Source organism: Microcaecilia unicolor, chromosome 7 (genome assembly GCF_901765095.1).
Source record: "Microcaecilia unicolor chromosome 7, aMicUni1.1, whole genome shotgun sequence".
Lineage (NCBI taxonomy): Eukaryota > Metazoa > Chordata > Amphibia > Gymnophiona > Siphonopidae > Microcaecilia > Microcaecilia unicolor.
Genome location: NC_044037.1, coordinates 19838433 through 19910521, shown reverse-complemented (window position 1 = coordinate 19910521; position 72089 = coordinate 19838433). Strand labels below are relative to the sequence as shown.

The following is a 72089-nucleotide window of genomic DNA, read 5'->3' as shown; positions in this document are numbered from 1 at the left end:
CATTATCATATATAATAGATATTTATTTAATGAGATTGGTAGTGTCTGGTCAAGATTCTATCTATAAATTGACTCCTCCTTTTTGTACTCTGGTTCTTGGACAATTTACATTTTATTTTTATTTTTAAAGTCTGGAACAGTCCGCCACCTCCACCGGGAGGCCATACTGTGATGAGTGATAGTTTGAATTTTGTAGTACACACTGAATTGCAAACCTTTTATTTATTTATTTTTGAATTGCAGTAAACCTCAGTCAGAAACATTGAAAGCTGGTGACTTAAGAACACGAGTCAGTCGGTGTCAAGTTTGTATGAAGCGGACGTAACGCCTTGAAGAACATTATATAACAGATTGGAAAAACAAATGCTAAGGCGTCTTGTCCTCCAGCTGCAACAAATGGTGCTACCATGCAAAACAGCAAAACAAAGCAAAAAATATATAAAAAACCAAAAAGGATGAGAGGAAGAGAGAAAATACAAGCTATTAAGATGTACCTCACTGAAGTGCCATACTGAGGAGTACCTGGTGCATTTCTAGAAACGGAGTGACTGAAAGATTAATCTCCTGCTAATGGAAATTATACTTGAGGTTTTGTGGAGGATCAGAAGATGAAGGGTTTTTTTTTTCCTTCCAGTACCAAAATGGCACTTTCTTATATTTTTTTTTAATCAACCAAGAGAAGAAATGCACTGAGTATGTGTTGAAATTTCAAGACTACAGTTCTGAAAGACATTTTTCATGGTGCTACTAACCTTTCTGTATCCTAGTTTATTTTTTAATATAAAATGTTCTGCTTTTGTTTGTAAGTAATGAAATGTATATATTGTGTAAACACCTTTAAACTTGCAATCATTTACATAAGAATTAGCATTAAAAATCACTTTCACAAAAACCTTATGCAAATATTAAAACATACAGCAGTATTTTTACTTAAAAAAAATTTTTTCTGACGTTTTGATCCCTCTCATCATTGCTCCCCCACGCCGCCATCCACGTGGCTCAAGGTACCCTCACCAGCCTGACGGATGGAGGGGCACGTCCTCCAAGGTGCTTTCTCTATGCCACTCTCTGACCAGCAGGGGCCGCCAGAAACATAACCACCACCCTGATTCCCTTTCCTAGGCTTGAACGTATCATCTCCAGGGCAGTAGTACAACAGTATTTAATATGAATTGTGGCAACAGAAGTTTTACTGCTGAATTTTAGTTCTAAACTTCCTTGAACTCTCACTGAACATCACACCTTTTTAAAAAAATATTTTAAAAAGTTTGTATTCATGGTCAATTTGACTGGGGTATTATTGTTATTGCTGCTGCTGTGCTATTAAGCATGTTATTGGTTTTGAGAAACACATTATTTTAGCCTTTTTGCCCCTTTTCTGTACTGTGGAAAGGTTAAATGATTAGTCATGTTCTATATTGCTTCTGAATTAAAATCAGAATCAAGTACGACAAAATTGGTTTAATATTTTAAACTTGGGGAAATGTTCCTGAAACGTTTAAGTTGCCAAAGTATGACAAGCATATAATCCAAAATGGATGTACACTTTCAAATCTTTATGAATGAAATAAAGAGACTGACTGTCCCTGAGTACTGGAGCTTTTGTAATTCCATTCACCCACATCAAATATGCTTGGTACAGTGTTCTTTTATATTTCTTTGAACTCCCTTTTCATAAACGGAGAAACGATGGTGGAAGGGGGTTAATTTTTGTTCTAGTGAATTAATAGAAATCTTGCCTGTGACATCCAGTCTGTCTCATTCAGGCTGGAACTCTGTCTCATGCAGGGAAGTTTTACTGATTCAGAAGGATGCCTTGAGGGACTTTGCCCCTATTCACTACACAAATTGGGAAGTATGAGTGGAAATTCTTCCTAACAGTCGGTTCAAAGAATATAAACTTGTTAACATGTTCTTATGTTTAATACATGGCTTTTGTCTTGTGGTGCATTCACTATTCGCCAGGCCCCTTCCCTGCCCATCTTCACATCCTTGCTCAAAGCCCACCTCTTCAATGTCGCCTTCAGCACCTAACCACCTACTTCTATTCAGGAAATCTAGACTGCCCCAACTTGACATTTCGTCCTTTAGATTGTAAGCACCTTTGAGCAGGGACTGTCTTTCTTTGCTAAATTGTACAGCGCTGCAACGTAACCCAAGTAGCGCTCTAGAAATGTTAAGTAGTAGTAGTAGATGTCTGAGGCTTTAGGAAGTTCATTTGTGTCTTGAGCGGTGCGAACTGTTTGGCTTCAGAGGTTTCCCGTTATACTACTTATCATTTCTATAGCGCTACTAGACGTACGCTGCGCTGTACACTTGAACATAAAGAGACAGTCCCTGCTTGACAGAGCTTACAATCTAATTATCTTACGAGATCTGTGTCTTGTGCATGATGATTGGCAAATGATAGTTATTTCTGGTACAAGTGAATGCACTGCACCGATTTCAGTGCCTCTAGGTTAAAGCCTGCATTTTTGAACTAGCTGTTATCGTGTGGTAGCAGCTAAAGCCAAGCGGTAAGAATGCGCATTAACCCTGGGGTTCTATTCATTCATGCATGCAGGTTGATGCAGTGATGCGGCTCTGTGCTATACTGTAAGTACGGGCCTACTTTTGATAGCGAGTACTTTGCAGGTGGGTATTCACATGAGCAGAGCCTGGGTGGGACGCACACACATTCAACATAGAATAATTAAGGCTGCATTTAATTAAAATGTTTATTGAAGATTAATTGCACAATTAAAAGTATTTTACTTATTTCTCTCTGCAGCTCCTTGTGACTCTGGGCAAATAACTTAACCCTCCATTTCCCCAGGTACAAAATAAGTACCTGTATATGATATGTGAACTGCTTTGCATTCTATTTGCTTCCTTAGCTGCTGCTGCACATTGAGCAGAGGGTTTCAACGTATCACCAATTATGACACCTAGATCCTTTTCCTGGGTGGTGACTCCTAATGTGGAATCTTGCATCAGGTAACTATGGTTTGGGTTCCTCTTTCTCACATGCATCACTTTGCACTTGCTCACATTAAACGTCATCTGCAGTTTGGATGCCCAGTCTCGTAAGATCCTCTTGCAATTTTTCACAATCCTCTCGCGATTTAACAACTTTGTGTCATCAGCAAATTTAATTACCTCACTAGTTACTCCCATCTCTAGCTCATTTATAAATATGTTAAAAAGTAGCGGTCCCAGCACAGACCTCTAGGGAACCCCACTATTTACCCTTCTCCACTGAGAATACTGACCATTTAACCCTACTCTCTGTTTTTATCTTTTAACCAGTTTTTAACCCACAATAGGACATTGCCTCTTATCCCATGATTTTCTAATTTCCTCAGGAGTCTGAAAATCCAGATACACAATATCGATCGGCTCACCTTTATCCACATGTTTGTTCACCCCTTCAAAGAAATGTAGTAGATTGGTGAGGCTAGATTTCCCTTCACTAAATCCATGTTGGATTTGTCTTATTAATCCATGTTTATGTATATGCTCTGTAATTTTGTTCTTTATAATAGTATCTACCATTTTGCCTGGCATTGACATCAGGCTCACCAATCTATAATTTCCCGGATCACCTCTGGAACCCTTTTTAAAAATTGGCGTTACATTGGCCACCCTCCAATCTTCCAGTACCATGCTTGATTTTAAAGATAAATTACACATTACTAACAATAGCTCTGCAAGTTCATTTTTCAATTCTATCAGTACTCCGGGATGCATACCATCTGGTCCTGGTGATTTTCTACTCTTCAATTTGTAGAATTGATCCATTACATCTTCCATGTTTACAGGAGATTTGTTTCAATTTCTCTGACTTGTCAGCTTTGAATACCAATTCTGGCACCGGTATCTGTCCCACATCTTCTTCGGTGAAGACCGAAGCAAAGAATTCATTTAATCTCTCTGCTATGGCCTTGTCTGCCCTAATTGCCCCTTTTATCCCTCAGTCATCTAGCAGTCCAACTGATTCTTTTGCCGGCTCCTTCTATATATGTAAAAAAAAATGTTCTGTGTTTTTGCCAATGGCGTACCAAGGGGGGGCGGGGCGGTGGGGGCGGTCCGCCCCGGGTGCACGCCGCTGGGGGGTGCCGCGTGCCTGTTGGCCAAGTCCGCTCGTTCCCTCCCTGCTGCTCCCTCTGTGCGGAACAGGCTACTTCCCGTTCCGGGGCAGAGGGAGCAGCAGGGAGGGAATGAGCCAACAGGCGCGCAGCACCCCCCCCCCCCCCCCAAGCAGGTAAAAATGCACCTGGGGAGGAGGGTGTAATTTTGCTGGTGGGGAGGTGTGTAATTTCACCGGGGGGGGGGGCATGCATCGACGATCCGCCCCGGGTGTCAGGCAGCCTAGGAATGCCACTGGTTTTTGCCTCCTACACAATCTTCTTTTCAAAGTCTCTCTATGCCCTTCCTTATCAGCGCTTTGCATTTGACTTGCCTTATACTGTTTCCTATTTATTTATTTATTTGTGGCATTTATACCCCGCTCTTTCCTGCTCGATAGCAGGTATTCCTTTGTTGGATCTTTCTTCCATTTTCTGAAGAGTTTTCTTTTAGCTCTAATAGCTTCCTTCACCTCACTTTTTAACCATGTTGGCTTTTGCCCTTCCTTCCTCCTTTTTTAATACATGGAATATTTTGAAGAGCATCCATGCCTGATGTAAATTTTTGACCTTTGCAGTTGTGCCTCTTAAGTTTTTTTTTTTTTTTTTTTTTTTTTTTACTGTTCTCATTTTATCATATTCTCCTTTCTAAAAATGCTTACATATTGTATTCCTGATCATATTATGATCACTGTTATCAAGCGGCCCCAGCACCATTACCTCTTGCACCAGATCATGCATTCCACTAAGGACTAGGTCTAGAATTTTCCCCCCTCTTGTTGGTCCTGAACCAGTTGCTCCATAAAGCAGTTGCTGATTTCATCAAGGAATTTTACCTTCCTAGCATGCCCTGATGTTACATTTACCCAGTCAATATCGGGGTAATTGAAATCACCCATTATTATTGTGTTGCCCAGTTTGTTAGCCTCCCTAATTTCTGATAACATTTCTACATCAGTCTATTCGTCCTAGCCAGGTGGACGATAGTACATTTCTATCACTATCCTTTTCCCCTTTATGCATGGAATTTCTATCCATAGGGATTCTAAGATGTGTTTCATGTCCTGCAGAATTTTTAGTCTGATTCAAGGCCCTCCTTAACAGATAATGCTACCCTTCCTCCAACTTGATCCACCCTATCACTGTGATATAATTTGTATCCTGGTATGACAGTGTCCCACTGGTTATCTTCCTTCCACCAGGTCTCAGAGATTACTACTACTACTACTATTTAACATTTCTAGAGCGCTACAAAGTGTACGCAGCGCTGTACAAACACAGAAGAAAGACAGTCCCTGCTCAAAGAGCTATGTAATAAAAGTGAGCCAAGTATAGAACAATCAAGCCATTGTGACATTACTGATGAGGTTGGCTCTTATTGGTGGACTGAGGCATTATGACATCACAATATTAGCTCTGGTTACAAGAGACTACTACTACTACTACTACTATTTAGCATTTCTATAGCGCTACAAGGCATACGCAGTGCTGCACAAACATAGAAGAAAGACAGAGATGCCTATTATATCTATCTATTATATATATATATCTATCTTTTCATTTAGTGCAATATATTCTAACTCTCCCATCTTATTTCTTAGGCTTCTGGCATTTGCATATAAACATTTTAAACAAGTTTGTTCCTATTCACAACTTGTTCAGCAGTTGACAGTGTTAATTTGCAATCCTGAAAATCTGTTTTCTCTTTATTTAAAGACACCTGATCTACTATGGTTTCAGTTGCAACCTCGCTATCAGGATGCCCTACCTGCCCTGTGATATCCTTTAAAGATGCCTTTTTCCGAACCACGCACTTTTGAGTGACTGTCGGTCTTCCCCCAAATTCTAGTTTAAAAGCTGCTCTATCTCCTTTGTAAATGTTGATGCCAGAAGCCTGGTTCCATCCCAGTTAAGGCGGAGCCCATCCTTTCGGAACAGGCTCCTCTTGCACAAATCTAAATCCCTCATCCCTGCACCATCGTTTCAACCTCACATTGAGACTTCAGAGATCTGCCTTCCTCTTGGGTGGAACAGGGAGCATTTCTGAAAATGCCAACCTGGAGGATCTAGATGCATGAACCCTTAGATCCATCACAGCAGAAGAAGTTTGCAAATCTTTAGATATTAGCTTGGGTTCTTTATGGCTTTGTGTATGATTTTCTAGTTTCCTCTTGCTAGAATCACTGCTCTTGGGTAGAGACATGGAAGCCTTCAACTTTTTTCTAGTTGAGGACTATTTGTCATACAAAGGATACATGGAACTCCACTGTTTAGAAATGGTCTTGCAACCCTGTCCAGAGAGCTGCCCATCGACAACTCTTCTTTGTAGGTGCTGACCTGAAATGTGCTCTTCATGTGAGAAAGCCCTCAGATTTCAGAGTTGTCACAGCATTTCTTAAGGATGATTGTGAGAGAACTGTTTAGTTGAAGTTGTGGCTGGGTTTGCAGTTGCCTCTGTTACAGAATGAAGAGGCCATATATAACTGTTGAACCAATCAACCACTCCGATTTTTGTTGGAAAGGCCTTATATAAAAGCTTTTAAATAAGTAAAATAAAAATCCTTCTATCTGAATTACAGTAAAGTCTTGATTATCTGACCTAAACAGATAATATGGAAAACAATGGTAACCCCTCAAACAATGCCAGATTCAAAGGCAGTAAAAGCAGGGTCTCAGCCAGGGGCATAGCCAGACCTCAGAGGGAGGGGGTCCAGAACCCAAGGTTGGGGGGGGGGCACATTTTATCCCACCTCCCCCAGCCACCGACCCTCCCCCGCCATTTTCGACCCCCACCACAAGGTACCTTTGCTGGCGGGAGTCCCCAATCCCCACCAGCCTTAGTCTTCTTCAGCACCGGTCTCTGGTGCGTTCGCTGATCTGTGCTGTGAGTCCTGATGTCATGCATGCAGGACGTCAGTCAGGACTCACAGCACAGATCAGCAAATACGCCGGAGACCGGCGCTGAAGAAGACTAAGGCTGGCGGGGGTTGGGGACCCCCACCAGCAAAGGTACCTGGCAGTGGGGGGTCAAAAGTTGAGGGAGCCAGGGCTAAATCTGTGGGGGCCCGTGGCCCCACCTAGCTATGCCCCTGGTCTACAATGGTACGGCGTACTGGCACCTTTTTCTCCCCCCTACTTATTTTGACGGCTCTGTAGTGTCAGCGTCGGACTGAGCGAGCAGCAGCGCAAACGGCGGTACAGGTAGCGAATCAGCGAGTGAGAGAGGCTGTCAGCGTCGGAGCTTCCCTCTGCGAGTCCCGCCTATGCGGAAACAGGAAGTTGTAACAACATAGGTGGGACTCACAGAGGGAAGCTCCGACGCTGACAGCCTCTCTCACTCGCTGATTCGCTACCTGTACCGCCGTTTGCACTGCTGCTCGCTCAGTCCGACGCTGACACTACAGAGCCGTCAAAATAAGTAGGGGGGAGAAAAAGGTGCCAGTACGCCATACCATTGTGTACCGGCACAAAAAAAAGCACTGGGTACACTGGATATTTCTCTGTCCCAGGAGGGCTCATGATCTAAGTTTGTACCTGAGGTGCTGGAGGGTTAAGTGACTTGCCCAAGATCACAAGGAGCAGCAGCAGGATTGGAACCAGCCACCTCTGGATTGCAAGACTGATGCTCTAACCACTAGGCCACTCCACCCCAATGAATCTTGTTACTCTTTGGGGTTCTACATTAGAGAGGTATGGTAGCCGTGTTAGTCCACTCTTAAAGGTTATCAATAGAAATCAAACAAAATAAAACATGAAAAAGAAAATAAGATGATACGTTTTTTTATTGGACATAACTTAATCCATTTCTTGATTAGCTTTCGAAGGTTGCCCTTCTTCGTCAGATCGGAAATAAGCAAATGTGCTAGCTGACAGTGTATATAAGTGAAAACATTCAAGCATTACTTTGACAGTCTGACAGAGAGGGAGGGTGGGGGTATGCATGGGGACATCAAAGCATTTGATTGATATTATAACAGGATGGGTTCTACACTGAATGTTGCTACACTTTGAAATTCTGCATGGAATCTTGTTATTCTTTAGAATTCTAGACTCTTTATTTATTTATTTAGATTTTTTTCTCACACCTTTTTCAGTAGTAGCTCAAGGGGAGTTACATTCAGGTATACTGGATATTTCTCTGTCCCAGGAGGGCTCACAATCTAAGTTTGTACCTGAGGCAATGGAGGGTTAAGTGACTTGCTCAAGATCACAAGGAGCAGCAATGGGATTTGAAACAGCCACCGCTGCATTGCAAGACCAGTGCTCTAACCACTAGGCCACTCCTCCACTCGCTAGCTAGCATACTAACTGTCTAATACAGAATATGGGAGCACTTAGGACTAGATTCAGTAAATGGTGTTCCAAAAATGGCACATGGCGCACTATTTTATAAACGGTGCTCCAAGTTGGATGCCACTTAGCTGATTTCCTCGCCAAACTCTGGGCACTAGCATTTACACCAACTGAAACATGGTATAAGTCCTGGTGCATAACTTAGGAGCAGATCCCTGGTATTCAGTAACACTAGATACGTCTTTAGTGAATGCCCCTAACCTGCACATGCCTCTCCCATGGCCACACCCCTTTTGAGCTGCACGCTAGATTTACATATGGATCTTTATAGAATAGCGCTTAGAAAGATGCACATGCAAATCCAAATTGTTGCTAATGCCAATAATTGGCCCATTATCCAATTTAGTTGCACACACACCTCAGGATAGTGTGCAATTTTGCATATGGAAATTTGCATGCCATTTATAGAATCCAGGGGTTAGCGCCTCCTGAATAGGAGGCAGTACAAGGTCCTGCACTAACTTTCTGTGGGTGTTGCACATTCATGATGACATTAAGGCACGACCTGCAATAAAAATTAGTAGGAACACCCCTTCTTGATGTAGCATTAATTTTGGGCTTAGCATGCATTAAAATCCCACTAATGCATTTTAGTAAAAGACCCCCTAAATTTATACCTGAGGCAATGGCAGAATAAGTGACTTGCCCAAGATCACAAGGAGCTGCAGTGGGATTTGAACCAGGTTCTCAGCCTACTGCTCTGTTAAAGGGTCTATCTTTCTTTTGCATCACAGTTTAGATTATTGAGTATAAATTGTGCTATACTACATGTCATGAAACTCCTAACCACCCGCCTGAGGTTACCCCATGGCCACTTAGAGAGTCTAACCCAGCACAGCTCAGGTCCACCTGCATCTCCTGCTCTACACTAACACCCTCCTCCCACCGACTGAGTCACAACCGCCTCTGGGCAAGGCTTCTGCTCTGAAATTATTCCCAGTGATTTCTAGGTTACTGGGGCCATACTCCCAATGGCCCCACAGTTCCCAGAAAGCACTTACAGACCCAACACACAAACCACCAGAAATCTTTATCAGTCCAGACAGGCAGAATGAACAAATGTGTTTATTCTCAGAACTTGGAACAGTGGGCAAAAAAAAAAAAATATGTGCAAATAGCAAACAGCAACAAGTAACTGAACAATGAATCAATTGGAAAACTAAACATTTCCATACTTCCTAGAAAGTACCTGGGGAGATTAGGACATATATCTATTCACAGAGCTTCCGCAAAAAGATCTCTCTCTCTTATCCCAGGCTGAAACTGAAGCAACAGCCAGCATCTGCTGGGTAATTTCAAACTCCAGGATAATCAGAGCTCAGAACAGTCAAGTTTCAAATAAAAAACTGGTTACATCACTACAGGCACTTCCCATTATCTGTGTGCCAAATAAAAGAAAGAGAAGCTTTAAGCATAAACATGCACCATCTGCTGGCCAAACAGGAGAAATACACTTCAAAACTTAATGTAGGAAAATATCCAATACATTTTTATAGGCTTAAAACACACAGTTTCTCTATGTACCACCCTATTGGGTTCACAAAACTCTCCCAGCACTACAGAAAGTATGTGCTTACTTTTAAGCAATCTCTGCCGGACTCTATATAGTGCGCCTAGAGATCCGCACCAAAATCCAGGCATATTCTATAACAACGCAGGTAATTTAATTGGCTTAAGCCAATCAGTGTATTTAACAACACTTAACAAGCAATAATGAGCACTAATTGGCAATAATTAGAATTTACGCACATAACTCGCTGAGTGGATTCTGTAATGAACTGTGCCTAAATTCTAAAGTGTGCAGTTCTAAAGGGGCATGGCTATGTGTGGGCAAATGGGCATTTCGTGGGCATTCCAAAATTTATGCGCATTGTTACAGAAAATGGCCCAGTGCGTGTAAATCTACGTGCAGGGATTTACACAACATTTTCATTGATGTCTATGGATGTACGTAGTTTTAAGCATTGGGATATCAACTAAACATATTCTATATACTGCACCTAAATCTAGGTGTCGCTTATAGAATACGCTTAGGCAGAAATGCTTACTACATGGATTTTTTTAAGCACCATATGTAGAATCTGGCCCTCTGTGTGCAGGAGATCCCAGGACTGTAGTTTAGAGTAGAGACAGAGTTGTGATGTAAGCACAATTTTTGTAAAATATACAGGTACAGACATTCAGTACATGCACACTTCAGAGCAGGTGTAAATGTGTGTGTCAGCACTGCATGTTATTGAGTCTGGTTCTAGAAGTCTATTTTATGAAGGGACATTAGTGCTAATAGTGCCTTTCTGTTTATTTACGGTCTTACTGTACCATTCTTCTTAATTTGCCAAATCAAAACGGTTTACAATTAAAATCAAAACCAACAGAATTCAATATAAAACAAGTAATAACAAAAAGACAAAGCAAAAGAAAATTAACAATACCATTAAAACACCATTAAAACAACAAAAACAATTACTAAATATAAATGGGGGATTCTATATATGGCACCTAATGCTAGGCGCTACTTCTGTGTCAAGTTTTCAGGGCAGGAAAAACGTTCTAATGGCGCCGAAAGAGGGCAGAAATGGCAGATCTACACAAAAACACACTTAGACGTCTATTTATAGAATAGCGCCTAAGGGGCCCTTTTACTAGAGCATGCCAAAAAATGGCCTGCGCCAGTGTAGGCATGTGTATTTGACGTGCGCGGGTCCATTTTTCAGCACACCTGTAAAAAAGGCCTTTTTTGTTGCCAAAAATGGACGTGCAGCAAAATTTAAATGAACGCGCATCCATTTTGGACCCGAGACCTTACCGCCACCTATTGACTTAGCAGTAAGGCCTCACCCATTAAGCAGGCGGTAATTGTCACCGCGTGTACACTGCGAATTACCACTCCATTAGCGCCACGCGGTAGAAAATAGAAAAATATTTTCTGCCACGTGTTTTGGCCCATGTCAAAAATAAAATTACCACCTGGGACACGCAGTAGCCGGGCGGTAGTTCTAATTTGACTCGCGTTGGACGCACATAGATGACTACACGCCTTAGTAAATGGGCCCCTAAGTGTTTCCATGGAGATCTGCAACAAGGGCTTAATGATGGGAGGGACATGAGCGGGCCAGGGGCACTGCCTTAAGATGCGTGTAGTGTTATAGAATAGAGCAGATTCATGCCCAACTTGCATGCTGGGATTTACACCTGGTTTCTGTTGGTGTAACTCCTCGTGCCCAAATTTGAGAGCAGATTCCGACACTACATGCTATTCTATAAAGGGTGTATCCTCTATAGAACCAGGACTTTCTTTGTGAAAATATACCGAGGAAAATAGTTGATACTTTAATATAAAATGCTTTTTGATATACACATTGATTACTACTGTTACTCAATAGTGAAAAGAGTGCCCTCAGAAACAACCACTCTTTTAACGGCAATATAATTTCTTTTGCCACGGTGGCATAGCACCTCTTTCATCGGGCCACTCTTGTGCATAAACGTATATGTATGTGCTATTTCCTCAGTTATTAGTGCTAAAACAAAACATTAAATCAAAAACGTGTACTTATCTTAAAACGTTTTTCTCCCCCAGAATTTTTTAGTCCAGTCAGTCAGTCTTCTAGATTGAATAGAAGGCTTCCCCTGAAAACGCCCGACTCCGCGGGTTTCAAAAATCTTTCTTCAGGGACTCGGGTTAAAGCCGTAAGACACTCGGGTAGCAGGCTGCTATTAACTGAGGAAATAGCATATACATATTAGTTCATGCATATACGTTAAAAGAGTGGTTGTTTCTGAGGACACTCTTTTCACTATTGAGTAACAGTAGTAATCAATGTGTATATCAAAAAGCATTTTATATTAAAGTATCAACTATTTTCCTCGGTATATTTTCACAAAGAAAGCCCTAGTTCTATAGAGGATATTTCGTTATTCTTACTGAGGACGGTGGGATTTGCTTTTACATAGATCCGGGGATTCTATAAAGGGTGGCCATCCCGGAACACCTGTTATAGAATACTGTTCAGTGCCGATTTTTCTTGGCGCCGAATTTTGAGCACCAAAATGTAACATACAAACCAAAAGTTTAGAAAAAAAAATAAAAATCTTATTATGCAGCATTACTGTCCAGCCGTTCCTCCATCCCATTCAATCTGTCAGAAAAGCTATAGAGAAAAAAAAATGTTTTAAAATCATTAAAAAAATGTTAAACTAATTTCAGCCCTTAGGTATAAGAGTATTCCAGAAGGCTGGAGCAAGATTAAAAAAATAGAAAAGAATAAAGCAGCACATGTTGAATTTAATCTAGCAGTAAAAAGGGATGGCATAACAAAATGCTTCTGATCTTGAGTCTTTAACATCCTATCAAGAACATAGGGGTTCCTTTAATAAAAGAGTTGCCGTGCAATTAGCTTGCCAAGCCGCAACCCAGAACTACCGCTGGCCCAACATGGCCGCCGGTGGTAGTTCTGTCTCTAGTGCATGCCATATCTGGTTCTGTTGGATTCTTTTTAAAAAAATACAATACAGCAGGTTACGTGGTGGTAATCAGACAGCACAAGAGCCCTTACCACCACCTCAATGGATGGCAGTAAAGTGCTCGCCCCTGCATGGCCACACAGTAAGTGTGGCCATGTGTTTTTTTTTTCAGGCTTTTTACCTGCTGCAGTAAAAAGTGCCCTGGCACACAGCAAAATTGCAGGGCCCTTTTTACCGCAGCTTGGTAAAAAGGCCCGAGAATGAATACGAGTCATTTCTGGGACTTCTCAAATAGGCATCATGTCAAAAATTAGACCCTGCATCATGCACAAACATTCATAGTTCAACTGCTCCCTTAACACTGTAGGTGGATCGGCAGTAGAGGGCACTATTGACTTAAGAAATAAAAGCTCTCATACACAATAAGGCACAAAACTTAACTGTAATTTCGTTTTTTGCAATAAAGTCCAAGCTGTCCATCAGGCTACGGATTTTAAGTGCCGGCTAACATCAAACTGTTCAGTTGTCCATGCTGGTAAGTTACCACCCAGGGAATACTTTGAAGTTAAATACATCACTTAAAAGAATACTCAGTCCATAATTTCCATTTTCACTCATCTCAGGGTGGATACTCTTCACCCCCAGTTTGTCCAAGCAAGCTTTAAGGGCTATTAACAAGCAGAATTATTCCATTAAAAATGAAATTATAACCCTTTGCCTAAATCACATCTATTCCTTGATAACTTAGGCTACACTGAAAACTTGTAAACACCTTACAGAGAAATGTCAGGCAAATAGTTGAGTTTATTAATATACTGTTTTATAAGTACATAAGTATTGCCATACTGGGACAGAGCAAAGGTCCATCAAGCCCAGCATCCTGTTTCCAACAGTGGCCAATCCAGGTCACAAGTACCTGGCAGAAACCCAAAGAGTTGCAACATTCCATGTAGAACTGCGAAGAATAGCAAGATTCTAGAATTCTAAAGAATAACAAGATTCCATGTAGAACCCCAAAGAGTAGCAACGTTCCATTCAGAATCCCAAGTACATAAGTGTCGCCATACTGGGAAAGACCAAAGGTCCATCAAGCCCAGCATCCTGTTTCCAACAGTGGCCAATCCAGGTCACAAATTCCTGGCAAGATCCCAAAAAGGTACAAAACATTTTATACTGATTATCCCAGAAATAAGCAGTGGAGTTTCCCTAATATCATCCTATCATCATAATATAGTTCATGTATTAGCTGTCCACCTGTGACAGCCTCCTCATATTTTTCTCCATACCCAGAACTGGAATAACCATTGGGCAGACAAGGCAGTAGTTTGCCCTACCCTACCTGCCCAATTACTACTACTACTACTATTTAGCATTTCTATAGCGCTACAAGGCGTACGCAGTGCTGCACAATCATAGAAGAAAGACAGTCCCTGCTCAAAGAGCTTACAATCTAATAGACAAAAAATAAAGTAAGCAAATCAATTAATGTGTACAGGAAAGAGGAGAGGAGGGTAGGTGTAGGCGAGTGGTTACAAGTGGTTACTAATGCAACCTGAGGAAACACTGCTACCTTCCGTGAGTTACTTACTGTAGTTGTCATACTGTGTTATTTTTCCTAGGGCTACTTGCCATGGATGTTATTGAGGACCTTGCTTAAGAGCCATCAGTCTTTGAAACTCTGGTGCCTTGTTTGCTGTAGCAACTGCTCAGTATAAAATGTCACAACAATTGTATCTTGTGTCTGGTTTTTTTTTTTTTTTTTTTTTAAAGTTCATTGCACAAACGGTACTTTACCTTTTCATCACTTTTGCCAGCATTTGGCACCTGATAGGCAATAGTAGAAATTTATAAACAATCATATGTATTTTTTTTATTTACACTATTTCTAGCACGCCTACAACTAGTGGGTAACAAAAGTACTTACACAATATTAAAATCACCACACAATAAAACACATACCGGCCAATATTCAAAAGGATTTAAGTGGGCAGGAGCCTCTTCTGCCTGCTAAAATTGTTTACTACTGCCTAACCCCAAATATTCAGTGGCACAAAGCAGGCAGTGCCACTGAATATCACCTCTGACCAGCCTCAGAAAAAGTGTGCATGTCAGAGGTGGTACTCTAGGGGCATTTACCTGAGATCTCACCTTTGCTGGTCTTGGCCTATACAAGCCTGAACCATTCTTTTAACAAAATGGATTCTGCAACCTGTGACCTCAATACATCTGTAACTAGCAGAAACCAGCTTGCTTGCAAAGGAAAGTACTGCTGAGCATTGCAGGATTTCTACATTCCTAGGACATAGTCTTTGTTGCAAACTTGCCCCGTTATCTCCTGAGAACATGGTAGGAGAAACAGACATGGCTCCAGGAACAGTGAGACCAGACAGGGAGTGTGCATACCTCATCTAGAACAAAGGCTCGCTTATTGTCCATGTCGCCTGGACATTATGTCACTGTCCGTGATTGGTCCAAAGGTATCATCTGACCCTGAGATACCAAAGGTTTGGACTGAAGAAAGTACAGTGAGTCGGAGACCAGTTGGTCGGAGAGTGAGATGGAGAGTCGGAGAAGAACGGAAGAACAGAAGATCACCAGAGGATTTGCAAGCAAATAGCCAGCTCTGAGACAGAGCTAGAGCCATTTCCCTATCATCAGTGAACTGCGTGCTATGTAACCTGTTCCTGAGGTTTGCACCACTATAACAAGGACTTATCTACTGACAGTGTCATCTGTATACAGAATAGACCTTGGACCTTATCTCAGGACTGAGAGAGACTAGCTGAGAATTCAGCTTGAGACTCTGAGGAGTTCCACTTATCTACCATTGGAAGTCTGTGAGAGACGGCAAAGGTGAGATCTGCAGGTCTAGTGGACAGAACATATGGTCTGTGTACTTAGCTGCTAAGTATTTGGCACAAGACTGTTGGTGTAAGTCTCGTATGATTCATTAGGATATCAGTTGTGATTGGTGGTGTTACCACACCATTTAGTCCTTTGGGAGAATCATATTGTATTATATATAGATATATGTGATAATCTATTTTTATATAGCAAGCTTTTGTATTTTGCTTTGCAATTTGCTACAGAATGATTTCTATATATATTTTCTCTATATAATAAACCTAATATATTCATCTCTGTGTCTTTAGTTTCTTTGTCAGCACTGCTAGTTGCTTATTAGTGGGCTTCAGAGGTACACCCTTAGACCGAGTCCAGAGTATTGCTATCTTGTAATGTTCTCTGATATATAAGTACTTCTAGCATGCCTACAGTAGAGGGGAGAGGGTTAGGGAGGAGCCGGGGGTTATGCAAGCGCTGACAATATTCAGTGTCGGTGCCCGCATATGGCCTGGCACTGAATACACAGGGCTAATGTAGCCGATGACGGTCAGTGTTTAATAAAAATGCAGAGGAGTCCTCAAGGGCATATGTAGCATTCCTTATGTTCTTTCCCATCCTCTATACTTTCATACATTGTAGTTTCTTTCCTCTTCCCCACTGTGCACATTACATCAATTCTGTCTCTCTCAATAGCCCCTACCCCCCGTAAGCCACTCTGAAGGCATTCCCATATAGCAGGGTAGCAAAATTTTAATAAACTTGGAAACCATTAGATCACGAAGAAGAAAAGAGGGCACTTAGGGAGGACAAAGCATAAGTACATAAGTAATGCCACACTGGGAAAAGACCAAGGGTTCATCGAGCCCAGCATCCATGACAGTGGCCAATCCAGGTCAAGGGCACCTGGCAAGCTAACCAAACGTACAAACATTTTATACATGTTATTCCCGAAATTGTGGATTTTTCCCCAAGTCCATTTAGTAGCGGTCTATGGACTTGTCCTTTAGGAAACCGTCCAAACCCTTTTTTTTTTTTAATTTTATTTATCATTTTACTTAATTACATTCACATTTAGCACATAAATGTAAGGAAATACAGGAAATACAGAAATTAATATAAAAAGGAAAACATTTTCTCTCAACAATATATATTTACATAATTGTCCACAATTGGAAGATCCAAGATCAGGAAAACAATCTTAAAGAAAATAAGAAAAACTCAAAATGGTTAATCTTACACTTCACATTTTCTGAGGGAGGAAGGTTAATCGGTTATCATGGGGCATCCAAACCCTTTTTAAACTCTGCCAATCTAACCGCCTTCACTACGTTCTCCGGCAACGAATTCCAGAGTTTAATTACGCATTGGGTGAAGAAACATTTTCTCCGATTGGTTTTAAATTTACTACACTGTAGTTTCATCATATGCCCCCTAGTCCTAGTATTTTTGGAAAGCATGAACAGATAGATGCTTCACATCCACCTATTCCACACCACTCATTATTTTACATACCTCTATCATGTCTCCCCTCAGCCATCTGTTCTCCAAGCTGAAAAGCCCTAGCCTCCTTAGTCTTTCTTCATAGGGAAGTCGTCCCATCCCCGCTATCATTTTAGTCGCCCTTCGCTGCACCTTTTCCAATTCCATTATATCTTTCTTGAGATGCAGCGACCAGAATTGAACACAAAGGCCACAGAGAAAAAACTGAATGAATTCTTTGCTTCTGTCTTTACAGAAGAAGATGTAAGAGACCTGCCTGTACCGGAAACAGTTTTCAAGGGTGATGATGCGGAGGAACTGAAAGAAATCTCAGTGAACCTGGAAGATGTACTGAGCGAAATTGACAAATTAAAGAGTAGTAAATCACCTGGACCAGATGGCATAAATCCAAGGGTTCTCAAAGAACTCAATAATGAAATTGCTGACCTGCTGTTAGTAATATGTAACTTGTCATTAAAATTGTCCTTAGTACCTGAAGATTGGAGGATGGCCAATGTAACGCAGATTTTTAAAAAGTGTTCTAGGGGTGATCCGGGAAATTATAGACAGGTAAGCCTGACATCAGTGCCAGGCAAAATAGTGGAAACTATTATAAAGAATAAAATTACAGTACACATAAACAAACATGGTTTAATAGGACAGAGTCAGCATTGGGTTCAGCCAAGGGAAGTCTTGCCTCATCAGTTTGCTTCATTTCTTTGAAGGCGTGAATACACTTGTGGATAAAGGTGAGCCGGTTGATGGAATATATATAGATTTTTAGAAAGTTTTTGATAAAATTCCTTATGAAAGACTCCTGAGAAAATTAAAGAGTCATAGGATAAGAGGCAAGGTTCTGATGTGGGTTAGAAATTGGTTATTGGACAGAAAACAGAGGGTAGGGTTAAATGGTCATTTCTCTCAATGGAGGGTGAACAGTGGAGTGCTGCAGGGATCTGTACCGGAACCGGAGCTATTTAACATATTTATAAATCATATGGAAATCGGAACAATGAGTGAGGTGATTCAATTTTCAGATGATACAAAACTATTCAAGGTTGTTAAAACACATGCAGACTGTGAAATACTTCAGTAAAACCTTAGGAAATTGGAAGACTGGACATCCAAATGGCAGGTGAAATTTAATGTGGACAAATGCAAGGTGATGCACATTGGAGAGCATAATCTGAATCATAGTTACTTGATGCTAGTGTCCACCTTGGGGGTCAGCACTCAAGAAAAAGATCTGGGTGTCATTGTAGATAATATGCTGAAATATTTTGCTCAGTGTGCAGCAGCAGCCAAAAAAGCTAACAGGATGCTAGGAATTATTAGGAAATTGATGCTAAATAAGACCGAAAATACTATAATGCCTTTGTATTGCTCCATGGTGCGTCCGCACCTTGAGTATTGTGTTTAGTTCTGGTCACTGTATCTCAAAAAAGATATAGTGGAATTAGAAAAGGTTCAAAGAAGAGCAACCAAAATGATAAAGGGGATGTAAGTCCTCTCTATGAGGAAAGGCTGAAGAGGTTAGGGCTGAGACAGCTGAGGGGAGATATGATTGAAGTCTACAAAATTCTGAGTGATGTAGAACGAGTAAATCGATTTTTTACTCACTCCACTCAAGGAAGTTACATGGAAATACTTTTAAAACAAGTAGGAGGAAATATTTTTTTCCTTCAACAAATAGTTAAGCTCTGGAACTCTTTGCTGGAGGATGTGGTAACAGTGGTTAGTGTATCTGGGTTTAAAAAAGGTTTGGCCAAATTCCTGGAGGAAAAGTCTATAGTCTGCAATTGAGACGGACATGGGAAGTAACTGTTTGCTCTAAGATTTGTAGTATGGAGTGTTGCCACAATTTAAGTTTCTGCCAGGTACTTGTGACCTGGCTTAGCCAATGTTTGGAAAACAGGATACTGGGCTAGATGGACTATTGGTCTGAACCAGTATGGCTACTCTTATGTTGCAGGCTGAGTATCAGGGGGATAAAGTCTAAGCCAGGTTCCATCATTAGCACATGACAATAGGTATCCAGGGTTTGAATGCTCTGAGTGGTTATACTTCTTATCTGTTCCAGATAAGGCACCACTGTGATTAGTCTCAAACAAAACCAAAAATAAATTGGGTTTAAAATAATATTAGTCAGTCTCCCAAACACCTAAATATACTAAAGGAGATACAAATAATTGAAAACAACATAATTGCTCTACTAGTATATGCGCGTGTGTGTGTGTATATATATATATATATATATATATATATATATACTCAGAATCTGTGCATCAGTTTCAGCCACAGGCTGAGTATAAAATTACCAATCATTGCACGAGTCCAGTGCCAGTCTTATGCACCAAAAATAGTTTTGCAAAATTTGAATATTAACTTCCACTTATCTGAAGTCACTGAAGGCTGGTGTATTCTACAGTCAGATCTATCTAATCCGCACCAAATCAGATGTGTATCCCTGTGTCAATCGAGTGCTATGAGGTAAAATGTCTTTGTGCTCATCTAAAAACAACTGTATGCCAATCTTGTGTCTTGTTCTCTGACATGATTCACAAGTTGCATTCTCAGGAGACAAGACTATAAAATAAAGCTACGAGTCAATCAAAAACTATCATTTAACTGTTATTCTGAGCTACCTTATTTTAATTCAATATTATACATCATACCAAACTTCATAGTACAAACACTCAATAGTGGGAGCAAGTCCCTTCAGCTGCCGGGTCTTTCCTTTTAATCAAGAACACCAGTGGCAGTGCATGTGCAACTTTAATGTTGAATCTCCTGCTCCGGCCCTTAACATGTCTGTTTCCTATTGGTCTAAAAATCAAATGCTTCTTTTAAATTGTTAACCATTCTGTTTCCTGGGTGTGTTCCGAGGACTGGGTTGAAAACCTCTGACCTAAGAGTTCCAGCCTGCACAAACCCTTATATTGGTTGTCACTGGAAGATTTGTTTCTCTACATCTGTATGCTGGTAGGGGAACACAACCCATTCATTTGGACTGGTATAGCAACATAAGTAAGGTAAAATTATGTATCATACCTGATAATTTTCTTTCCATTAATCATAGCTGATCAATCCATAGACTGGTGGGTTGTGTCCATCTACCAGCAGGTGGAGATAGAGAGCAAACTTTTTGCCTCCCTATATGTGGTCATGTGCTGCCGGAAACTCCTCAGTATGTCGATATCAAAGCTCCATCCGCAGGACTCAGCACTTAGAGAATTACACCCACAAAGGGACACTCTGCCCAGCTCACCACCGCCGAAACGGGGGAGGGGAAGTAACCCAGCTCATCCCCACACAAGTGGGGGAGGGGAATCCGTCCAGCTCATCCCCGCGGAGCGGGGGAGGGACACCACCCCGCCGATGCGGGGGGATCTGGCTTATCCTGCAACCGCAACCGCGGGAGGAGCTGACTGACCCTAACACCGCCGAAGCGGGAGGGGTACAAAGCTGCCCTACAGCCGCACGAAGCGGGAGGGAGTGCCGGCAGAATTTAAGTCTCAATCCAGCCCCGTAAAACGGAGGGGAGAGGAATGCAGCAGCTCACTGTAACACAAACTCGTCTCAACTCTTGAAGAATCCAAGTGAAAAAACTTGAACACGAAGTCCTCCTGAAGTAACTGAAGACTAAACGTGAACCTAAAATTCCACCAGAATATAAACAGTACAGATATCTGGGAGGGGCTATGGATTGATCAGCTATGATTAATGGAAAGAAAATTATCAGGTATGATACATAATTTTACCTTCCATATCATCAAGCTGATCAATCCATAGACTGGTGGGATGTACCGAAGCAGTACTCACCCAGGGTGGGACATAGAAATCCCTGACCGCAACACTGAAGCTCCAAACCGGGCCTCCGCCCGAGCAGCCACAGTCAAGCGGTAATGCTTGGAGAATGTATGGGCCGATGCCCAAGTTGCCGCCTTGCATATCTCTTCCAAGGAGACAGACCCGGCCTCTGCCATCGAGGCCGCCTGAGCTCTAGTGGAGTGAGCCTTCAGCTGGATAGGCGGCACCTTCCCTGCGGCCACATAAGCCGCTGCAATGGCTTCCTTGACCCATCTTGCCACTGTAGGCTTAGCAGCCTGCAGACCCTTACGAGGACCTGCAAACAGGACAAACAGATGATCCGATTTCCGGAAATCATTGGTCACTTCCAAGTATCTGATGATGACTCGTCTCACATCCAGATATTTAAGAGCAGAGTATTCCTCTGGGTAGTCCTCCCTACGAAAGGAAGGGAGACAGAGCTGCTGATTCACATGGAAGCGAGAAACAATCTTGGGCAGGAAGGAAGGCACTGTGCGAATAGTCACTCCTGCCTCAGTGAACTGCAGAAGAGGCTCTCGACATGAGAGCGCCTGGAGCTCGGAAACTCTTCTGGCTGAAGTGATAGCCACCAAAAAGACTGCTTTCAACGTCAGGTCTTTCAGAGATGCCCTCGACAAGGGTTCAAAAGGCGGCTTTCTGTAATGCTCTTAGCACCAGATTGAGATTCCACGCAGGCACCACCGAGTGCAGAGGAGGGCGCAGGTGATTAACTCCCTTGAGAAAACGCACCACATCTGGCTGCGAAGCCAGGGAAGCACCCTTCAGGCGGCCCCTGTAGCAAGCCAGGGCCGCTACCTGGACTTTAAGGGAACTGAGCGACAGGCCTTTCTCCAGACCTTCTTGCAGGAATGCCAACACTGAAGAAATTGGAGCAGTGAATGGAGAAAATGAGCCTGCTTCACACCACGCTGCAAAGGTATGCCAAACCCTGGCGTAAGCAGTAGAAGTAGAGCGCTTCCTCGCTCTCAGCATAGTGGCGATGACCTTGTCTGAGAAGCCCTTCTTCCTCAGACGCTGCCGCTCAATAGCCAGGCCGTAAGACCAAAGGGGGAGGGATCCTCCATCACCACGGGACCCTGATGCAACAGGCCCTGCTCCACTGGCAGCCGCAGAGGATCGTCGACTGAGAGCCTGATCAAGTCCGCATACCAGGGACGTCTGGGCCAATCCGGACCCACCAGGATTATCCGGCCTGGATGCTTTGCCACCCGGTCTAGCACCCTGCCCAGCATGGGCCAGGGCGGGAACACATAGAGAAGCTCTTGTGTCGGCCACTGTTGGAGAAGAGCATCTACTCCCAGGGATCGAGGGTCCCGTCCTCTGCTGAAAAAGCGCGGCACTTGGCAATTGGCCGATGACGCCATCAGATCTAGGCTCGGCTGGCCCCAGCGCTTCGTGATGTCCAAGAACGCCTGAGCAGATAGCTGCCACTCTCCGGGCTCCAAGGTATGGCGACTGAGAAAGTCCGCCTTGACATTCATGACTCCGGCAATGTGGGCCGCTGACAGCTGTTCCAGGTTCGCTTCCGCCCACTGGCAAAGACTCATAGCCTCCTTGGCTAGAGGGGCGCTCTTGGTACCTCCCTGGCGGTTGACATAGGCCACAGCCGTGGCATTGTCCGACAGGACCCGTACTGGCTTCAACGCCAGTACCGGGATGAACTCCAAAAGCGCCAACCGAATGGCTCTGAGTTCCAGGAGGTTGATAGACCACTTTGCCTCTGCAGGAGACCAGAGCCCCTGCGCTGTCCTTCCCAAGCAGTGGGCTCCCCAGCCCGACAAAGAGGCGTCCGTCGTGACAACAATCCACTCCGGGGTCACCAGAGGCATTCCCGCAGACAACTTGTCTGTCTGCATCCACCAGCTCAGCGCCTTGCGCACTGCTGGGTCCAAGGGAAGGCGCACAGCATAATCCTCCGACATCGGAGTCCAGCGCTGCAGCAGAGAGTGTTGTAGTGGTCTCATATGAGCCCTGGCCCAGGGCACTACTTCCATCGTGGCCGTCATAGAGCCCAACAGCTGCACATAGTCCCAAGCCCGAAGAGGAGAGGCTACTAGGAACTGGTCCACCTGAGCCTGAAGTTTGACAATCCGATTGTCTGGCAGGAACACTCTGCCCACTTGGGTGTCGAATCGAACTCCCAGATACTCCAGGGACTGAGTCGGGCGCAGCTGGCTTTTCTCCCAGTTGATGATCCACCCCAGGGAGCTCAAAAGAGCAACCACCCCGTTCACAGCTTTGCCGCACTCTGCATAAGAGGGGGCTCGGATCAACCAGTCGTCCAGATAAGGATGGACTTGTACTCCTTCCTTCCTCAGGAAGGCCGCGATGACCACCATTACTTTGGAGAAGGTCTGCGGAGCAGTAGCCAACCCGAACGGGAGGGCTCTGAACTGGAAGTGTCGGCCCAGGACTGCAAAACGCAGAAAGCGTTGATGGGGAGGCCAGATGGGAATATGCAAGTACGCTTCCTTGATGTCCAAGGATGCCAGGTACTCCCCTGCCTTCACTGCCGCTATAACAGAGCGGAGAGTCTCCACGCGAAAGTGCCGAACTTTCAAGGCCCGATTGACCCCTTTGAGGTCGAGGATAGGCCGTACAGAACCTCCTTTCTTTGGTACCACAAAGTAAATGGAGTAACGTCCCTTGCCAAGCTGATTTTCTGGCACCGGAATGACCGCACCCAGGCGGATAAGATTGTCCAAGGTCTGCTGCACTGCCACAGCTTTGACCAGAGACTTGCAGGGAGAGAGTACAAACCCGTCTCTTAAGGGTCGGCAGAACTCTAGCTTGTAGCCGTCTTTGATGACTTCCAGCACCCAAGCGTCTGAAGTTATTGTGGTCCACTCGCCCAGAAACGAGGACAGCCGCCCTCCAATCTGCACTGAGGTGTGGACCAAGGCCCCGTCATTGGGTACGAGACCCTGGGGGAGGACCGGAGGGAGCACCTCCGGGACGGCGGTCTCTGCGAAAGGAATGCTGCTTGGGGGAGAAGTTCCTCTTGAAGGAAGAGGAGGCAGAAGAGCCCGACCTGCCCGGACGGAACCGACGGGCTTCCTGAAACCGTCCTCTGGAGGTACCGGGACGAGTACTAGCCCGAGCCCTGACCTCTGGTAACTTCTTGCCCTTAGACGTGCCGAGATCGGTCACGATTTTGTCCAGCTCGACCCCAAAGAGCAGCTTGCCTTTAAATGGCAATTTTGCTAGGCGGGATTTAGAGGCGTGGTTGGCAGACCAATGCTTCAGCCAAAGCCACCGCCGCGCAGAGATTGTCTGAGCCATGCCTTTAGCTGAGGCCCTCAAGACATCATACAACAAGTCTGCCAAATAGGCCAAGCCCGATTCCAGGGCCGGCCAATCAGCCCTCAAGGAATGATCCGAGGGGGAAGCCCGCTGCACCAAAGTCAGGCACGCCCTGGCCACATAGGAGCTGCAAACTGAGGCCTGCAAACTTAAAGCAGCCGCCTCAAAGGACGACCTTAAGGCCGCCTCCAATCTTCTGTCTTGGGCGTCCTTTAGGGCCGTGCCACCTTCCACCGGCAACGCCATTTTCTTAGTCACCGCAGTGATTAAAGAATCCACGGTAGGCCACAGATAGGCCTCACGTTCACTTTCAGGCAAAGGATAGAGGCGGGACATAAGTACATAAGTAGTGCCATACTGGGAAAGACCAAAGGTCCATCTAGCCCAGCATCCTGTCACCGACAGTGGCCAATCCAGGTCAAGGGCACCTGGCATGCTCCCCAAACGTAAAAACATTCCAGACAAGTTATACCTAAAAATGCGGGAACATAGCCCTAGCCACTTTAAGGCTCGCTTCCCGGACATCCCATTGAGCCGAAATTAAGGTGTGCATGGCATCATGCACATGGAAGGTTCTAGGCGGGCGCTTCGTCCCCAGCATAATGGCAGAGCCAACAGGGGCTGAGGGAGAGACGTCCTCCGGAGAGGAAATCTTCAAAATGCCCATGGCCTGCACTAACAGGTTGGGCAAATCCTCTGAGCTAAAGAGCCGCGCTGCAGAGGGGTCATCCGCTCCATCCGAGCGGGGATCCGTCTCCTCCAAGGAATCCGCAAAGGACCGTTGGGAGAACTCAGATACGCTGCCCTCATCTACATCGGAGGAGACAAAGTCCTCCAAGGCCTGGGAATCAACCCGAGGGCGTTTACCTCCGGGGGCCTCAACCTCTTTACCAGACGAGGAAGCAGGGGCAGCGTTTTGCATAAGGAAAGCCTGATGCAGCAGCAAAACAAACTCGGGGGAGAAACCCCCCAGACTGTGCACTTCCGCAGCTTGGGCTACAGCCCTAGACGCACCCTCAACCGAGAGACATGCTGCGCATCCAAGATGGTGTCCGGCGCGACACTCCGCGAAGGAGCCGCGCGGGAAGAACGGCGCTTAACTTTAGCCGCTTCTGTGCCGTCGCCCAAATTAAGGGCGTTCATGGCATCAATGTCTCCCACCTCAAGGGCGGCCCAAGAAGCCGTCCGAGCCACGTGGCCGACCAATATGGCGGAGGCGAGCCGCGGGGGATGGGCGTTTATGGCGGAAAAAACCGCCACACCAGAGGAAGGACCGGGACACTCATCGGTCACGAAACTGTCACCCAACAAGGGCGAATCAGACTTTAAGACCCCCGCATCCCCTCTGGAAGCGCACACGCGATCCGGGGAGCGACTCTTTGCGCCCTCGCCCTCCGACGCCATGGGCCACGTGGAGACCAATCGGGGAACCCCCTGCCCGCTATAAAAGGTAAAAATTACCTGCTGTCCGCTCCGAGCTGTAACGACCTGGTGTCCCAGTGAGTAGCTGCAATAAACGTTTAAATAAACGTCGAAATAAACGCCTTTAAGGACGTTCAAAAATTTTTTTTTTTTTAAACAGAGCCAGCGGGAGGGGGGAGAAAAGGAGGGACATGGCGCCACCAGGTTTGCACTTGCTCAAGAAGAGCCCTCAACCCCAGGCACTCAACAAAACCTAAAAATTAGGCTTGGAGGCCTAGCCAGAGCTGCTGCTGTGTGTGACCACCACCTGCTGAGATAGAGAACATACTGGGGAGTTTCCGGCACCACATGACCACATATAGGGAGGCAAAAAGTTTGCTCTCTATCTCCACCTGCTGGTAGATGGACACAACCCACCAGTCTATGGATTGATCAGCTTGATGATATGGAACATACTTTACCAGTTTTTAGAATAATAATATTAAACATTGGTTAGAATCCAGGATTGCTCTGCTGTTTTGTAGTTGAGTACCATTAGTAGCAGTTGGCAGCAAATGTCTCTGACAGTGAAAGATCTGCAATATTTTGTGACTGAAGAGTCTGCCCCACGTGACTGATTATCTAGATTTTCACTCCAGCAGGAACAAGAATACATCTACCACTGGGAACATTTTAGCACCACAGGGATTAATTTTTTTTACATTGAATGGCACACATTTTTTTCTTGTTAATTAATGCACTGCCACTTGTATGCTACTAGGGAAAGATATAAATGCACATACATGGGTGTCACAAATGCCAGACACCATTTTGACTGAATGTAGTATTACAAGCCTAAAGAGCTGAACACTTTTTTTGTCCTGATAAAATAGTACTGTGCTTGCAAGGCAATTAATGTTAATATTCCATATTCTCATACTCATCACTTACACAGAAAGCTTTTCTTCCTGAAGCAGCTCACAGTGTGGTAAAACTGAAGGGCATAGTCAGGATAGACATTTATTGAAGCAGTTTGAGGAATTAAAATCACAGTGGGGATACTTTGAATACGCTTTGAAATTCCCTGATGAAATACAGTGGGGGAAATAAGTATTTGATCCCTTGCTGATTTTGTAAGTTTGCCCACTGACAAAGACATGAGCAGCCCATAATTGAAGGGTAGGTTATTGGTAACAGTGAGAGATAGCACATCACAAATTAAATCCGGAAAATCACATTGTGGAAAGTATATGAATTTATTTGCATTCTGCAGAGGGAAATAAGTATTTAATCCCTCTGGCAAACAAGACCTAATACTTGGTGGCAAAACCCTTGTTGGCAAGCACAGCGGTCAGACGTCTTCTGTAGTTGATGATGAGGTTTGCACACATGTCAGGAGGAATTTTGGTCCACTCCTCTTTGCAGATCATCTCTAAATCATTAAGAGTTCTGGGCTGTCGCTTGGCAACTCGCAGCTTCAGCTCCCTCCATAAGTTTTCAATGGGATTAAGGTCTGGTGACTGGCTAGGCCACTCCATGACCCTAATGTGCTTCTTCCTGAGCCACTCCTTTGTTGCCTTGGCTGTATGTTTTGGGTCATTGTCGTGCTGGAAGACCCAGCCACGACCCATTTTTAAGGCCCTGGCGGAGGGAAGGAGGTTGTCACTCAGAATTGTACGGTACATGGCCCCATCCATTCTCCCATTGATGCGGTGAAGTAGTCCTGTGCCCTTAGCAGAGAAACACCCCCAAAACATAACATTTCCACCTCCATGCTTGACAGTGGGGACGGTGTTCTTTGGGTCATAGGCAGCATTTCTCTTCCTCCAAACACGGCGAGTTGAGTTCATGCCAAAGAGCTCAATTTTTGTCTCATCTGACCACAGCACCTTCTCCCAATCACTCTCGGCATCATCCAGGTGTTCACTGGCAAACTTCAGACGGGCCGTCACATGTGCCTTCCGGAGCAGGGGGACCTTGCGGGCACTGCAGGATTGCAATCCGTTATGTCGTAATGTGTTACCAATGGTTTTCGTGGTGACAGTGGTCCCAGCTGCCTTGAGATCATTGACAAGTTCCCCCCTTGTAGTTGTAGGCTGATTTCTAACCTTCCTCATGATCAAGGATACCCCACGAGGTGAGATTTTGCGTGGAGCCCCAGATCTTTGTCGATTGACAGTCATTTTGTACTTCTTCCATTTTCTTACTATGGCACCAACAGTTGTCTCCTTCTCGCCCAGCGTCTTACTGATGGTTTTGTAGCCCATTCCAGCCTTGTGCAGGTGTATGATCTTGTCCCTGACATCCTTAGACAGCTCCTTGCTCTTGGCCATTTTGTAGAGGTTAGAGTCTGACTGATTCACTGAGTCTGTGGACAGGTGTCTTTCATACAGGTGACCATTGCCGACAGCTGTCTGTCATGCAGGTAACGAGTTGATTTGGAGCATCTACCTGGTCTGTAGGGGCCAGATCTCTTACTGGTTGGTGGGGGATCAAATACTTATTTCCCTCTGCAGAATGCAAATAAATTCATATACTTTCCACAATGTGATTTTCCGGATTTAATTTGTGATGTGCTATCTCTCACTGTTACCAATAGCCTACCCTTCAATTATGGGCTGCTCATGTCTTTGTCAGTGGGCAAACTTACAAAATCAGCAAGGGATCAAATACTTATTTCCCCCACTGTATCTTAGAGAATGCTTCTGAAATCTTGTGGCAATATCTGCAGCAATGTGAGGAAGATAAGTACTTTAATTACATCAAGACTTACACCACACTTGAATTGGGTACCACCACCTATAATGCAATGCGGATTGAGAGACCCTTTTACTAAGTTGTAGTAAGCACTAACAGGTGCTTACCACAGGTTAAAATCCACTACTGTAGAGCATGGCTCAGGCATTCCAAAAAAATATTTTTTTTAGCACTGAAGGCACGGATGGGGGCAGAGAACTGATGCGTATAAGAACAGCCATACCGCTTCAGACCACTGGTCCATCCAGACCAGTATACCTTGCTTCCAACAGTGGCCAATCCAAGTCACACGTACCTGGCAGAAATCAAAAATAGTAGCAAGTTAGTACTTTGCTATTAACTGATAAAACAGAAAATGCAGCCTTATTACTTCTGTACTAAAAGTGGCCTTAACCCACAGGAAACTTTTAAGCACAGTTTAGTAAAAGAGCCCGGGGGGGGGGGGGGGGGGGGGGGGGGGGCGGAAATCAAGCTTTTTTTATTTTTCTTTTGAAAGTTCAACTTTCTAGACTTGAACTACAATGAACTAGTAGGATTATCTTATATAGTAATAAACTTAACATGATAAAAATAGTGAAATTGAAAAATTGTATCTTACCTGCGTACATGCAATGAAACTAGTGTAGTAAATTTAAAACAAATCGGAGAAAATGTTTCTTCACCCAACCCATAATTAAACTCTGGAATTCGTTGCTGGAGAACATGGTAAAGGTGGTTTGCTTAGCAGAGTTTAAAAAGGGGTTAGGCGGTTTCCTAAAGAACAAGTCCATAAACCACTAGTAAATGGACTTGGGAAAAATCCACAATTCCAGGAATAACATGTATAGAATGTTTGTACATTTGGGAAGCTCACCAGGTGCCCTTGGCCTGGATTGGCCGCTGTCATGGACAGGATGCTGGGCTCAATGGACCCTTGGTCTTTTCCCAGTGTGGCATTACTTATGTTATGTACTTATGCTAATTTTCTTTCCTTTAGTCACAGCAGATGAATCCAGACACTTGTGGGATATGACCATTTACCAGCAGGTGGAGATTGAGCTGCACTGAACTGTCTTATGGGACAGAATGTTGCTTGGTCAGTCAGTATTTCTTATGAGAAAGCAGAAGAAAACAGAATTATAACATTTCTCCTTCACCAGAGAGAAAGTGATAAACCCAAACAGCAAAACCATACCCTGAGAACAGTCCATCTGAATGTAAAAATGTAACAAGCAGCTCCAACCGAAAAAACTGATAGAACTGCTGCAAAAACAGGGTGGGGCTCTAGATTCCTCTGCTGCGACTAAACGAAAGAAAACATCGGGTAAGACACAATTTTTCATTCCTTAATGTCAACAGCAGATTAATCCAGACTTGAAGGATGTAGCAAAGCAGTCCCCAAGTACAGTGGGAACCTGAAGCTCCCACAGAGAGCTCCGATACAGCCAAAGATGCATCTGAGCAGAGACATCCAAATGGTCGCAACTGGAGAAGGCATGGAACAAAGCCCAAGTCGCCACCTTATACCTTTTCTCCAGAGAGAGCAGACGAGCTGCCGCTCAGGAAGTTGCAACACCTTGGGCAGCTCAGAAACTGGCCAGGAGTGCAGAAAATACACAGACATGAGGGCTCCCTTGACTTGTGAGCCACCATTGAGGTCCCGAGCAAAGCACAAACCAATGACCTGAACGACACTGGCCACTTCCAGAGAATGCAGGAGCAGATGATGAACCACAAGAACACAGGAACCAGGTAGATGGAAATGAAAGGCAGAAACCACATGAGGAAGAAAAGAGGGAATGTGAATCCCATCAACCCATCAGGGGAAATTCAGAGGATTGTGACAGGACAAAGCCTGTAGTTGCGCAACCCTGCTTACAGTCTGAAAAGGAAGAGTTGCAACCAGCCAATAATCAAGGGCTGGCTGAACTTTTCAAAGGAAGGCTGCCACCACTACCATGACCTTGAAAGAATGCCCATAGCAATGTGGAAAAGCTGAATGGATTGCAAGGCACAGAAACCTTGTGAGAAGCCAAAAAGCAGAATACAGAAGTAAGCTTCCTTGAGCTCCAGGGAGGTTAGGAATTTCCTTGCTGTAATTAACAACGCCCAATGGTCCCCCCCCCTGTGAAATAGGGAACCTTTAACAGTGTACTCCTTCAAAATCCAGAATCAGGGGAAAGGAAACCCCCATCCTTGGAACTACCAAGTAAATGAAAGAACAGCTCATTCACTAAATGCAGAAGTGTTGGCAAGATGAGTAGAACCACGAGTATAGGAGGACAAACTGGCAAAGAGATCCCAAGAAAAAAATCTGCAGCACCATAGGAGAACTCCAGGTTGAAACCTTGTTTTCTCCTCTTTTTTTTTTCCCCAACCCATGGAACCAAGGGAATATGGACCCCCTCTCCTCAGGGAACCTGGAGAGGAGCCCTGCCATGAGGAACCCCGAGGGGCGAATCAAGACCCCACCACTGGGAGGCAGATTAGCCTGGAGTTTGAAGCAGAGATCTTTCTGACAGCAGGAAGGGCTGCTTGCCAGTTGTGAAACGAGAACTGTGAAAGTTAAAGGAGCCTGGCCTATGGCCCTTGGCCACACAAAACAAAGACTAGATGGAGCCACGCTAATTGGATTCTCCTAGGTCTGAATCCAAGTTCACTAAACCGTCTCTGTACAAAAGTCTACCTCTAATCGGTAACAGGCTAAATGTGCCTTAGAAGCCACATTGGCTGTCCAACGGCTAAGCTGGAGCCATCTTCTTGCTGCGAGTGGCAAGAATGAGCTGGGGTAGCTGTGCACTAGAACTGGCAGGCATGGTCACACCCTGGCCAAGATCCATGACTAAAGGGCGTAGCAGAAAGTGGCTATTTGTACCATGATGCACCACAGTGAAGTAGCTCTGTAATATCTATAGCTGTGTAATACAAGGAACAAGCAATAAAACGCAACAGAAGTAGAAACACTATTGCATATAGAGGTGCCACAGATACAATGGGGACTGGAGCTGGAATGCCATAGGTTTGTCCAGTGGCAGGGTACCGTACTAGACAGCAGAGCTGCTGTGGAAAGCTAACACAAGTAACATTTAGCAGTGAAGCAGAGAGCTAGCTGCACCACCGATTGACAGAACAGCCTATCAAGGCCAGTAATATGGGAGAAGGAAGAAAAATAAGCCTCTGTGAAATAGAACTGAACATGATGCCCAAACCAGCTGTGAACCCGAGACCTTCAGGATGAAAGCCAGCTACCTTCCAGAACAAAATTCCACTTCACAGTGAAACACTAACCCTGGAGCAAATCCCCCCATGGCAGCAGTGAGGTTCCCACTTTTCCATGTATACCAAGAGAGACATGGGAACAGTGCACCAGCCCCAGAAAACAAAATCAAGATGTAAAATTGTTCCTTTTGAAGGAACTGCCCCAACAAAGAAAACAAAACAGAGGGGACTCAAAGCTCCCAAACCAAAAGGTATAACAGAAATAAGAATACGAAATAGGCCCATACAGAGGGGACCTACACCACATGGCGCACTGCCCTGATGATGTGCTCTGGCTCCAACACCATGAACATATTATTCCAGAGTTAGTTCAATTAAGCAACATCTGAACTAACCACAGGCAGTGATACCATTGGTAACCGCTGGTACCCACTGAAGGCAATGCAACCCAGTCCAGGCATGGAGATGGTGTAAAAACGTGACGGAGCCATCACCAAGTCACAGAGCTGAGATAACCTCCTGCAGTGCCCTGAGCAATGGAAAGAAAGTAGGCGTCCACCTCAGATGGTGAGCACTAGGCGTCACTGAAGCAGAAGCAGCGGATTTGGAAGAGGAAACTAGCACTTGGAAGGATCTTGGAGAGAAAACCAGGCAACTGTATGAAAAACCCAAGCCACAGGGGAAATACCAGGTGCTTTTGGGAAGAGCTTCCCGTCCTTCAAGCTCTCCTGCAGCTGATCATACCCCTGGGCTGCTCCGAAATGACCCATTCAGAAAGCTGTGGCGAAAGGGGGGCCAGACACCCTCCACAGGGCCTGACTGAACCAGACTCCGCTTCAAAGCTGATGCTGCGGGGAGAGAAACCACTGGATCAGCGTGTGCGCTAACAAGATGGCCACCGAAGCCCTGTCAGCACCATGAAAAAGATCAGCTCACGCTTCATTCACACGGGGAAAAAGGCGAGGCCTTCCCAACGTGGTCCTTGTATGTTGAGGAGAGCCTGCACAGCTGCACCTTGCTGACTGCTTTGGAGAGTAGGAGCAGTGTGCAATTATCGCTGCAGCCATCCCACAAAAAAAGGAAAATAAAACCACGACTGTGGGAAGCTGCAAAGAAAATAAATGCAACTCCCAGGGCGCTGCCAAAAGGCCTGCCTGTTGAAAAGTTCGCTGGAGGCACTCATCTACTCTCTCTTCTCCCAGCCCCGATACTGAGAGCACCAGTATCTATTGCCCAAGTACTTAGCTGCAAAACTCCGGGGTATTTTTGTGGTAAGAAATCTAACTTACCACAGCACTGAGGAAGGAGAATGGAGATGGGCTAGATACGGGTGGGGGAAGGACCTGGGGTAACCAGGTGTACACCCTAAAGGCGGCACAGCTTAGTCGCACACACAACCATTGCTCTACTGAATTGAGAAACCCAGAACAGAAGCTGCTAACAAATGAGACCAGGATCTGAGAGTCCATTCGCCTGCTGGAGATAGAGAATACTGACTGAGGAGCGTCCAATAAGACAGTTCAGTTCAGCACGCTCTACCTCCACCTGCTGGTAAGATGGTCATAACCCACAAGTCTCTGGATTCATCTGCTGCTGATGTTAAGGAAATATAAAATACAATAGAGTTTTGACCAGTTATTTGGGGAATGAAAGGGTATATATTTTTTTAATCTGCGTTTTATTTAGAATGTTTTTAAACATTTGTTAAAATTTCTTGAAAAAAAAATATTTTTTTAAGGGATGCTTTATGACTTATTTACTGGAAAAGCTGTGCGATAAGACAAGGTATTAACACTGAGAAAAAAAAAATGAACACCAGAACAGCATATTGTTTTTAAAGAAGTTGGCAAAGTATATGCTGCAGGTGCAACTCTGTCTTTCTGTCCACATGCATCTAATCCATACACACAAATCAACCAGGCACAGGCATCATGTTTTATTCTGACACAAAAAATAAGACACACAAACAAGTTAGGTGAACACATTTACTGCAAGCAGCTCTAGAGAAAAAGTCAAGTCTGATAAATATAAACACTATACAAAGCTTCAAGCCAGTCTCCCAAACCCGCAAATGCGGCATGTTTACAAAGAAAACAATGCAACAATATTTACAATGGAAGACAAAGCCAGATAATCAGCTCATTAAAACATATCTGTGAAGCAGAAATAGCAAATATATTCAACAGTATCAACCAATGTTTAAATTTGTACAGACAAAATAATTGTCCATTATCAAATTAAGTTTACATGAAACAAAACAATTTTCCATCATTGGTATTTCCATTCTACATAGCAGTGTAAACCAGTAGCTGGAAGAGAAATATTTAGTGATATGTTACATATTCTGAAAATATTTTCCAGCACAATACTGAATTAAACTTGTTTGTAAACTAAAATAGATTTCAAAAGATTGCATATAATGCTGTACCTGTTATTTCCACTACTCCGAGGTTATCCATTAATTCTGCATTTCATTTTCATTTGTTAAATCAGTGCTATATATTGTACAATGGCATCCTCAAGAGTAAAATGTGAATTAAATGTCTAACTGTGGCATCATAACAAACTTCTGAAATTACAAAAGTAAAGCTGTAATAAAAAAAACTGGATGGGACACATACTATTAGAGATCTTCAAATAAACTATTGCAGTGCTCTGCAGCAAATTAAGGGGACTACATTTCCAAACATCAGTCAATATGTGTGTATTTTTATTTTTTACACTGTATAATCTCTTGTCAAAAGCTTTCAAAAGGCATGTTTTAAGTTTTGATCATGTAAATTTTAAGTCAAGAGCATCCAAAATAGAAAGGCAAACAACCATTTAATTTGAATTTTAAAAAATGTGCAATTTATGTCAAACATACCATAGCAATACTGAGAGGTTATCAAGAAGATGAGGCAGCCAATAAAAATGTGTACAATACAAAATGTAGAGAACTACCAGCAGCTTAGTACCGTCTCATTAGGATATATGTACCAGTTTCGACACCAGTAAACAGTGCGTCTTCATTACCCACGTACCTCTTAGTGTTTGCTCTTAGATCACCATGGTGTTTTAATTTTCTACTTTTTAAAGTCTAGTCTGATTTAATTCAAACTGCAGCAGTGCAATAATTTGGCACCTGCAATTTGAATACACATGGTACAAAAATATATTCATGTGCCACCCTGATAGTTCAATGGCATTGCTGTTGTCACTATTGGTGACTCCTATTTGCCAAATTCAAGGCCCATGATTGCAGGGTTCCAGAAATAATCCTTTTGCCCATGACCATTACTGGAATGACCTTACTAGATAACCAAGGCCTGAGGGAATGGATTAAGATACTTGGGGAATTTTTTCCTTGATTGCAAATGGAGGCGCATGGTACCCAAAGAAAAAAAATTATAGTTTCAAAATATGCTTAAGTGTGAGCTGACAAAATCAGGCTTAAAATTGGTCCCAAGTCAAAAGGAAAATTAAACATCTCCTAACTCCTAAAACTCAAACTGAAAAATACTGCATTCATTCTACCACGTATACATAAGAGAAAATAAATGTTCCAAAATAATAATCATAAAAAACACCCATATGGGAAACGAAGCGGGAGAAATATCTTATGGTCATACTTAACCTTGCCTTATACACATTGGAGACTTCTGATTCAGATATGTAGATTTTAGAAATATAAACACTATGATCAAAAAATTGTTCTTGTACTAAAGGAAAGTAACATTTCAAGAATTCTCAGTAATCATAAATACATAAACTTTGAGCTATCCACCCCCCACCCCCCAAATCAAAGCCTTTTTTCCTTACTTACACTTTACATGTTAATTATGTATTTATTTTCGTACCATATAAGAGGCAAACCAATATATTAAACAGTAATATTAACCTCCATCTTCAAAACTCTTCAAAAGGTGTATCTAAGTAGTTGCAGAAATCTTCTTCAGTATTCATGTTTTCAACCCCAAAATAATCCGTATTACCATCACCAAACTACAATTTTACTAAAATTAGTCTTATACATAGCTGCCCAGTTGATCCGTATGATACAATATTTTGCTCATCCAAAATTATTTGGTTTATGTTGAAAATGTTTCCAGTCTAACCCTTTGCTACCATAAGCCAATGTATCCCAGAACTTTCCTCTTCTTCTTGAAGAATGGTTTCTATAGCAATGCAGTCAGTCTGTTGAAACAAAAGAAAATTAAATTATGGAAAAATATGCTCAAAATGTAGTATTCATACAATTTTAAGCCATTTCACTCTGCACAGCTAAAAGTAATCTTCATACTTGTAAAAGCATATGTTCTGAGATACGTCAATCATATAAAGACCTCTACCTTACTACTATGTCACAACTGCTGTTTTCTAAAAGCAAATCAATATGAAAACAGGAATGTAACTATGACTGTCCAAATTTGACCACCCCTATCAGACTTACTGTTCACGTGTCCTTTAGATTGTAAGCTCTTTGAGCAGGGACTGTATTTCTATGTTAAATTGTACAGCGCTGCGTAACCATAGTAGCGCTTTAGAAATGTTAAGTAGTAGTAGTAGTATGATCATTTTATAGTATTCTCTTTCTGCAAAAAGTGTATGAACACAAAGAATGAGAACTTTACAAAGAAGACAGGAAAAGCAGTTACCAGATGAGCACGACAGATGCCACTATCACTGGGCAGGAGAGGAAACAAGTGTAGGTAGAGGAGAAACCAGGGTCATTTACACAAAACTGCTGCCACTAGAAGACCACAGAAGTAGATTAAAAAAAAAAAAAGGGGCAGGGCTAGAAAGTTAAATCAAGTAAAAACACCACATACCATCACACACTTATCCTGTTTACTAATAAAGCTGGCTTATGCACAACTTTCTGAAAAACTTTCTACCATGCCAGGTAGAAACTGGGTACCCGGCACCCACCTCTGCCAAGGAGAGGTTACTTTGCTGCAGTAATTAAGAGTCTCCATCACCCTTCTGCAGCAAACCTGACCCACACTGCTCCCAGCTGGGGCTGCTCCATAAAAAAAGGCTACAGGGAAGAACGCCAATAGGCAGGTTTGAAGGAGGGTAGGGAGGGGATAGAAAGAGGGTATAGGGAAGACATAAATGCACAAAAGATTACCCAATAAAAAATCCAAAAGTGACAAAAAGCAAAAAATAGTGATCTACCCAGGCTAGGGGAAAAAAAAAAAAAAGACCAACTGTCCAAGTTTCTACAGCTACCAACCAAATATATCACCAATACTGCTCAATGTAATGATGGCACCGCTCGGCAAAAGCTTGGAGGCAATGGGCTTCAAAACTCATCCATACATGCAGACGATGTTACCATATACATACCATTCAAAATCATCATCACAGAAATACTGCCCAAAATCAAGACAGACCAGGACCTTATAGAAAACTAGGCAACTACTTTCAAACTCAAAACAGAGACAAAATCAAATTCTTGGTTCTATCCAGTCTGCACAATCCCACAGCCCACCAAAATTTCACAAACAGCAGCCAAACAAACCAAATCGAAACTGAAAATTATTCTAGATAAACATCAATGGACAATATCCAAAGTAACATCAAAATGCTTCAGAACACTTTGGAAACTAAGAAGGATAAGAGACTATTTTCCTAAACAATCATTCCGGATAATGGTACAATCGATGATACTATCACAACTAGACTACTGTAACTCAGGGTACATAGGATGCGAGGAAAGCACACTAAATTCATTACAAACCATCCAAAACACAGCAGCAAGACTGATTCTCAAAAGTCAAAATATGAAAGAGCTACCCCACTACTCAAAATCACTATACTGGCTCCCAATCAAAGCTCTTGAAAGCTAGCACCCTCATTTTCAAGATACTATTCGGAATGGCAGCTGTATACATGCAAGATACGATAGAGCTATCACCAGAAACCAGAAGCTACCTTCTTCACCTACCCAACTGCAGAAACATAACGTACAGAACCATCTACACAGCAGGAGTCAACTACCTAGGATCAAAATAGTGGAACTCAATACCAAAAGCCATAAGAAGCATCTATAACTATAACATCTTCAAAAAAATTCTATAGATAACTACGCCAGCCACAAATGATCTCTTAAAGCACAACTATAAACAATTTCTGAAAATCTCACTGTAAATTGTAAGTCACTTTGAACCAAAACTTGTTTTGGATAATAGTGGGATACAAAAATGCATAAACAAACATTCTCGCAGTGTGAGTTATTTTTTATTCACTTGTTATACCACCTTGGACAGAAATAAACTAGACAAAACGAATGGGTCAATTGTTCATCTTAAATCTACCACCATGGTGTAGGTAAATGAAACCAGTTACGCATAGACTCTGTACCAATAAATGCAATACCATGGTCATACTAAAAAAAATCTAAGCGGTTTTCAAGGATATGCAAAAAAGAAAGAATAAGCTCTTGTAGAGATGTGAAGAGATATAATGGTCAGGAAGTATTTAAGTAGAAGAATGTTAAAGCAATAGCATACTTAATCCAGAATCAATTTACAAATAAAGCTCAGAAACTGGCAGAATTGTACACCTGACTTCAATGGCGAACAAGCAAATTGGAATCAGCCTTAATTTGCCACACTCTAGGACAGGGGCTTGACATACGGATCAAATCAGTTGCTAGCAGAATCTTCTGTGATACTGCGCAGTACCTGTTCATTTTATTTCTGTCCACTTATAAATATACCCATAACAGCTCCATGCAGCCCATCTACAGGATGATGCAGATGGTAAATATACTGTCAAGAGGTACTGCAAAGTAACAGTGAACTTTGATGGCACAGAGTCTCTTCAATCTTACTGCCAAAAATGGAATCCGAACAAGCAATGGGTCAACAGATCATGGGTCTATATAATCAAAGCAAGAGCTATCTTTTTAGAGTAGGGGGCCTACCTATTCAAGCCCAATTTCAAATATTACTTCACAATTATCAATTACAGTGGTCATTTTAAGGGGAAAAGCATGGCAATAGTGTTCCTTCTGTTAGCAAGGTGGCAATGCTTGGGAATCGCATTGTCCTTGTTAAACAGTTACAGAATTGTCATGGATAATGTGCCATGGGCCAGTTTGGTTGACGCATTGCTTGCTCTGAAGGGAACCATCCATGAATAGTACATCTGCTATTCCGGTATAAACGCCTTCCTGCAATCAGGCATCAGAGTGCATGACCCCTGCAAGAGGAATTAACAGACTAGGCAATCACCTAGGGAATTAGCTTCTTGGGAGTAGCCAACAGCAGATGCAGACTCCGCCATTGAATAGGCTCAAAGTCAACAACTGAGGAACCACCAATGTGTTCAGACGGGTGATGAACCTAAATGCCGAGTTTATAAATCTTGCTGGGCTGTTAAAGGCGAAGTCAAATGTGGAGAAGGTGCAGGTTCAACCCACGCACCCACCAGCATTACATTGGCTTTGTATGGCCCAGACTCCTGGCCCTTTTGCAGGATCACCAAAATACCAGGGTCTCACAAACCCCTTCCAATCATGCCGGGGGGAGGGGAGCACTCTCTGCACTCTGTGGACCAGAGGACACCCCCCCAAAAAAAAAAAAAAAGCCCTGACCAATATTAGCCCCACCTTACAGGGAGGAACAAAGGCCCTGAAAGGACCACCCCTAAAGGTCTACCTTCTGAGTTGCCACTGAAGGGGGACCAGAATTCCTCTGCCCATGCTGCCTCCTCTTCCTTTAAACCTGACGTGTCCCACAGAAAATCTGAATTGAGCCAGCTCCACTCCTCCCCCCACCTTGGGAAGAACCATGCCGGTTCTTGATCTCTTACTCCTGCTACCCCTCTAGGTGTTAAAACCCAGCTTTTTTTCCTTCCCACTGAAGTGTCATTCACATGAGGGTGCTATGGCTGCCACTGCTCCACAATGCCAAGTCAGCCTTGCTATGGTTCAAAGCTTCCAAAGAGGCCCCAAGTTGCAGCCAGCATGGACCTGGTCAAGATGGCTGCTGCTCCTGCACACAGGAACTGACCGTGCCACTAGTCAAAATTAAGCAAACTATAGCCTACTCCTGTCATTTCAAGCACAGCAGTGAGCCCCTACTGCCGCACCTCCTCAAAGGGGCATCAAGGAAAAAAAAGTGCAGCCCCCATCCCCTGTTGTACACAGCTTTCCCAAAGCCAACATGAGCGCTACCCCCTTATAAACTGCCTGTATACGCCTCCCCTAGCACCAACAGTGCAAACTGCACCATCCGAGCAATGCTCTTTGGCCACTGCAATCAAGGGCTCTAGCACCTATCCTGACAGTACAATGACAGAAGCCTTCCTTGAGGAATGCCACACCATCATTGATTCATGCCCGTAATGGGGCTCACAGCTGACAGAGACCCAGAACCATACCAATTTTTTCAGGGAGAAGGGACGAGAGAGAGAGCGAGAACATCATCTGCTAAGAAATGAGCACATGCTTCAATCACTTTTTAGCAATACAGATTCTATGTTTCATGTCCAAAAGATTTACTAGGATACCGCTACAAAAACAATTCTCAGAAAGGAAAATCTGAGGTGACCCAATATGTTTTCTATAGATGTAGACTTCAAATTCACATTTCACCACACCTACTACAGTCAAATATCAGGGAGCAAGTTGACTCATGAAAAGCATATCAAATCTTTTCTCAAGGCATGATCTATATGTCTCCCATAGCAAAACCGAAGCTGTGAGCTAGCTCCTTAACCATGTGTAGAGGTTATTTAAGAACAAAGTTCATAAAAATGTGAACTCTAACCAAGTGTGTATAAATTTATTGTATGACTTTTTTCCTTATCTATTCTTAGAAATGTTCCTCCATGCTTGAGTGCTTGTAAAATGTTTCTTAGCTGTATGATTTCTTTTATTCTACTTAGTAACATGTTACTTTAATTCATATGTGAAAAGTGATTAAAAGTGCCCCCCCCCCCCCAAAAAAAAAAAACAAAATAAAACCCACTCACTTTCTACCAAGCACAAACTCAAACATGATTTTTTTTCCCCAAAGGAAGTATTTTGACATAGGATGAAAATTGTATCACTTAATTCAGTGACTCTCAAACCTGTCCTGAGGGAACCCCAGCCAGTCAAATTTCAGCATATCCATAATGAATATTTCCAATTTGCATACTCTCTCATTGGTATGCAAATCTCTCATGTATATTCAGTGCAGATATCCAGAAAACCTGAGCGGCTTGGGCTACCTCAGGACAGGTTTGGTAATCACTGGCTTTAAAATAACCAAGACACTAAGAAAACTGCACATAGGCGAGTTAAGCCATAAGTCTAGCCTCTCTCTCACCAACAGGGCAATATAAAAGCTCTGTACAGCTATTTTAACAGATTTTTCCGTGCTAAGCTTATGTTCTGTGTAGCAAGGTTTTAGGACATTTTCACTGTCAGTGTAATTAACTTGCAAAATGCATGCAAATGAGCTGCATATGTATTTCTGATGCAGCAAACTATAAAAAAGTTGATTGGGGGAAGGGGGAAGAAGAGGTGTTTGTACTTACGACAATGCTGAGGTGAACTAATTTCCCCCAGATTCCATCGTAGGCTTTCTGCTTCTGATGTACCTGAAAAAGCTGTCGCTGAGCTTTTGCCTTTGCTGCAAGTTTCTCTTCATATTCTCTTATAGACTTCTTTATCAAGCTTTACATCTACCTTCACAGTGCTGACAATTGCTTCTTCTTTTCTTCATTTGGGTCCTTTTTCCATTCTTTTGGTTCTAATAGCCTCTTTCACTTCACCTTTTTACCATGCTGTCATTTCTCTTCTTTCCACCTTTGTAATTACGTGGAATGCATCTGGTCTGGACTTCCAAGATGGTATTTTTAAAAATCTCCCATGCCTGATTTAATGTCCTAACCTTTGCAGCGGATCCTTTTAGCTTCTTTTAAACCATTTTCCTTATTTTATCAGTCACCCTTTCGAAAATTAAGTGCTGCTACAGTAGATTTCCTTTGTAGCCTCATTCCAGATAGTAGCTCAAACTTGATCGTGTTATGATCACTGTTTCCCAGTGGACCCAACACCATTTCCTTGCCCCTGGGCAGAGGACGAGGACCGGCGAGGAGGTGAAGGAGGTTGGTGTACCATGAGTGATGAGGCCAGTTTGGCTCCACCAGGATTAGAAGAAATGGATGGCTGCCTTGCGCAGGACTCTTCCTATGAGCAGTCAAAGGAGAAACAGAGAGGGGCCCTTATCTGGGCCAAGGCTGAACCAGGGCATCAATCCCTGCAAACCCTATTTCCTGTCTGAGGCTGACAATCCAGGACACTTTGCATTCCAATGGGATGTCACCAGGTTGCAATGCAACTGGCCCTATTGTGCCACCAGTAACAAAAAATACCTCAAGACTCAGCTCCCACTCTCCCAGGTCTAGATTAAGGAATTCTCCATGAACACTCCAGGTTCCTCCTTCCTTGCTGATATAGCCACTGCCATGGCATTATTGGACATTACCCAAACTGCCTTCCCACTGAGCAGGGAGAGGAACTGCTTAAGTGCTAGATGCATGGCTGTGGTCTCCAGACAACGGATAGGCCGAGATGTTTCCAAGTCTAGACCAATGACCCTGCATCAGGCGTCCTTCACAGTGAGCTCTCCATCAGAGAAGACGTTCATGGTAACTACCACCCAGTCAGGAGGATCCAGTGGAGCTTCCTTAAGGAGGTTTGCTAAATCATCCCACCAGGTCAGCCAGGCAAACCGGCAAAGAAAGCAGTGCTTTGAAGGTCTGGATGCTGGGAGACCACCAAGACAGGGGGGCCCTCTGAAATGGGTGCATATGAGCTGCTGGAAATTACTGCCATGGTCCCAAATAACTGCAGAGGTCTCAAACTCTCAGGGTTCTCTGCACCTTTCAGCTTGAGCATCCAGTCTTTTGGCAGAAAAAAAAAAAAAACATGTCCTGCCTAGTATCAAAAGCACTCCCAGATATTCAAATTCAAGTGAGATCTTATACACTGCTAATATCCCCAGGTTAGGGTTCAGTGCAGTTTACACAAAGTTATAATGAACAGAGAAATGCTAACAGAAGGGGCCATTATTATGGGGGCAGAAAGTGATGGGTAGAGAAGGAATGGACTACAGGCTGGAGATTGTGGGTGTGGAGTGGCAGTATTGGATCATACATGAGTTTTTAGCTTACTTCTGAAACTGAAGTAAACAGTCTCTGTTCTGTCTCTATCTAAGGTCTGCAAGGGAACCAAGTGGCTCTTGGTAAAATTCACCACCCAACCAGTCTCAGCAGCAGAGGGACCACCTCCTGTGTGACTTGCCTCAGAATCCACCAGAATGAACCAATTATCTATGTTGAGGTAGACTTGGATGTCCCATTTCCTCAGGCAGGTTACCAACACCACCATGTCCTTAGAGAAGGTCCTAGGCACTGCCACAAGACTAAAGGACATTGCCTGGAACTGAAAGTCACCCCAACATGCAAAACTGCAGGAATGACCGGTGCAATGTTTTCCGTGATGTCCAAGGAGATAAGGAACTCACCTGGTATGATCAAAGTTATCACCAAGCACAAGGTACCCATTCAGAAATGTAGGACGCACAACGAGGCTTCAACCCCCTTCAAGTTCAGAATGGATTTTATTTGTTGCATTTGTACCCCACATTTTCCCACCTATCTGCAGGCTCAATGTGGCTTACATAGCATCATCAAAGGCGTTTGTCCCAGTCGGTGGATAACAAATACAAAGTTGTATAGTGATCGTATAAGTGGATGAGAAGGATCTCCTTTTTTCTTCAGTACTACAAAGGAAGTGGAATAGCGGCCACTGCACCCACCAAGTGATGGAGGGTGTCTTGAACAACCTGTCTCTTGAATGAGGAAGCGTAAAAGGGACATCATGTAAGTGCTGAATACTGGATTTCTGTATTATAGAGCATAACCCTGGAGTACTACTTCTAAAAACCACTGGCCTGAGGTGATACAGGGCCCACTCATGGTCAAACTGGCTGAGCTGTCCAACCACCTGAGCCATTGAGGGGCCCACTGACCATCCCTGGGTAACCTTGGGGGAGGCATTGCTGGGACCAGTGCTGCCCACTCTGGGCCTTCTATCTGAACAGGAAGCTGGAGAAGATCCACCCCCACCTGTATGAGATATAAAAACATCCTAAATCCCTGCAGTGAGCTCTCTCCATCACTGAGTGCTGTTGGGCCCAGGGGTGGCCTTTCAGGAAGCACCAAAGCTTAACATCATGTCTCTATCTTTTCTAGTTCCTCCCCAAAATGTGGCCACTCCTTAAAGGGTATATTTCTTAAATTCACCTTAGAGGCAGTATCCACTAACCAATTCCAGTCATAGCCATCTGCGTGCTACCACCATGGATGCCACAGCAACACCCAAGGATAAAACAAGGCAACTGCCAGGAATGGTGCAAAAACTACCAGGTGAGCAGACACTGGATTGTGCCCAAAGCTGGCCACACACTCCCACAGAGCGATATCTGGGTGCTCACTGCTGCGGAGGCAAACCCTTGCTTAAGCTGTTGCTCCACCTTTTATCACACCCTCTTTCACTGGGTCTGTAGTCTTCTTTGAGTTACTGAAGTGATCAGAGCAACTACCTTTGGCAAGACAATTTATCCAGCTCCTCCCATTAAGTGAGTAATGCTTACATAGAAGCCTTGTATCTTTAGAAAGGCCTTCTGGAGCTCCTCAACCCAGCACAACCATCTGGAAGAAGGCCCTGTGTAACAGAAAGGCCTTCAAAGTTCTCCAAAACCCTTTCAAGGACAGGGGTACAATCCTGTGTGTTCACCAGTGAAGGAACTGAAATCAAGGGCTGAGGCTATGGAATCCATAAGAGAAACCAATTCCTCCTTACAGGAATAGCTGCATGATTGGGAGTCCTCCTCTTCCTCTGAGGCCAGGTCTGGGGCCTCCAAGAGAGGCCTCTCCTCCAAGAGACCCCCAAGCTCACCCTCATCTCTGGCCCCTCCTGCTGAAAGCCTAGACAGGATCAGAACCTTGACCCGAGGACCTTCCCTCACTCATCCAGAGGCCACCTGGCAGGCAAGATGGTGGTCCCGCTGACCCCCAGGGTCTACATAGGGTGCCCTTCACCCAGCATGCTGCGCACTACTGCACTACCTCTCCACCCTGAGGATCCTCCTGATACACTGTCACCAGAGTAACCATGTCATAATCCAGGGGCCCCTACTATCTCAGGCACCATTTCAAGTCTCGGGGCCTCATAGGAGCTCCCTGAATCTAACTGAACCAGCTGTGATGCGACTCCTGTACTCCAGTGTGACAGCACCAAGACAGCTTTTCATCCATTTGGATACAGAAAGTGAAAGTGCCTTGGTGCTTTGTAGCTTTTACTATATGAGACGTGGGGTAAGGAATAATATATTGTAGAGGAATATATTTGAGTTATTCCCCAAGTTTTCCACGTCATCACTGTGACCCCTGACGCAGGTGCTAGTCACCGAAACACGGCCCGTGTCGGGTCTTTTTGTCAAGGCTCATTCATTAAAGAACTGTGTTCCATTTTTAAAGGCCCGTGGTGCTTTTTTTTGTTTGTTTGTTAGCACCAAGACAGCTGCCATTCCCGGCAAAGCCGGGAAATAAGCAGCGATCAGGGCCCGAGTAAAAGCGGCCAGAACAGAAGACCTCCTCGGGGCTTTCTTCTGCTGCTTCCGTAACCAAAATCCAGCCTTCCAAATTGGACAAGGGTTACAGGGAGCCAAAGTGCTCCTCCACTCTAGGACCTGAGCTCACCCCTCTAGGTACCTTGAAAATGATCACCGACCTTGCTTTTTTTGTTTTGTTATAAACTATTTCCTTAGCACACGTTGTGGAGGAACAGCCTAAATACAGTTGCTTCTCTCCCACCCCCTTCTTTTTAAGAGCTCCCTGAAGGTGAGCTGGGGGGGGGGGGGAGATAGAGGAGAGGGAGAGGAGGTTTGATACCCCCTTGGCTAGCAGGGGCCCCGCAGAGACCTCTTCACTGAGCTGGAATCTGTACATTGAAGCTTGGGGCAGAGAAGACCAAACCCTGCCGACTCAACCAGGAACATGGGCATTAGGCTCCTGGGGCTGCAGTCCAAGAGACTCTATCTCGCCAGACACAGGCTGCGGAATCGAGCCTACCAACTCTAAACAACTGCACCAGTCCAATCTGTAGTATCTGATGGAGGTAGAGAAATACTGAAGTTTACCATTCTACTTCAGTCCTTATGCTGGTAATGTCACTGGTTTGATTCAGATTTCTTTACCTACTACTATTTAACATTTCTATAGACCTACAAAGCGTACGCAGCGCTGCACAAACATAGAAGAAAGACAGTCCCTGCTCAAAGAGCTTACAATCTAGTAGACAAAAAATAAAGCAAACAAATCAATTAATGTGTAGAAGAAAGAGGAGAGGAGGGTAGGTGGAAGCGAGTGGATACAAGTGGTTACGAGACAAAAGCAATGTTAAACAGGTGGGCTTTCAATCTAGATTTAAAGATGGTCAAGGATGGGGCAAGACGTAGGGGCTCAGGAAGTCTATTCCAGTCATACGGCTCAGCAAGACAGGAGGAGCGAAGTCTGGAGTTGGCAGTAGCGGAGAAGGGAACAGATAAGAAGGATTTATCCAGGGAACGGAGTGCACGGGAAGGGGTGTAGGGAAGGACGAGTGTGGAGAGATACTGGGAAGCAGCAGAGTGAGTACATTTATAGGTTAGTAGAAGAAGTTTGAACAGGATGCGAAAACGGAGGAGCCAGTGAAGCGACTTGAGGAGAGGGGTAGTATGAGTAAAGCGACCCTGGCGGAAGACGAGACGGGCAGCAGAGTTTTGAACCGACTGGAGAGGGGAGAGATGACTAAGTGGGAGGCCAGCAAGAAGCAGATTGCAGTATTCCAAATGAGAGGTGACAAGGGTGTGGATGAGGGTTTTGGTAGAGTGCTCAGAAAGAAAGGGGCGGATTTTACAGATGTTGTAAAGAAAGAAACAACCTCCATCTGTTGTTTGGGAAGGGACACAATGCACTAGTCTGGACTGGTGTGGCATATGTAATATCGCATCATACTTTATGCCAGGGCTACTCAATTCCAGTCCTTGAGGTCCACAGGCAGGCCATGTTTTCAGGATATCCACAATGAATATGCACAAGAGATTTGCATACCAAGGAGGCAGTGCATGCAAATCTCTCATTGTATGATACAATTTTCAGACATCTTTTATATTATATTTTTTTTTATTCAGGCACTTTTACCGCTATAATTACAGAGATGCCGTTCTCTTTTTTTTTGCCCCTGCCCCTCTCTCTTTATCCTGACCATCTTTTTGGCCATGCTTTCTCAAAAGGATGCTTTTCAGCCAGCTTCCAATTTTAACTAGACATTTTTTTTTTGGCACCCTTACCACAGTTTACAGAGATACTTTTACATTTGCATGTATGCCTTTCTGGCTGTTACGTCCCTCCTATTTGGACTATTTATTTATTTTATTTATTGCATTTGTACCCCACATTTTCCCACCTCTTTGCAGGCTCAATGTGGCTTACAATACAGCATGAATAGTGGAAATATATAAGAAAATAGACATTTAGTTAACATGATAATGATAAAGCATGATAGTGGTTTGACAAGCAAATATCGTAAGACAATTCTAGATATATGTGTAGGGGTTCACATTTGTTAATCTTTGTGGTATGCCTTGTTATATATATATATAATCATCACAAACAGTTTTATGCATTCCAGTGTTCTACTCCTTCTTGTAAATTTTTGTAATTATGATGTTTCTTTCAATAGATTTCATTTTTTGTTCTGTTCCATTCATTTTTTGCACTCACTTGTTGTGATACTTCCCAGAAGGTCAGTCCTGTTAAAATCTAACACTAATATTACCATTCATGCTTATTTTTATTTCTCTGAGTGTTGAAATCATATGTTGTTTTTACATTTACCATTCTTTTCCATCTGAGTTATTTATTTTCTTATTATAGTAGTTTTACAATGGTCCAATTATTGCTATATTGTTCGTGTCTAATTATTATAGTTATGTTTTAATTTTATATGTTTTTAATACATTTTGATGTTTGTATGTAGTATTTTGACCCCTGAGGCAGACGATAGAACCGTTGAAACACGGTCCCGTGTTGGGTCACATACATGTAGTACTAAATATCATTGAGGAGACTTTCCAGATTCAGCAATAAGGAGCGAAGTTATTAAGCTGTGTTAAGGCTCTAAGGTGCGTTATTTGAACATTAGAATAACCATACTGGGTCTTTGTTAAAGAGCACTAACGTGATAAACTACCATAACTCATTGATAACTAAGTCATCACAGGCTACATAGTCACGAGATGCAAAACATGCAAATGTGTGCAAAGTAGCTCATTACCGTGCAAATACTATATTGAAGCTTGAGGTGTGCACAGTATATTATATTTTACTGCCCAGGAGCATAGTCCAAGCTGTGATCTGATAAAGGGGCTAGCAACCTGCCAAAGTTGTACGCTCCCACACCTTCTGCCCCAACACAAAACCCCTATAGGGGAAAGGGCCCCACCTTCTACAACAGCCCCATCATAAAGCTCCCCCCCCCTCTCCTTCATCTTTAGAAATCCACAGGGTTTAGTGGGTGAGCAAGAGCAATCCTCAATCATTCCTGCCCTTGCTGATCCAAAATGGCACCCAGTGATCCCTAGCAGTAGTCTCAGAGCACTTACACTAAGGGTTATGCATCCATACAAGGCCCCCCCCCCCTTTACATGGAAATATGACATCTACCACAAGACTACGGCTAGGGGGAACCAGCAAGGGTGGAAGGAAATGGGGATTACTCACACATGCCCCGAAGATCCAAGGGAATTTTAAAGGTGGAGGACCCTTCAGGGTGGTATTCAGGGAGATATTCTTGACTTACAGGCACAGTCTTTTGGGTGAGGGTGCCTGCTTGGGGAAGGGGCTTTATTGCAGGTGGGGGCACCCCCCAACAGGGGCTTTGTGCTGAGAGGGTACACAGGAGCATACAATTTTGGCATGTTGCTGGCCACTTTAAGAGACAACCTGATGCTGTCGGGTCTATGGAATAATGCTGCTCACAAGATGGCTTGCAAGCTGCATTAGACTTTTACCATGGAGTCAGCAACCTGCAGTACAGAAGTATTTAGTGGTAGCAACTCCTGCAGTACACCTGGGTGCAGTAAAATCCTGACTTATAGCACCTTGACTTCTCACGCTAAAGATGAAATACCAAAGGCCAATTTAAATAGCTACATTATCCTCACCATATTTTGTCTTTAAGATGTTCCCTCATGATAAAAATTTGTTTACTAGGTCATTCTATAGTCTTGCACTACATATAGGACTTCAGTCTAAAGGTAAACACAAGCTGCACATTTGTAGGGCATGAAAGGAGTTAATTAACCACAGGCAAAGTACAGGCCAACAGAATAAGGGCCCAATGCACAAAGCTTACCATGTTGGCAACATCTGCTTTAGACTGGCTACAAACACTATTTAGCTGTAACATGTGGGTTAGCAGCTACAGAAAACCTAATGCAAATGCACTACAAGGAGCTCATTAGTATTAAAATGAGAATTCCGTGCAATACACACACTATGAGCACTTACCTTTAAGGCGCAAAATTTTATGGCAGGTCTGGACCTGTCATTATGGGGATTAGCCTACTTGTACTGTGCAAGCAGACCACTTCCCATGTTAGGCACTCATGGTACACCCCTACTCCCCACAAAAACCCTGATGGTCTAGTGACCCTCCTCCCTTCCCTATACTTTAAAAAGTTGGAGGCAAGAGAAACCCTTCCTCCCTCTGGACCTGTCTTCTCAAAATCGCAGCGCCCAGCCCCTGCCCGGTACATCCTGGGTTGCACTGGGAGTGGCTTAGCACCATATAAGGAAAATAACCTCCTTATAGGGTGCTTAACCCCACCTAGTGCATCCCAGAATGCACTGGGAAGGGGCAGGTGCTGCCATTTTGTTCTGGATGGACCAAGGACGGAGGAGGTATTGCTCCTGGCCTCCTGCCTCCAACTTTTCAAGGTATGGGGAGAGGAGGTGTCTCTAGAGCACCAGGTAGATATTTGCTTTGAGGGGATGGGGATGGGCTCCACTGAACCATCAGGGTGTCTTTGATTTGGGAGGAGGGGGTGGGAGAAGAACCACCAGGGATTTGTTGCGAGGGGGAAATAAATCAGGCAGCAATCCACTGGAAAATTAGGGTTCTGTATAAGCTGCCAAATGCATTTGACAGCTTCACGTCGCATACAGCGACTGATGTTCAAAGGGGAATCCATGCATCTCGTGTCTTTGCTTTGGGAGGAGGGGGTGGAAGAGGGACCACCAGGGATTTGTTGCGAGGGGGGAAAAAAATCGGGCAGCAATCCACTGGAAAATTAGGGTTCTATATAAGCTGTCAAATGCGGGAAATGGTATTCGAAGCTAAGTCAGAGAAACAATGAATTCTCTGTAAACCTTGAAGATATAATGGGGCAGTTCTACAAACTGAAGAGTAGCAAATTTCCTGGACCGGATGGTATTCATCCCAGAGTACTGACAGAACTGAAAAATGAGCTTGCGGAGCTATTGTTAGAAATATTTATCCTTAAAATTGAGCGTGGTACCGGAAGATTGGAGGGTGGCCAATGTAACGCCGTTTTCTAAAAAATAAAAAGGTTACAGAGGAGATCTGAGAAATTATAGACCGGTAAGTCTGGCGTCGGTGTCGGGCAAAATGGTAGAGACTATTATTAAGAACAAAATTACAGAGCATATTCAAAAGCATGGATTAATGGGACAAAGTCAACATGGATTTAGCAAAGAGAAATCTTGCCACACCACTCTACTACATTTCTTTGAAGGGGTGAACAAACGTGGATAAAGGGGAGCCGGTTGATATTGTGTATCTGGATTTTCAGAAGGCGTTTGACAAAGTACCTCATGAAAAACTCCAGAGGAAATTGGAGAGTCATGGGATAGGAGGTAGTGTTCTATTGTGGATTAAAAATTGGTTGAAAATAGAAAACAGAGAGTAGGGTTAAATGGTCAGTATTCTCAATGGAGAAGGGTAGTTAGTGGGGTTCCCCAGGGCTCTGTGCTGGGACCGCTGCTTTTGAACATATTTATAAATGACCTAGAGATAGGCGTAACTAGTGAGGTAATTAAATTTGCTGATGACACAAAGTTATTCAAAGTCATTAAATCTCGGGAGGATTGTGAAAAATTACAGGAGGACCTTACAAGACTGGGAGTCTAAATGGCAGATGAGTTTAATGTGAGCAAGTGCAAAGTGATGCATGTGGGAAAGAGGAACCCGAATTATAGCTATGTCATGCAAGGTTCCACGTTAGGAGTCATGGACCAAGAAAGGGATCTAGGTGTCGTCGTTGATGATACGTTGAAACCTTCTGCTCAGTGTGCTGCTACAGCTAAGAAAGCAAATAGGATGTTAGGTATTATTAGGAAAGGAATGGAAAACAAAAATGAGGATGTTATAATGCCTTTGTATCGCTCCATGGTGCGACCGCACCTCGAATATTGTGTTCAATTCTGGACGCCGCATCTCAAAAAAGATATAGTGGAATTAGAAAAGGTGCAGAGAAGGGCAATGAAAATGATAAAGGGGATGGGACAACTTCCCTATGGGGAAAGGCTAAAGCGGCTAGGGCTCTTCAACTTGGAGAAAAGGCGGCTGAGGGGAGATATGATAGAGGTCTATAAAATAATGAGTGGAGTTGAACAGGTAGATGTGAAGCGTCTGTTCACACTTTCCAAAAATACTAGGGACTACGGGGCATACAATGAAGCTACAATGTAATAAATTTAAAACGAATCGGAGAAGAAACATTTTCTTCACTCAACGTGTAATGAAACTCTGGAATTCGTGCCAGAGAATGTGGTAAAGGCGGTTAGCTTAGCGGAGTTTAAAAAGGTTTGGACGGCTTCCTAAAGGAGTGGCCTAGTGGTTAGGGTGTTGGACTTTGGTCCTGGGGAACTGAGTTCGATTCCCACTTCAGGCATAGGCAGCTCCTTGTGACTCTGGGCAAGTCACTTAACCCTCCACTGCCCCAGGTACAAATAAGTACCTGTATACAATACGTAAGCCGCATTGAGCCTGCCATGAGTGGGAAAGCGCGGGGTACAAATGTAACAAAAATAAAAGTCCATAGACCGTTACTAAATGGACTTGGGGAAAATCCACTATTTCTGGGATAAGCAGTATAAAATGTTTTGTACATTTTTGGGATCTTGCCAGGTATCTGTGACCTGGATTGGCCACTATTGGAAACAGGATGCTAGGCTCAATGGACCTTTGGGCTTCCCAGTATGGCAATACTTATGTATGTCACATACAACGACTGATGCTCACAGGGGGAATCCATGCATCTCATTTGCATGAGATTCCTTTTGTGCACTGGTTTCGACTTGGTGTTTTTTCCCCGTGTGCTGCTGTGCATTGGCCCCTAAGTCAGTAATAATACTTTGTTCTTAAAAAACTGGTTCTGCTAAAGTATTTATATTCCTTCAATTGAAAAAAAATTGACATTTAATATTTCACCAACCCACTTGTTTCTTATACTGAAGTATCATGCTGTTGAATTATACTTTAATTTTTTCATAAAAAAGACAATATACAACAAACTATTGTAACATCATTGGCTATTAACATACACTGTTCTATGATGGGAGTTCAGCTTCAAGTTAAAAAAAAAAAAAAGTTAAATTAACCAGTGCTCAGTTTCCAGCTGTCATACATATAAATTAGCCCAATAAAATGGGCTTAGGTGTACTGTCTTGGTTGCTAGACCACTTCGGTAAAAGAGATAATCATCCTACTTTATATTCTTTACCTGTATTTTTGCTGACATGATGACATCCAGGGACTGTACAAACACCGTTTTTCTTTAAGAATATATTTCAAATTAACCTGCATATAATTCATTACACACTTTAGATATAGTTTACTGTAAAATTACTAACCTTTCCTTGTAGATGTGCACTTCAACCCATCAGAGCAGGGGAAATCTAAGCTTACATATGTTCCATTGTCCAAACTCCTAGTAGCACCCTGGAGATGATGGCAATTTGATGTAGTACAAGACAGTTTCACAGCATCATGTACATTCAGAGTTATGTAATTTAAACCATTCTGGAATCCAGGGGAAGAATTTCTGGCCATTCTTCCCTCCTCCTGGTTGTCACATGTGCTTTCATCAGGTTTTGGCCAAACATTGTCAAAAGATGCTGAGCTGTGTCTTTTGCTACTCTCGGTAAAAATAGAAGAGGAAGTGGTTATTGTCCCAGAAGAGGAGAAAGTTTCAGAACTGTGTCGCCTTCTACCTTGTGGGTCTGCTCTTATTACTTTAGGTCCAACAGGAGGCTCAGCAGAACAGCTGCTGTTGCTAAGGTACCTGTCACCAATGCACAATCTATTTACAATGGATGGAGGACTATCAACTATTGGGCCGTGAGTGGATTCTGTGTTGAAAGACTTTGGTGGTGTCATTGCCATGTTGAAAGTCATTTGTGTATAATCATCATTCCTACTGCTTACTGTGCTAACACAAGCAGTACCACATGGGAGCCTGGCATAGTCAGTATTTGGCTGATTTCTGGAGATTCTAGAGCCTGCATAAATAGAAAGGTCTGTTAAAGAACTTGGTAGCTCTGTTGTTGCTTTAGGAGACTGCAAATCAAGGTCAACACTCATGTAATCAGAAAGTGGGGATTGTCTATGGTCACAGCTTGATCCTAATGATGATGGGGATCCTTCCGCAGATAATGAATATGGTGTATTGCTTGCTTTTTCACTGAAGTCAATATTTATGTACTCACCAGGGCTTGTGGGTTCTGGTGGAATGGTATGATCAAACATCTCTGGTATACTACTCCCCTTCGTATCCAAAGGAAGTCTAGTAGGTCTTATAACCTTAATGTTCAGCTCCAGTTATTGTCAGATGATTTAGATGTACCATTAGCCAGCCCATTAGTATAACTCTTTACAGTCTCCACACCCATGTGCAACAACTTGCCGGGTGAAGACATTGGAATATATTCATTATGGTCATTATTTTGCTTTGACAGACTCTTAAAACTTCGTGGCAAAGAAAAATATGAACTAAAACTTTTGGGGAAAGAGTTTGAGGGCGTGCAATTAGAATCGGGGCACTGTTTTTGAGCAGCAGAATTGCCATGGGACATATCCATGTACTCGCCATTCATCACCTTATCACTACTTTTAGAAACAAATCCCATTAATGGACTTCTTACAGGAGAAGAGCCTGCATTAGGAAACATCAGCATATATCCTTTGGTGTCCACCTGAGAGGGGGACCACGAGTTAAGAATCTGTTTTGATGCAGAAACGCTTTTAGGTGTCATTGGCAAATAGTCACTGGTGTTTGCGAGAGAAGATGCTACCCCTGGCATCATTGGCATATACCCATCATCCCTGGTTTTAGTCCCACTTTGGTTACACATTGAGTCAGGCACTGTACCACTATAATCATGACTGCTTTTTAATTTTGGCGATTCAGAACCAAGTTTTTGCCCCCCTGTTGAATCATCATCTAAAGAAGCTGTAGTCTGTGTTCTCTGATGCACCGTTACAATGGTTGGTTTAGTCAGTGAATATGTTCTTTTCCTGTAAGATTTTTCCGCTTCCATGTAATCATCCCTACCGGCTTGGTCATTTTGTGCTTTGCCCATTGACATGTATTCACTTAAACTCGTTTCTTCTCTAATCGGAGGCGTGTTTCCCAGGGAATCAGGAGTACTACTCCTAACTCTAAAGTACCTAAAATCTCCCGGGCTAGACCCATACTCATCAGAAGAGATAAAGCCTCCGTCGCTCGGGGAACCGCAGACCGAGGAACTAGAAGGCCGGGTAATAGTGTCCGAAGCAGAGCCGTGCCCACTACTGGAGCACACGCTTATCGGGCTGGTGGCAGAGGGGAAATGGGCCACCGGCAAAGAGGCAGATCTCGTGTGATAGCAAGAATTAAAAGGCGCTCTTAAGTTATCTGCCCGTGCCTTCTTGGCGGCCGAGGTTAATCCTGGCGGTGTTTTAAGTGAAGCAAGCTGCCGTGTGACCGATCTGAAGGGCCTGGTCATGGTGCCTTCGCCCTCGCTGGACGTCCTGAAGCGGTAGGCGCCGCTCTTGGCGGCGGGCGGGGTGCCGGCCAGGCTCTCCGTCCGCGATCGCCTCTGCAAGCCGGTCTGGCTGGGGGGCAGGTTGCCAGGTGCCTCCTGGTGGTGATGAAGGAGATGGGGTTGGCGCCCGACTGGCTCTTGCTCCTGGGTCTGAACTCGGCGAAGGCTTTCAGGGCTTTCATGGTCTCCAGGAAGGTTTCGTGCATGCTCTGCGCCACCACCGAGTCGTCCACCTGCATCCAGAGCTCGCCGGGCCCCACGGAGACGAGCGGCCCACCTCGATGAAGAAGAAGTTCTCGGAGTGGCCGCAGCGCCGGATGTTCATGAGCAGCAGGTGGAGGCAGGGCACGTCCGAGTTCTGCTTGACCAGGTGGACCATCTTGCTGGACAGGCAGAGCCGGTAGACGCCGGCCAGGTTCTTGGTCTGGCCCAGGCCCTTGGGCTTCACGTGCACCTGCCAGACCTCTCGGAAGACGGTGCCGGGCTTGAGGGCTCCTCCTCCGCCGTCGTCGCCGCCTTCCTCGTCCGATTCCGGCGGGAAGCCGCCCCCCTTCTTGCTCTGGCCCAGCAGCTCGCTCAGTGCCCGGTACCAGCTCTCCTGCTCCTGCTCGTTCTCCGGCCACCATGGCGAAGTACTCGTCCTTGGTGTACAGGGCGACCAGGTGCTTGCTCTTGGCGTCGGCCCGGCGGCTCACCGTGAAGCACTGCGAGAGCGGGATCAGCCTCTTGGGCGGGCTGGCCTGGGCCGAGCGCAGGCCGCTGCGGAACTTCTTCTCGCTGTCGTAGTACTCGAGGCGGCCGGGCCCCAGGCGGCTCTGCTCGCGCAGGACGAAGAAGCGCTTGTGGCCGTGCTTCTGCTTCCTCAGGTAGCCGCATTTCCTCACGTCGTCCGCCTCCGACGAGCCCTTCTCCTCACGCTGTGGAGCCGGCGAGGAAGGCAGAGGCGTGGTGGTGGTGGTCGCCGACGCCCTCCCCGGGGAGTCGTCGCCGCCGCCGCCGCTGCGCGAGGCCGTTGTTGTTGTTGTTGTTTTCGCGGCCGTGCGGGGTTGTAGCGGCTGCTGCGCCTCGAGAAGCTCTTGGTAATTCATCAAACTCGCCGTGTTCCTGGATTGAATGAGGAGAGGAGGGGTGGTTTGGACGGTTTGGACTGATTTGACTTGTCCGCCCCGCCACCCCCCCGGAAAGAAATAACCGACAAGAAATCCCACGGCGGCGGGACTCGGAGTCCGCGAGATCGTTGGGGTTTTTTCTTGTCTCTCTCACACACGCGCGCGCACTTTCTATCGCGAGGAGGAGGTACGCCGCCGCTCGTGCTGGCTTTTTACTACGCCGGGATGGTCGGAGGAGAGCGCGTTTGAATGGCAAAAAAGGAATAAGAAAACAAACTGAGAAGAAACGAAGCATCGCGAAACAAGCAAAATCCAGCGCGAGCCCGGCGGCGGCACTCTGCTGCTGTGCCGTCTCTCTCTTCTTTACACACACATCACACACCGCCGCGAGCGCAGCGGCAGGGCGAAAACAACACGTGACCCCGCCCCGCCTGCGTCACGCGGCCATCTGAGGCGCTCGCCGACGTCGGCAGGACTATTGGGGGGAGGGAGGGAGGGATGGCGGCTTGGCGCGCGTTCAGAACTGAAACTTCAGTAACTGGCTCTTGGACAGAACCAATCAGAAGCCGGGCTCAGCTCTTCAACCTTCCCCGGCTCCCTGAGCCATTCAGACTGGGGGCGGGGTTTCGGATTGTTATTATTATTCCATCCAATGCGCGAGTCCCTTCTTCTAAATACATCAAGGTTTCCTAGGAACGTCATGAATAAAAAAAAAAAAATAGGAGGGAGAGAAAAGAGGCGGGACCTTTTGCCCCCCCCCCCCCCTACCTGTCATCTTCAAGCCAAGCTTTTTGTGGATTGGCCCCGTGTTGTGGGGGGCGGTTCATGAGCTGCCCGGTTTCATTGCTCTCATTCCTGAGGTTGGGTGTTGTGGGAAGAGAGGGGGCGGAGAGAAATTCCCTCGCAGAGGACAACGATTGGCTATTGACAATGTCGATCATTTTGTTTGGACGAAGAGGACGGGTTGAATTCTTTTGTGGACCCCGCCCTTCACTGCAATAAGAGGATTCCCGAGAAAGGTGCCCGGCACTGCCCGCCCAGATTTGTAGCAAGAAAAGGTAAACAACCGCTAGGGAGGGAGACACTCAAAGCAGAAGCAATATGTCAGTTACTGTGGTACCGAACGATGAAGTACCTGCACTACTATTGCAAATGTATGACAAAATGCATTATGTTATCAATGTAATCCGAGTACGGACTAGCATCGACATCTGGGAATTGTGACCTTGATGCTGTCCTTTCTACACCACCAAAATATAGCTTCCCAGAGGGAGAGTTTGCAGACAGCTAAGGGCAAATACATCATTCGGAATCATCATAATTTAAACTAGGGTCGCTGCGAATGATGCTTTGGTTAGCATCTTTTCTGTTTACTGATGCTGCAGGAATTAAACGTGTCTAATACTAGAAGCCATATACAGCATTCTACAGCTACATTCACTTGAGACAGAGCCTTGCCCGCTAAGGAAGATGGAGATGCGAGAGGTCTGCCTTCTAAGGAGCTATAGATTTATTTTCCTTTGCTATCACCAAGAAATTCCCCTCCAGTTATTTTAAAGCTATTTTAACCCATTTCTGCCTATTTTTATTATCCCTTATAGGCAGCTGCAGAGATGCCAGTCTCATTCATAGTTTGTCGTACCCATTTGAAGGCTTTCTCGCTTTCACATTCTTTGAGGCCCCTTTTCTCATTAGAACTTCTGCTACCGTCGAACCTAACTTCATTAGATGCAAGCCTAAGATAATAGCCAAGTGCTAGGGACCATACTGAGATGGAATCAGGCTCTGTGTGACATGCCACCGTCCTGACCACTGTGCCACAACCAATAATTGAAGTCAGTGAACGGGGAGCAATTTTGGTGCCCTTGCCTGTGCGGCCAAACCACGTGCACAGCCTTTGGAACAGCCCCAGCAAATACCCTGACCCACACTTTCCTACATATTGCCTTTCACTGCCGCATCCTTTCCCCCTGTACTTACAAATACACCTATGTGCCTACTGTTAGCCGCTGAGCAGAGGGCAGCCTTCAGCCCAGAGACTTTACTCATATTCTCTCTACCCTGTATCCTTTCAGAGGCTCCAGCAAAGACAAAAATCTTTTTATGTTGATTTTTTTCTAGATTTGCCAGACCATCTAGAAAATCTCACTCTTTGATGGTTCACCCTTGCCATCTCTGTAACTGAAATAATGTACCAGCAGTCCTTTGCTACAAACCTACCAAACCGCTGTTGTAGTTCAGTGGGGGTGTGATAGCTCTGGCTCTGGCAGACTTGCCTCTGCAGCACATTTGTTTTCACTTTTTGTAGCTGCAGTCAGGCGATTCTTGCATATGATTTTATTTTATTTCTTTTTTTGGGCCATGACCCTTTAAATACAACACCATTACAAAACTGTTGCTATGCAGAATCCTGTTGTGTAACTTTCCTTTCTGGCACCAGGACTAGCTACTGTTCAACTACTTTTTCCCAGGCACCTCTTTTCAGAGTTTCTACAGAGCTGTCTCCTGCCGAGAGCCAATATGCTTTGAAATCTGTTTAGAGACGTACCAAAAGTCAGTGTGTGAATAACTGAGTCTTGATCTATCAGAAGCTTATTTTCCCCTCTTTTTTTGGATTGTTTTATGATCGCTGAATGCAATGTAGTAAATGACAGCAGATAAAGACAGCCAATCCGGTCTTCAGAGCAAGGGTTTAAGGTTGCAACTCCACTCTATGCAGGTTACAACAGTCAAGACAATTTAAAAAGCAATACCACTGCTGACAAAAACAATGGAGGGACGGAGTAGCACAACAATTAATGGAATACCTACGCACTACTCAGTCCTTCACAGCCCTCAATCAGGCTTCAGACCAAGCTATGACACTGAAACAGTCATAAACCACCCTGATCATAAAATTCAGAAGAATAATAAGCCAAGGCCAGGTCAATACTACTGCCACAAGTTTCAATGTGTCATAGCGCCTTTGACCTAGTAGATCACCACAATACTGATGACCCTGCTCGACAACATAGGAATAATGGGAGCAGTAGCAGCCCTGGTTCAATAGTTTTCTAAGAACTAGATCTTACCTTGTCAAGATATCCAATGAATTTTCAGCCTCCTGGATCCCTGAATGAGGGGTCCTTCAGGGTTCTTTGATATCACCAATATTATTCAATGTCCTAATGGCTCAACTTGGCAAGAAACTGGGAAAAAATGGGTTTAAACCCATTTATATATGCAGTTGATGTTACCATCTACATACCTTTCAACAACAGCATGACAGAGATACTGGATAAGGCCAAAAAAGGACTCAACCTCATGGAAACTGGGCCACAACTGTCAAACTTAAACTGAACCGAGACCAAACGCCTGGTTTTATCCAGTCAGCACAATCCCACTACTTACCAAAACCTCTTAATAGATCAACAATTGAAACACAAATAAAAATACAAGGACTCATTCTCAACAAAACATCTGACCCTTGAAGACCAAGTTGCTGTAATCACGCAAAAAAAATTTCAAAACACTATGGAAACTCAGAAGAATCCGAGACTATTTACCCAGACAGTCATTCCGTCTTATAGTAGAGACGCTGATATTGTCCCAACTAGACTACTGTAATGCAGTATATATAGGCTGCAAAGAAAACCTACTACGATCGTTGTAGACCGTCCAAACACAGCAGCGAGATTGAAATTCAAAAAGTCAAAATATGATAGAGCAACCCCACTACTCATAATGCTACATTGGCTCCCGATCAAGGCCAGACTATTTTTCAAAACCAGCACAATCATCTTCAAAATACTGTTTGGCATGTCATCGGACTCCATGCTAGACATGATCAAACTATCACCAAGAAATGCAAACCCAGGAAACAGAAGTTACCTACTGCTTCACCTGTCCAACTGCAAAAATGTACTATATAAGTCCACCTGCACGGCAGGATTTAGCTACCTAGGCTCAAAATGGTGGAACTCAATTCCCATAGTCATAAGAAGCATCACAAACTACCTCCAGTTTAGAAAAGACCTAAAGATCTACCTCTTCAGGAAATTCTATGAGTAAAATATGCACTAATCATTCTGGAATAACAATACACAACACAACTTCTAACTGTAACACTTCTTTTCATTTAAGAAAATAACTAAGACATATCTTCTCAAGAAACCCAATGACTTTTCCATATGCACTAATAGTTATCTTGCCTATCACTGTAAAACACAACATCATACAACCTTGTAAATGTAATTGAATCAATGTAATCCTAACAACTGTTAAATGTAAGCCACATTGAACTGAAACTCATTTTGGATAATTGTGGGATACAAGCATGAATACATAAATAATACAAAGAATGGCAGATACTTGCACTACGAGGAGTGGCCTAGTGGTTAGAGCACCAGTCTTGAAATCCAGAGGTGGCTAGTTCAAATCCCACTGCTGCTCCTTGTGATCTTGGGCAAGTCACTTAACCCTCCATTACCTCAGGTACAAACTTAGATTGTGAGTCCTCCAGGGACAGAGAAATATCCAATGTACCTGAATGTAACTCACCTTGAGCTACTACTGAAAAAGGTGTGAGCAAAATCTAAATAAAGATTCTAGAATTCTAAAGAATAACAAGATTCCATGCAGAATTTCAAAGTGTAGCAACATTCCATGTAGAACCCCAAAGAGTAACAAGATTCTTTGGGGTGGAGGAGTGGTTAGAGCACCAGTTTTACAATCCAGAGGTGGCCAGTTCAAATCCTGCTGCTGCTCCTTGTGATCTTGGGCAAGTCACTTAACCCTCCATTGCCTCAGGTACAAACTTAGATTGTGAGCCCTCCTGGGACAGAGAAATATCCAGAGTACCTGAATGTAACTCACCTTCAGCTACTACTGAAAAAGATGTGAACAAAATAAAATATACATGCCACCCCAACACTTTCGAACCCCCCACTGTCCCAAAAGCTTGGTTAAAAAAAATAAGTTTTTTATTTCCCTTTAAATTTTGGTAATGAAGCTTCAGCTCGCAATGCAGCTGGAAACTTGTTTCACAGACTATGGACTAGCCAAAAAAAAATGCACTGTTCCTTGTCACATCCCAACATGCTCTCTGGACCAAAGGGAGCACCATCATGTGAACGTTGACTGATCTCAAATGCCTTCCTGGAACATATGGACATTTGTATGTTATTATTTATTACGATGTCAGCCACCAAGTATGGTAGAGATTGTGGATTATAAATTTTGGAAATAGACAACTGAATGGCAGCATTCTGAAGTGTTTGAAGCCACTTAATATGACCCCTTGGTATCCACACGTAAACTACATTACATAATTTAATCAGAAACCAAAAGTGCACGGAGCAATGAATTCAATATTACTTCATCCAAAATATACTTTTAAATGCAGGAGGGGGGAGGGTTGGAAGTGCTCCCCCCCAAAATGGAGGACTGGTTATGCCCCTGGTAAAGAGGAGTTTTGTCCTTGCAAACTTTCTCAGCACCTTAGATGACAGGGATGGGCAGCCAGAAAATTTTCATTTCCTGTCATTTCCCATGTCGTATCCACAAATGTTTTATTCATTTTCATATAGCCATTTTTTTTGTCCTGGAAGAAAACATTGATGCCCTGATGCCAGGAGGGTATCAGAGTCCAAATTTTGGAAGCCGGTTGTTAAAGTAGCTACTTTAACAACTGGCTCCCAAAATTCTTAAAATTTAACAAGCGGCTTGTGCGAGCCGGCTCCAGCACACCACTGTCTTCAGTCCTTTTGTGGTGGCTGATATTGTGATGTCATAATGCATCATTCCACCAGTGCCTAAGAGCCAACCTCATCAGTGATGTCATAATGGCTTGATTGCTGTATTATTGGCTCACTTTTGACACGTATAGCAGTGATTTTGAATTCTAGAGACATTGTTTTTTAATTAAGAAGGAAAATTAACAATGTTGGCTACTGTTACGATGGGCTACTTTACTGTTATCTCCAGTTGTTAGTAACTAGGTCTCATTGCTTAAAATGAGACCTGTGCTACGTTGAGAACTGCACCTCTTAAACAACTTTTGGTTGAAAATTGCTGCTATCCACATAGTTGCTGGCAGCAAGTGCTTTCTCATATATTCAGTACCGCCTCTTATCCCACAGCGGCGCTGAATTTATGTGGTTTTATTAAAACACTGCAGCTGCCGCTGTATATTGATCCAATTACATTTAACTCTTTGGTGTTTCAAGGTCATATTTAAAAGCTCAGCATAAGCAGGAAGGGATGCACAAAGATACTTTTCAATGAGGGTCACCAAACAGAAATGCATTGCAAAATACACAATAAATTAAGTAAAAAAAACAAAACAAAAAGCATTTTCAACATGAAATTTCTGATTTGGGAGAAGTACCAAGTTCCTTGAGCATGAATGCTAGGTTAACACAAATGCCCTGAAACCCTGCAGTTGATACTTGCAGGAGGTTAAGCTCTTTCATTGTTTTAACAAGCGTGCATGGTACTGTCAGCTCGGTTTTGTTTATGGTCTTTTGTTTTGGTTGGGTCTGTGGGGGCTGAAACGGATCTCAATGGTATACAGTGACCAGTACAGAAAGTTAAACATCACATTATCTTTTTAGAGTCAAATTGTTTTTCTGTTAGGGACTGCCACAGCGTGTTAGCTGTGACTGATTTATGGCCTTGATGACAAAGACAATCATTTGTTGTGCATAACATGAATGGTCTATGAAACATTGCAATGTTTGTTGTTTATAGGTTTGGAGCACTTGAAACAAAGAGAGACTGTGATATGCCAGAGGATGTTTTCTATGATCGCGCTTCCTACAAAGAAATACATTTAGGAAGCAATTCTGTAACTAAGCACCCCCATTTAGACACCCCGATGCCATGCGGTGAGATCCTATTCTGTAATGGCATCTGGGCACCCGAATTCCTTTATAGAATATTAGTGTAACCTACAATTTAGGTGCCCACAGTTACACCAGCCATAGACCTGGTGGAACTGTGCACCTACACGCAGCAAGGGTATGTTTAACTTGGTTACTATGGCGCTCATTTTCAGTAACTTTATGTCATTAAGTTGTTTGCTTATCAAACTTCTTTCACATTTCAGGGACAATTTTAAGTAACCCCATAGTTGCAAAGTATATTCCGGCCAATATTAAGCCCATGGGAGGCAGGCCAGCTAAGTGCCAGGCTGTTTCCTGTGACCGGCATTGAATATCTGGGGTTTTTTTTTTGGCTGGCTTAAACTTAGCCAGCCAAGTTAATGTTCAGCACTGGCCGAAGATAGGGTTGCTATTTATGTGGTCTCATTTAGCCACTAAACTTAGCCAGCAAAGCAGTGAATATTCACTGCAACCGGTTTTATCATGTGATATGGAGGAACATTTTCAATATGATGTCTAAATCTGAATTTGGATGTGTTACACAAAACATCCAAATTCTTACAAGGAAAGAAGGTCATTTTCAACAAACAAAAACATCTTTTTCTTTTGAAAATACTGTTTTGAAAAATGTTTTGTGGTTTGGATGGTTTGTTTTTCAGTCCATTTTCGAACAAAAAACGTCCAAATGCAAAATGCACAAAATCAAGTCATTAGGATACAGACCATATGAAAAGTTTCAGTCACAGGAAAGCATTCATAGAGGATAACAAAGTTCAAACTCACCATAAACCCACTGTACCCACATATAGGTGCCCCCTTCACCGTAAGGGCTATGGTAGTGGGTACAGTTGGGGGTGGTGGGTTTTGGGGGGCTTAGGTGAGATGTGTACCTGGGAGCATTTTACGAAGTCCACTGCAGTGCCCCCTATTGCTTTCCTGGGATGTGACTTTTCCATTATTCTTCCTGATGTCAAGCTTTCTTTTTTTTTTTTTTATAACATCTGAGCCTTGTGTCTGTTTATCATTAGATTTGGGCTTTGAATTCAGATCTATAGATGAAAAGGAGGTCTCATTACATATATCTAAATACCAGAGTGCTATTTTTCCATACTTCATAGCAAGAGTGTACATTCCCTAATTACCTGTCCCAATGCTACTGAAGCTTTTACCTCCTCAGTGCATGTAAATGGTTTCATCCCTGTGTGGATTCTCTGATGGCGTGTGAGGCTTTCTTTCCAACCAAAGCTTTTACCACACTCAGAACACGTAAATGGTTTCACTCTATGGTGGCTTTTCTTGTGTATTGTCAGGTCTGCCTTCTGCCTAAAGCCTTTGCCACACTCAGGGCATGTATATTGTTTCACTTCAACATGGATTCTCTGGTGGACTGGTCTAGCAATGAACCATAGAATCCATTCAGAAATTAAAACAGTTGCGTATAGAAAGTAAAAACATCATTGAGGACAGCCTCACAGTTGGTGACTAATTGTGCCCTGAAGTGTGCATATCTCTGAGACACACCCATGACCCACCCATACTCTGCCCATATTTGCGTCCCCTTGCCCTTGCTCACTAGGGGCTAGATTCTATTTGTAATACCCCATGATATACCGTATTTTTCGGACTATAAGACGCACTTTTTTCCCCCCAAATTTGGGAGGAAAATGGGGGGTGCGTTTTATAGTCCGAAGGTAGCGAGGTCCGATTTCGAGATCGTCCTCCCCCCGAGTTCGGGATCGCCCTCCCCTACTCACGTCACGCGATGTTTTCTGGTGGTCTAGTGACGTCGGGGCAGGAAAGAGCCCCTCTTTCCTGCCCAGCGCGCTGCTCTCCGTCCTCCTGTATGCTGCCTGCCTGACGGTCTCAGCGAGATTCAAAATGGCCACCGAGAATTGAAGTCTCGGCGGCCATTTTGAATCTCGCCGAGACCGTCAGGCAGCATACAGGAGGACGGAGAGCAGCGCGCTGGGCAGGAAAGAGGGGGCTCTTTCCTGCCCCGACGTCACTAGACCACCAGAGAACATCGCGTGACGTGAGTAGGGGAGGGCGATCCCGAACTCGGACAAGACGCACCGGAGCACCTAGGTTTTAGAGGAGGGAAAAAGGAAAAAAAATTTTTTCCTATTTCCCTCTCTAAAACCTAGGTGCGTCTTATGGTCCGGTGCGTCTTATAGTCCGAAAAATACGGCAGGTGTTACTAGAGCCTATAATAGACTTTTCCAGAGGCCCTGGGAAGAGGGAGGACTCTCAGTGGGCTGCAGAGAGTGAGTTGAAGGCCTGCCCAGGGGAGGGGTTGGCAGCCAAGTGTTTCCCTGTAGTGAGTGACAGCAGGGTTGGAGCTGAAAAGTAACAAAAGGGATTGCAAGGAGTTGCATGAGGTTTTTCGTTGTCAGTACCCCTTGGGAGTGTTGGGGAGTTCTGAAGTGTAAGAGATAACTGCAGACTAAATGAAGGTGTAGTTGCTGCACTTATAATAGGCAACTGGAAAGGAGTCAGAGCTTCAGGTGGATAAGGGGAGTCCAGCCTGGAAGCTGGACTAGGATAGGGGAAGCCTGTCTAAGGCCAGACTGCAGCCCAGCGAGGTGCACTGCTGGAAGGAGGACAGCCTACAGGGTCTGTGCCTGAAGGAGTTGGATTGATATCAAATGCAGGAGGAGCAGTTTTGGGGTTGTTGCTGCCACAACAGGATGGTGTAAATATGTACAGCTGTGAACTACCTTGAGAGGGGAGAAGAGGGGTCAAGGTTACCACGAATGGTCTTAAACTGTGTACATAAAGAGTTGGAAGTGTTTACTGCTGGTTGCAGAAGATCCAGTAAAGTTGGTTTGCATTCGTTGAAACTCCTGGAGTACAGAATACATTTTGGTGATACAGTGAGAACATTTGATCTCGGACTGAGAGTAAAGTTACACTATAGAGTTTATTTATTTATTTGTTGCATTTGTAGCAGACACAGTGAATGTGACAAAAGACAATGCTAAAAGTTTCAAGGTGTAATGATCAACTATATTGACTGACAGAATCAAACTCAACACGAGCCATGTTTCAGCTGTAAGACCTTCCTCAGGAGTCTATAATGCCAGCTTGGAGATGGTGTTGGGGGTTTTTGAAGACAGGATTTCCCATGATTTTTTACTTTAAAATTAAATATTTTCTTTATTTAATTTTGAAGCAGAAGGAAGCTTGTGCAAGCCCCTAAGTGCTGGTCAGGGGCAGACTGAGAGTACTCTGCCCCCCCCCCCCCACCATGCTGCTGCTGCCCACCCACCACCATGTTCCTGCCACCACCACCGCCAGTGCCCTCACCCCCACCATGCTGCCTCTCTCCCACCATGTTGCTGCAGTCCCCCCCACCCCCACCGTGAAAGTCCTTGGTGGTCTAGTGGCTGTGGCTTATTCAGGGGCAGGAAATGAATCCCCTCTTTCCTGCCCACCCTCTGCCTCTATTGTGCCGGCGTTGCGCCATGTTTACAAAATGGCTGCTGAAACTTCCCACAGTAGTCTCACCTCTCACGGGACTTCTGTGGGAGTCTTAGCAGCCATTTTGTAAACACAGCGGTGCCGTGCAGCCAGGGAGAATAGCGGCAGTGGCCACTAGACCAGCAGGGTCCTGTGGGGGCTGTAGTGTGCAGCGGCAGGCAACCGGACAGATCCTCTGGGCCCTCGGGCACTGCCCAGTTGCCCGAATGGTCAGTTCGCCCCTGGAGCTGGTAGTGAGAGATGAATGCGTGCGAGTCAGAGCAAACCTGAAAGTGAAAGCACACACTGGTGCCTGTTTTCTGTGCTTAAATATAAGCTTTCCAGGTGAAAAAAAAAATTGAAAAGCTTATATTCAAAGGCGCAGAACAATGACACCAGTGTGTGCTTTGCTTCCAGTTTTGCCTGGTGCATGTGTACAAGAGCTGTGCTTACTGTAAAACTCTTGTGCACATGCACCAAGCATGTTCCTCTTTGCTTTCAGTCTAACAGCATGCATATCGTTTGCATCTTTTTACGGCTGAGTACTGGGGAGCTATTTTTCTGTGCTGCTCCCACAGTATTGGTCTGGCGCTGTTCCATATAGCGCCGGAGTTCTGCACATCAGCCCACAGATGACTGAAGTCCGCTGGAAGGACTAGGAGAAGGGAGAGAGTGAGAAGATATTGACTGAAGTTGCAAAGGCTTCAGGCTACCAGGAAATCAAAACTTAATAGAAAATTGTAACAATATCACCACCCAAATTACTTTTCTCATACCGGTGAATCTCACAATGATCTGCCTGTGGATTCAAAAGCAAATGTTTGAAAGCAGCAATGCAAACAGATATTATACAGCTTTCAATTTACTGACAGCATGCTCACTGAATCAAACAAGCGTTGGTTGGTTTTTTTTTTTTTTTTTTTGCTTTTCTTCAATAGACTCGACTGCAGGCACCAGAATGTAACATAGGTGTGAGCTAAATCCAAATAAGTCCATAAATCGTAAATACACGTTTGGATATTTATTTATTTAACACATTTATACCCCCCATTTTCCCACTAGTTGCAGGCTCAATGTGGCTTACACAATAACATGGGTAGGCTACAGTTCAGGATAATATCATTAAAATATGTCATAGTAAAAATTTAATCGTCAACGTATCAAATGCAGAAGCAGCCCACTTTAGCTTAACCTGCAACTTACATACATAGTAACATAGTAGATGACGGCAGAAAAAGACCTGCATGGTCCATCTAGTCTGCCCAACAAGACAAACTCATATGTGCTACTTCTTGTGTATACCTTACCTTGATTTGTATCTGCCATTTTCAGGACACAGACCGTAGAAGTCTTGCCTAGAACTAGCCCCACCACCCAAACACCAGCCCCGCCTCCCAATCTCGGCTAAGCTTCTGAGGATCCATTCCTTCTGCACACTGAAGAAACTTAGGGGGGGGGCCCTTTTACTAAGTGGCGATAAGCAGTAACACGTGCTTACCACATGCTAAAATCCACTAACACAGGACGTGTTCACACGTCCCGTGGTAGTTCTGAAATCTGCGCGCGCTACCCATGTGCTAAAAAATAGATTTTATTTTTTAGTGTGGTGGGGGGGGGGGATGTGTTTGGTGGTGGAGAGTAGGCATGCCCTGCGTAAATCAGGTTGGGCGGGTAAATTGCCATGCGTTGCCCAATTAGCACGGGGGTTGTGCATGAGCCTTTACCACCTAGTAAGGGCTCACTCGCTAATTGGGAAATTAGCACACGGCCATCAATGGGGAAATATAAATTGCGACCATTTTACAGCTGTGCTAAATCCACGTGGGAAATCCGCATGCTAAAAATAGCACAGGCCAGTTTTTAGCACGGCTTAGTAAAATGGCCCCCTGGAAAAGATCTTTTTATTTAAATGTAATTACATCTCAAAACACAAAGAAAGAAATATAGGTATCAATACATCCAGGTATCTCACAGTTCAAATAAAAATGAATTAACTTAAATTATGGCAATTTGATGCCAAAGTTAACCCACATCAAAGGAAGAGAAAGAGAATAATACAAAGGAAGTTATAATAATTTAAAAAAATAAAAGAGAAACTCAGAGACCCTTTTACTAAGCTGCATTATGCAGCTACCCCCAGACTCTATAAAGGTCACCCAAATTTGCCTGCCAAAATATGAGTATAATCCTGAGATGCGCACAACTTAATTGGTTATCGTGTCAATTAACGGCGATAATTGGGCAGTAACAATCAATTATTGGCACCAATTAGGATTTGCGTGCTCATCCAGTTGCACGGTATTCTATAACACTGGGTGCCCTATTACAATAGCGTGCAACCCAAAAGAGGGCATGGCTGTGGGAGGGGCATGGGTGGGTCAGGGAGAGTCTGAAAATTTGAGTGCAGTGTTATAGAGTATCGAGGATGTGCACCTAAATTGGATGCCAGGAATTATAACTGGTTTCAGCAGGTGTAAGTCCTGGTGTTCAGATCTGAGCATGGAAATCAGTGGTACGCAGGGCTGGCAAGTTTCACAGCTGGGCCTGGGATAGGACCCTGGTTTAATGATGAATTACAAGAGTTGAAAAATGTATGCAGGAAACTAGAAAGAAAATGGTCCAAAAAACAAAATCAGACATAAATAAAATCACCTGGAGGAAAGCCATTAGAACATATAAACAAAAGATAAAAAGAGCAAAAACCGAATACCACATGAGCCCAGATTCAGATCAACACTAAATATCTGCTAGCATCTAGTGAAACACCACCAACAGCGAGCGAACTTGCAAAATACTTTGAGTGGAGGAGTGGCCTAGTGGTTAGGGTGGTGGACTTTGGTCCTGGGGAACTGAGGAACTGGGTTCGATTCCCACTTCAGGCACAGGCAGCTCCTTGTGACTCTGGGCAAGTCACTTAACCCTCCATTGCCCCATGTAAGCCGCATTGAGCCTGCCATGAGTGGGAAAGCAGAAGCCTGTGCGGCCACATTGGTGATCTGCAAGGGCTAACTTCTACATGGAATGTTGCTACTATTGGAGATTCTACATGGAATGTTGCTATTCCACTAGCAACATTCCATGTAGAAGGCTGCGCAGGCTTCTGTTTCTGTGAGTCTGACGTCCTGCACGTACGTGCAGGACGTCAGACTCGCAGAAGCCTGCGCGGCCACATTGGTGATCTGCAAGGGCCGACTTCTACATGGAATGTTGCTATTCCACTAGCAACATTCCATGTAGAATCTCAAATAGTAGCAACAGTGGAGGAGTGGCCTAGTGGTTAGGGTGGTGGACTTTGGTCCTGGGGAACTGAGGAACTGAGTTTGATTCCCACTTCAGGCACAGGCAGCTCCTTGTGACTCTGGGCAAGTCACTTATCTCTCCATTGCCCCATGTAAGCCGCATTGAGCCTGCCATGAGTGGGAAAGCGCAGGGTACAAATGTAACAAAAAAAACAATCTGAGTTCAAACCTCACTACAACACAAACAACCCTCACAGATTTTTCTACATGACTGCAGGAACGAAAGTGACAATGACCATATCAAGGTTGACAGAACCTGGTCATCATTCACCACACCTACAACCAAAGCAGTTACAATAATGATAACAAAATATGCACATGCTAGTTGCCTACTAGACAATTGCCTCAACTACCTGATGGAAAACACACCAGACTAGTTTATCGAACGCCTCACAGAACACATGAAATACATGCTGTCGAATGGGTACTTCCCCCCTGACAAGGGAAAAATCATACTGACTCCATTCCCCAAAAATGCAACTAACAAAAATCAGTGAACTCACAAACTATAGACATAAGTACATAAGTAATACCACACTGGGAAAAGACCAAGGGTCCATCGAGCCCAGCATCCTGTCCACGACAGCGGCCAATCCAGGCTAAGGGCACCTGGCAAGCTTCCCAAACGTACAAACATTCTATACATGTTATTCCTGGCTTCCATACCACTACTGACCAAAACAATGGAGGGTCTAATGGTGCAATAGCTAATGGAATATTTAACACAATTCTCCATCCTTCACCACTCACAATCAGGCTTCAGACCACTACACAGTACTGAAACAGTCATAACTACACTGATAAACTTCAAAAGACTGATAAGCAAGGCCAAAAAAGACTACTACTACAGTTTGACATGTCAAGTGCATTCAACATGGTTGACCACACAACGCTAATGACACTACTCGACAACATGGGAATATGTGGGGCAGTGGCAATCTGGTTCAATGGATTCCTAAGAACCAGGTCATAGCTACTAAAGATGACACCCCAACAATCAGCCTCTTGGATACTGGAATGTGGGGTACCACAAGGTTCCCCAATATCTCCAATATTGTTTAACAACATGATGGCACCACTAGGTAAGAAACTGGAGAAAATGGGATTTAACCCTTTCATATACGCCGATGATGTGACCATCTACATACGTTTAACAAACACATCACAGGAAAAGCTAAATCAGGACTGGACCTCATGGAAGACTGGGCCACAACCTTCAAACTTAAACTAAACAGAGACAAAACAAAATTCCTAATTCTATCCAGTCAACACAACCCCATGACGGAACAAATCTTCACATGCGACCAAAAGACATACCCAATCGAAACACAACTAAAAATATTAGGAATCATTATAGACAAACACATATCCCTCGAAAAGCTTTAAAACCTTATGAAAACTAAGAAGGATCAGAGACTACATCCCTAGACAATCCTTCCGTCTAATAGTACAATCGTTGATACTGTCTCAACTGAACTACTGTAATGCAGCATATGTAGGATACTCAGAAAATGTAATAAAATCGCTGCAAACCGTACAAAACAAAGCAGCAAGACTGATATTCAGAAAATCAAAATATGAAAGTGCAACCCCACTACTGGCAACGCTACACTGGCTCCCAGTCAAGGCCAGACTGTTCTTCAAAACATGCACTATCATTTTCAAGATAGTGTTTGGCATGTCCCATGAATACGTGCTAAACTTGATTGAACTATTGCCGAGGAACACAAGCCCAGAGACCAGATGCTAACTACTACTCCACCTGCCTAGCAGTAGAAACATAACCTATAAATCCATTTACATGGCCGGATTCAGCTACCTGGGTTCTAAATGGTGGAACTCGATTCCCAAGTCGATAAGAAGCATCACAGAGTACCTCCAATTCAGGAAAGGAATGAAAACCTACCTCTTCAAGAAATATTATGGTTAATAACTCATCACACATAATGCACTTTGTCCAACACCAAACGTAATGTAAAGTAGAAAATACAGTGATTGTCTCATCACACATAACGCACTTTGTCCGACACCAAATGTAATGTAAAGAAGAAAACACAATGAATGTTCCTTATTCAACCACAATACCACCTGTATTTGTTTCATTACCGGACTTGGCGAACGCCTCTACGGTACTATGTAAGCCACATTGAGCCTGCAAATAGGTGGGGAAATGTGGGATACAAATGTAACAAATAAATAAATGTAACTTCTCCTAAATGAAAAAATGTAAGCCACATTGAACCGAAACCTGTTTTTGGATAATCGTGGGATACAAGACCAAACAAATAAATAAATAAATAAAAATGATGGGTATTAACCTTCATCCAGTACCTGAACTCTGAACCTTATCAAACAGAAATTGTTCTGTGCAGGAAGGATCAACAAATGACTCACACAAACACACACACACACACACACACAACTAGTCAGGAATATTTTGAAGGATCCAGACAGAGTTGCGTG

General features: G+C 44.0%; 2 protein-coding genes across 2 annotated transcripts in view; one reads left to right on the top strand and one right to left on the bottom strand.

Annotated features, from left to right (window-relative positions):
- Nucleotides 1-1241, top strand: part of COL4A5 (collagen type IV alpha 5 chain) — a 377606-nt gene extending 376365 nt beyond the window's left edge. The window contains 1 exon segment of the mRNA XM_030209194.1: nucleotides 244-1241. Within this exon segment, the coding sequence (XP_030065054.1) occupies nucleotides 244-325 (82 nt within the window). The 3' untranslated portion in view covers nucleotides 326-1241.
- A 32487-nt stretch (nucleotides 1242-33728) lies between these two features.
- On the bottom strand, nucleotides 33729-56041 carry LOC115473747 (insulin receptor substrate 2-B-like). Its single transcript, XM_030208826.1, is given in 6 exon segments — nucleotides 33729-35933; nucleotides 52725-53693; nucleotides 53696-54982; nucleotides 54985-55158; nucleotides 55161-55512; nucleotides 55514-56041. Coding segments are annotated over 6 exon segments (3258 nt in total). The 5' UTR covers nucleotides 55985-56041; the 3' UTR covers nucleotides 33729-35928.
- Nucleotides 56042-72089: the final 16048 nt, after the last annotated feature.